At 45.7% G+C, this 72,089-nt stretch overlaps 2 protein-coding genes and 1 pseudogene across 2 annotated transcripts in view; all 3 read right to left on the reverse strand.

The window, feature by feature from the left end:
- Positions 1-12,098, reverse strand: part of LOC142570305 (uncharacterized) — a 15,887-nt gene extending 3,789 nt beyond the window's left edge. Inside the window, exon 1 of the mRNA XM_075678698.1 lies at positions 12,020-12,098. Within this exon, the coding sequence (XP_075534813.1) occupies positions 12,020-12,098 (79 nt within the window). The remainder of the gene's footprint in view (positions 1-12,019) is intronic.
- Positions 12,099-13,592: 1,494 nt separating this feature from the next.
- On the reverse strand, positions 13,593-14,006 carry LOC142570307 ((3R)-3-hydroxyacyl-CoA dehydrogenase pseudogene; annotated as a pseudogene).
- A 6,821-nt stretch (positions 14,007-20,827) lies between these two features.
- LOC142571680 (estradiol 17-beta-dehydrogenase 8-like) lies at positions 20,828-39,862 on the reverse strand. The gene is made up of 4 exons (XM_075680211.1): positions 39,012-39,862; positions 23,763-23,948; positions 22,235-22,428; positions 20,828-21,269 (listed from the first exon to the last, which is right to left on the reverse strand). The coding sequence occupies exons 2-4, from the start codon at positions 23,911-23,913 to the stop codon at positions 20,868-20,870; spliced, it is 747 nt and encodes a 248-aa protein (XP_075536326.1). The 5' UTR covers positions 23,914-23,948; positions 39,012-39,862; the 3' UTR covers positions 20,828-20,867.
- Between the last annotated feature and the right edge of the window lie 32,227 nt (positions 39,863-72,089).

The following is a 72,089-nucleotide window of genomic DNA, read 5'->3' on the forward strand; positions in this document are numbered from 1 at the left end:
TTAATGTATTTGATCCCTCAAAAAATTCTATAAAGAGGAGGCAGAGCTGAAAAGTGAGCCCCCCCACCCCCTAACGAAATTTTTGGCTACGCCACTGGTACATATACATGTATATCTGTGTTATCGCCGTGATATCGCCGTGGGTTAGAGTACTTGTAGAGGTCTAATCCATGCAGCATCCATTCATTCCTGAAAAGCTTGTTTGCAACCAGGCTGTAAAGATGTTGAAGTAAAGATGTTGCAAGTATCGAATATCAAATCGATTATTGAATAGTCAACTAAAGACACATTTACGAATTTGCAACAATAATATTCATTCCTGCGCAGTCAGGTACCAAGCCTGTACTGACTAGTCAAAACAAAAACGGCGTACTGTCAAGCACAAAGAACCTGCCTTAAACACAACATTACTCGTTCTCATTGAAAGCCGCACGAATTTAAGTACACGGGTGTTTTCGCATTTCGCCTCCATCGAAATGCTGCCGCGGCGGCCGGGATTCGATCCCGCCACCTGGTACCCAGCAGCTCAACACCATAGCCACTGAGCAACCACAGTGGGTCACAGTGCGTGAGATCTGCATATATATATATATATATATATATATATATATATATATATATATATATATATATGAACACGAAATGGGCCGTGGTATGCATTGCTACTCTAGTTAAGCTTTTCGTGCTTCACTACGATTGTGTGCCATCATTTGAAAGCACTTGAACTTTCGCTGCTACATCTGTTCTTGATTGCGCCATTGGTTCCTGCACGCCGTCTTCATGAACAGATCGAGCAACTTCATCGACATGTTCGTTGGCTATTACTACACAGGGGCTAGGGAGCCACTGAAATGTGAAGTCATGTCTTGCTCGTCGAGGCGAAGAAGGAGCTCTCGGATTTCTAGAGCTAGTTGTTCGTAGGGTGCCGGCCTAAGACGGAAAGCAAGGAATGTATAGCTGCCTTGGAGACACTGAAAACACTCCATTTTTGAGGGTGTTCCTCTCTAATTATGCGAAGTGCGCTACGAAGAGCAGCAAGCTCGGCGGCTGTCGATGTCGTCTGGTGTGATGTCTTGAACCTCAAGGTGGTAACTTTCGCAGAAGGTACCCGCTGTGGTTGCTCAGTTGCTTTTGTGTTGGGCTGCTGAGCACGAAGTCGCTGGATTGAATCCCGGCCACGGCGGCCGCATTCCGATGGGTGCGAAATGCGAAAACACCCGTGTGCTTAGATATAGGTGCACGTTAAAGAACTCCAGGTGGTCGAAATTTCCGGAGAGAGAGAGAGAAAGAGCGAAGTTAAATGATGAGAGGTCGGCCTGAGGTATATTCCGCCAGCCAGCTACTCAGCGAAAAAAACGGCGTCCCTCATAATCAGAAAGTGGTTTTGGCACATAAAACCCCATAATAAATTATTTTTTTCGCAGATGTCACTGATCCTGCAGAACCGTCCATGGTGATTGAACCATATATGTATAGATGGGTATGATCGTTGTATTTTTTCATAAGTCAAGAGCAGCGAAAATTGCTCGAGAGCTGGTGATGAGAGTCGTACCTCGGTTCGAATTCCTGTCAGTTGAAATTTCGCAAAGCCAAGCACCTACGGGGAACAAAAACTCTCGCTGCCGCTATGTAATTTGATGGAAGGTGTGCACAGTATCGTTTGACAAAAAAAAAGAGGCACATGGTCATCCTTCTAGCAGTGAAGCGAGGTAGGGGAAAGGGGCGGGAGCAAGGTGCCTGACGTGCGCTCTGAGCACTTCCATAACAATGCGAATCATGGCTCGGTAATCATGCGCAATTCCAGTGGTTTCTGATGTTGATGTACATCATGGCAACCCTAGAGAAACACTAAGCGCTCGGACATGAGCACTTTCGATTGTACGCATGTTAGTTCTGCAAGTATTGGTCAGCACTTCGAAGCTGTACTTCAGACACCCGTGAAAGAGCGTGTTATACAGTTGCACCATCGTGTGTACTGAAGTACTCCAGGTTCTCCCTCCAAGAAACTTGAAAAATGAGAAATGGCTCTCAGGTGCCTTTTTAGGCAGGCTACATGCGGACTCCAACTAAGGTCACGGTCGATGATTACACCTAAGAACCTGGGCGTCCTAACATAGATATTTTGTCCATCAATGGACATGGGTACGACGTCATTGGTTTCCGGCTAAACGGGACCAATACACTTTTTTTCTGGAAAAATCTTGAGGCCTTGTTGGCTAAGGTACGTCGTTACGCCTCTGCGACGCAAAGGTGTAACGCGGCTGGCGGGTAATCGGGTGCCAGACGCCACTTACTCCGAAAGCTGTTCACTTCGTGCTTATACAACTACTGGTCTTGGCTGTATCTCTTCCATGACGAATGCACCATACAAACCGAACGTCGTGCTTATTGCCGAGGTGAGTGTGTCTCGAATGTTCTTTCTGCAGCTTTAGTTCGAAAGCATTTTGCTTTTCCACTAGTGCCACTGTATAACTTGCTCACGCACTTTATACATGCTGAAAGTATCCCCATAAGACGCAGCTGATGCCTTGTTTACTTTAGCATCTCGCAGGAAAAGCAAGGTGGTATCTGGTTGACTGTCTACTTTGCTACTGTAAAGCCGCGGACATACCTTTAGAAAGTCTGTCTGAATTCGAGGGAAACATTAAGAGAACAAATAAAATGTCATTATGTTTGTTGCCTGTAAATAAACGAAAGAAAGAAAACTAGTAATCGCGCTTTGTAAGCAAATATTCAAGATAGCGCCGCTTTGTCCGCACAGAGTCACACGTGATTGCCTTACGCACAAGCTCTTTAAGTGTTCAGTAAATGAATTTATTTATTTATGCATTTATTTATTTCTTTTCGCACATTTATAGTGCGACTTCTCTTTTTTTTTCAACCGACACGATTTTATGGAGATATTTCGCCCAATATTAGCAGAATTTTCGAGAAATACGAACACAAAATGGGCCGTGGTATGCATTGCTACTCTAGTTAAGCTTTTCGTGCTGCAGTCTTTTTGACAATGAGGAAACACATCAATTGGAACAGCTCAATTCCTTCGGCTTAATATTTAGAGTATTGATTTCTTAAAATATGGCGCAAAACACAGTGTTCCTAATAAAACGTTATATTTCCAGTACTCTGGCTGACTTTAATATTGCGAACTTGGACCATGGCCATTTATTTGCCTTGAAAGGGGAACTTTCATAGCAGGGAAATACTTCCGTATTAGTACCGACTAGCGCTCAAAATATTAGGGACGATTTACGCCCAGTGAGTCTCGTTCATTGACGTTGCTTCATCTTCTTTGTTTCCTTTCTCTCTCTTGTACGTGTTAGTGCTTGTGCAGGCTTAGGTGTCAATAGTAATATTACAATTACTAGTATTGGTTTTAATGTATGCTTGCGCCGGCATTCAGACCTTATGACTGTTCTTGCGCAAATTTATTTATTTATTTATTTATTTATTTATTTATTTATTTATTTATTTATTTATTTATTTATTTTAAGAGTTCGAAATTTCTCTCCATAAAATGGAGTAGCCGGAGCGCAGGGCTTCCAACATGTATAGAGTTAGTATAAAGGCCTCCGAACTCGATCTACGTTGCTTCCGACGTCTTTATAGTTGTACTCGGTTAATACTACCTATAGCTACATTGGACGGAAAAATATACTATTTTGTCTCGAACTTCGAATTGAAGACGGCCATGGCAAGAACACGCAGTGTATTTATACTCCGGAGTCCTGGAGCTCCTCGTCGTGCTCTCGAAGCAATGCCGCCCTGCGGCCATCTCCAATCGCAGCGCACAACGATTCCAGCTCGATCCATGCCCCTCCGTCCCTTCTGCCGAGAACCGCAGTTGCCAGACAATATCTTAGTCCGACCGCAACAACGCATGCATGGCGGGTTTGGAACAGGACGCTTCGGAATTAAACGGCCTCGCTTGTCTGCGCCATTTGTCTTGACTCGAGCGAGCGTCGCTCTGAGCGAACTTCCAGACGACGACGCAACAGCTGCGGCAACAGATGGGAGGCAAGGCGGCACCGCGTCTGTCCTAAGCCACGGAAGTTGTTTGTCAAGACCGAGATCGGGCGAGATGTCCAACCACAGCAGAAACCTAGCCAAACGGACAGCGAGCGTGAAAAAAAAAGAGAAAAAATAAACCAACAGTCTAGAAACTGAGGCAACAATGCTGGAAGTGAGTTTCAAAAAAGAAAAGAAGCCGTAGCGCCACACCGATTAATCTCCCGGGGGAATAACGCTCGCAATATCGCGTCGAGGCAGGCAGACGCTTCCTTTTTCCTGCCGTAGTACACTGTGCGTCGCGGACGTGGCGTCTGCAGGAGACGCCGCTTCAAATATCCGTTCAGCACGCGCACCCCACGCCTGCGATAGGCCACGGGCTGCGCTTCAGAAAAGCAATTCCCTCGGCGAATTTCTGCCACTCTGGGCCGGCCCGTGGGCCTGCTTGCTCGTTCGACACCTCGCCACCTTCGCCATGGTATCCTCTCTTCAATGGTTACCACGCTGTCTTTGCGACGCACACCTAGACGCACGCATCTTATCAGTACGGTTGAACTACAGCAGTCGATGAATGGAAAACATCGTATTTCAGCTCTATCGCCGCCACGACTGCAAGATTTTATTGCGAAGCATTCTTCGTCCGATTTCTGGAACTTTGGGCGTACGTAGGTAGGTTCCTCTCTCGTCTCGTTTCGGGCTGCTTCAATGAAAAGATACGCGTGACCGATGGTAGAATCGGACAATACTTTCCAGAAAATCAACCCGATGCACTAACCATTAGGCCGTGGTCGCATTTGTTTCCTTATTAAAGGGAAGCAAAACACTAAACGCATCTTGAGTCGATGATCAGGCCAATCAAAACACAATTTAAACAGGGGAGACCATTCAAGAGAATCGCCAGGGCGCCGTACATTCGACATATGTGAATTATTTGCTCCTGCAGGTAGCTCTTGGTTGCTCGCGATAGACCGGCATTTCTACCTATTATTCTTGCTCTCTGAAGAGAGTGCAGGCCAACATAAAAACAAAATAACATGAAGTCATACGGCGAGGTTCTGAATAGTGCCAAGTCGAGGTAGCACTTGGATAGCACTTGGATTAATTTCTAAGTCTTTATTTAAATGTTTACTGTAGAACATTAAAAAATTTACTGCGTCTCCACATTTGATGAAGCAAGGATGAATAGCCTTTGGTTTTTCACATAAACTACAATTTGTGTCGCCGGAAACAGAGAATCCCTCTTTTGCCATATCATCACAGGAAGGTTTGAGGTATGAAGTTTAAAGAAGAGCGCCGCACGCATCTTCTTAACTCGTTGCAATGCGTCAGAGAATTGACGATTTCCATATGGCCTGCGGTATACTCGCTTGAGAAGACGAACAACAATAACAACCTTAAGCAACAAAGTGAACCATGTGTTAAATAATCAAGCTATAGAAAACCTGATTTGATAATCTGAGCACGGTGGCTAGTGCGTTATAACACGTGGTCGTCTCGATCTCGGAGAAGCACTTGTAATCGAAGCCGCATCCAACATGAAAATGACTCGACTACACTTAATTTTGATACATTCATAGCACGCTTCAAAGCATTCTACACGCATGCTCGAAAAAGAAAGTTTTAAAAAAGATTAAATAATTTCTCTGAATGCTGCGCTCGTGCCATTAGTGCGGCGTTATGGCGAGAGCAGTGGACGTTCGTTATGTTGGAGTCATTTTGCATGAATAACTATTGTTCACTAAGTTTCGCCTGTATGACGTAGAAGACACCTGTTCCAATTGCGAAACTGAAGTCTAGTAGCTCGGAAGTCGTGCCTGCTTAGAAGAAATCTTGAGAGTAGGACCACTTTCGAGATATCCGGCTCCAAAAACTGTTAACTGAAACGACAATTAAATTTCGCAATTGCAACATGTGCTCTAGGGTAAATACTTAGAACGCTAGTTAGGGAATCTCTTTAACTAACCACCTGTTCAGTGAATGACCTCAAAAGAAGTGGAACTCACCAAAAATGGCGATACAACGCTGTCACTGGTCATATTGAAAAAATAACGAAGCTCACGAGAAGGACGAGGGACCGGCTCGCGATAACTTACCCTGTCAGTGCCGGGAGGTGCCAGTGCCGCAAAGTTGAACAACTTTCTGTAAAAATTTTTTGGTCGGGATTTGCAACAAGAAAGGTGCACTTTTGCTTACCTGAAAAACACGGCTGCCAATGCGAATAAAGGTACTGTGTGCAGTTAGGGCCTGCAACAGAACTAGAACCATGATAAAAACGGAACCGCCTTTATGTTTAATCATGACAATGCTGCAGGACACAAAAAAAATGAGAATTTGTGAAGGAGCTATCCGACATTATAAAACTTAATCTGATTTATTTATTGTTATTCAGTAGCAAAAAAAAAGAAAGCGGTACATTTGTCAGTCCCGACTGACCCAAGCCGGGACTTACACAAAATTCAGGACTGTCCCGCATTATCGGGATGGCTAGCAACCCTAGTCATGACCCTTACGTCCCATTGTTTGATGATAATATAAATATCACTAAACTGTGTGGCAATGGGGTCCTCGTTTTTCTTTCCTTCATTCACATACGTATTTAAATTACCCGTTTAGAACATACGTGACCTTATTGTTTTTAACGCGATAGCGTTAAGGAGCTCGTGTCGCAGAAAAGCCGGTGTCGTCGGTGTCGGTGTCGGCGTCGGCGTCCGCGGCGTTGGCCGTGAGCGATAACTCACGGCAGGCACTTCATAAATAAAAAGCAACTTCCAAGATGGGCTGGGTGGGAATCGAACCAGGGTCTCCGGAGTGTGAGACGGAGACGTTACCACTGAGCCACGAGTTCGATGCTTCAAAGCGGTACAAAAGCGCCTCTAGTGAACGCGGTGTTGCCTTAGAAACGAGTTGTTTCTAAGGCTCAGGCGTGCGTCGCTTGCTCAGGCGCACATTTCGTTGTCGCGCCGAACGCTGCGTTGCTCGACGCTCACCGCGTCCGATGCGAGGCGCGTAGTCGCTGCGCCGTAGCCCATTGTCTTACACCCCTTGGCGGGTCGACGGGAACGCTGTCGCGTTCCACTCTTGAAGGCGAAGCTTAAGCGTCCTCCAATTTTTTGTCAATGTAAACGTCGCTTGTACGCAAGAAAATCCCAACTCACCTAATCAGGCAGCAAATACCACTATGCCGCTGGTATTACTATGGATGGTTCGTAAACTTATTACCACTGCAAATCGTATGAACAAGCTCCGTTGGGTAGTGATGCAACTACTAGCGCTGTTATTGACACCCGGTTTTTTTGTCTCGCATTCGGAAAAGAGCTTCTTAAGATTGCGCACATTGTGACATCCCGGAAGACTCTCTAGAACATATCCTCATTGAATGTCCGCAATTCGAACAACATTGGAAGACACTTCTAGATTGTCTGGACGCCCTGTCCTGTCCCTACAAACAAAAAGAAGTTGTAAAAGCCTTGCGTGGTTTTCTTGTGGAGTGGCATCTCATTAGCTCTTTGTGAATAGGGCAATTAAGTGACATAAATAATGTCTCGCAACACAGGCACGATGACTGAATCTGTCGTACCATTTGACATTTTGTGTGATTTGGTGTGCTCTTATCGCGCCGCATACTTCTTGTATGCTCTGCCTTTAACTGGTGCATTTAATCATGAACAGACTTTTAACCCCACCCCCCCACCCCGCTGGCGCTGAGCCGTGCTCCCGCATGGGTTGCAGAAAATAGCGCCAGCCTTTTCTCCTTCCCCACAAGAACCACTTCTCTCTCTCTCTCTCTCTGCATTATGCCTCCGTATGCTTATACCTTATATTGAGACCTTCGTATACTTATAGAGGGAGTCTATGGAAGTTTCACTCTTTGCGAATGTGAAAGTTTCTGACTACTTTCATTTTTCTATTTATATTGTTCTCTCGTACCGTTTTAATATGTATGTGTATTATTTATCGTTATCGTATAACGGGCTCATCAGTGGGTCAAGCCTCCCATATTTTCACAGTTAATAAGCAACAACTGCTTTTCCTGGAATGTTGGTTAACTTTGTGACAAGCAGTTACTAGCTTTTCGTGAGTAAGTGACGCGACCTTCGTTTCTAGGAGTGCATGATTAGGACGAAATGATAGTACAATGACGTCGATGGAACGACGAAAGTGGAATGAGGACGACGACATGGCGACGATGGCATAATGAAGACGGCGGCACTGTCTGACGAAAATCGGATGATGACGCTGCATCACGACGATGTCGTAAGATCGCACGACGATGACGGAGAGACGACGATGGCACGCGCCCAGTGGCATGACGACGTACCCAGTATAGCACACACCCATGGCAACTGTATACTGCACTATCTCCGGGATCGGCCCTCCACAGCGAATCGCGCTATCGGCGCGCAACTGAAGAAGCGAGCTCTGAAACGCTTTAAAAAAGGGAGGACGGAGGTAGGACTCGAGGCTCGGTATAGTGGGTGTAGTGTAACTTGACCTCGCTTTTTTTTTTTCTTTGCGCACGCTGCAGTGCCCTGTGTCTGGAGTCTGTCTAGACTGGAGGCCTTTCGGCGTGCCAAGTGTTGGAGAGCACGTGATCTGCTGAGTTTCGGAGGCATGACGCAGAAATGTGTTAACGCAGGCGGCAGCACGGATCGTTCGCTTGCGAATTAACATTGGCTGCATGACACCTGAGCCCCTTTTCGTCCCTTTGACACCACGCGTGTGCAGTCACCAGGCGAGTGTTTACTGCAGCTTATCCTGCCCACAAAACTTCCGACCTCCTGAAGCGTAGTGCTCTAATACTTCCTACCGCTAGCAGCGCTTTTGTTGTTTTTTTCCTTCCTGTACAATAAAGCCTCGATACTCGGACGGCTTCCTTTGCCCGAACTAAGAGCGCTGGCTATCGTTGTACTTGATTCCTGGACTTCATTACAAAAACCTCTTTTACTGACATTCGCTTGACATTATTTCTCTCAAGCGCATATTAAAATTTTAACCACCAAATTTCTTCCGATGTCTGTATAGTATGTATATCCTGAGAAATGTCAAAGCGGGAACGCTGATCGAAGTTCACCGCCCCGTGCTCTCGGTAAAAGGTCGCGCTGATGTCGCTGCCCAGCTTAAACAAACAGAGCCAAAGTTAAACGGCTTTACGCACGGCGGTTAACGCGCACAAAAAAAACTTCTGAACAAAGTTCTAACACAAATGAAGGGCTAATACCTTTTTAACGTCTCAAGCGACGTGCCTGTTCATATCGTATGTTCCTTTCTGCCCCATCAGCGTTACGTGCACTTATTTCTGAAATCGACCTGGCTGTTTGAGCGGTTGTAATGTATATGGTACAGGAAACATGCAGTGAGGTACGAATGGATACAATATTTACCGGCTTTTTCGCGCCACCATAAAAATGGATGGCAGGTAACAGTCACTGAGTCTCTCGTCCCTCATGCTATGCTGATGTGCGTAGTGGTTGACAGACTTGGCAATCGTTCACTATCAGAACGGAACGTTCTAGGCTATAGTGTTCCCGCTTAAGTTCCGGAGAAGGATGCCTGCTACGTCTGATTTGTGTACGCAGATTGCTTGCTTGCTTGATGAGATTTGAAATGGTGGCATCTTTAGTCGCCGGTTTTTGCAAAACATTTGGTTGAATGATGAATATACAGAACTAAAATAAGAAAAATAACATACATTTTCGCTGAATCACTGAAATGGGTACATTTTAGTTATTAACGGTACCATAAAGCTCCACTTTCTACCTTGTTCATTTCATGGTGCTCATTGCTGCCCTTTGCCAAGTTTTTCTGGGAGTGGGTGCATGTAGTAGCATTCCAAGCATTTTGTTCGAGTAACCTCCCCACGTTTCATTTAAATTTCTCACCACAGACTTGACTTACGTTTCATACAACTTCCGACCTAATGTCGACAATGAGTACATATGTCTTGATGTATGAAAGAAAGATGTGTTTTTCCCACTTATTTGCGGATATATATTTCTATCAGCGCGATTTACCTGTAACAGACCAAGCGACATATTGAGGGAGACCAGTGGATGATTGATCATCACCGACGGCTTCAATGCGCATTACTTGTTTTGTGGGAGCACAATGATAGAGGCCAGGGGCAGAAACATTCTGTCATTCGCTTCTGATTGTGATCTGTGCCTCATGAACTATTATGGCATCCCGACATGTTTACGGGGCCTTACATATTGTTTGCGGGGCCGACATATTACTTGACTTTAGTGTCATGATGCTTCACTTCTAAATATAAATAGTCTTGTTACATCGAGACTCATGGCAGTGAGCACATTCTCATCTCTATAATGATCAACAAATTCGGTAAGTCTTTCCCTTCTGGTGTCTTGAAGGCAACTGATTGGACTATGCTTATGTTACGTATGGAAGACGTTTGCCTGGGAGGCCTCGCCTGCTGCCTATAGCATACACTTGCAAATGCGTTTTTGTTGTCATTTCGGCTATGCTAGTCACAATGTAATATAAAGTGTCGCATATAACAACGCCTGCGGCTTGCAGCCTGGCGTGCTGCTAACATCACGTCCTACAAGAGCGACCACGCAATGGGTCATATTTTACGACTCAAAGGCAGCCCTTCAGAGCTTGCAGTTTGCCTTACACCAAAGCACAGGAAGTAAAAATTATCACCAGCAATTCCACGAGGAAGGACAACGACGTAATATTTCAGTGGCTGCCAGGACATGCCGGTATTACTGGTAACGAATCCAACGACGATGCGGCCCGATCCACCCATGAAAGAACCCGAGCGGTTCCGATCCTCTATCGAGAACCCCACCCGAATCAAGAACCGTCCGCACACTCATCCCCTCCCCCCCCCCCCTCCCCCCGAGATACAACTCTACGCGCATCCGCAACGTATACCTACAGTGCTTGGCATCTGTATCTTTGGCTTACGCATCCACCAAAACGGCAGAAACACGGAGATACTCAAGCAATTAGATACTCATGTACACCACACCACTCGCCTCATTGCACGCATTGCAAATCGACATGACGGCATAGAATAAAACAACCTGATATGCCTGGTAACCACCTACGCCCTGAGCAGAATCACGTATGTCGCCCCGTACTTTCGCCTCAGTGCGACCGACGAGCTCAAACTCAATACCATGATCAAGAGGGCCTACAAGCAAGTCCTACATCTTCCCATTTCCATCTCTAACGAGAAACTGGCCGCCTTCGGCATTCACAACACCATAGACGAGCTTAGTGAAGCCCAGCGTATTGCCCAATACGAACGACTCGCCAATTACACCACGGGTAGACACATTTTACACACCCTAGGCATAACCTAAACCGCCCAATTCTGACCAAAAATACCCATCTCTCCGAACATTCAGGCTCAGCTTGTTGTCCCGCCAATACACGCTGTGGTTGCTTAGTGGCTATGGTGTTGGGCTGCTAAGCCCGATGTCGCGGGATGGAATCCCGGCCACGGCGGCCGCATTTCGATAGGGGCGAAATCCGAAAACACCCGTAGTACTTAGATTTAGGTGCCCGTTACAGAATCCCAGATGGTCCACATATCCTGAGTCCCCCACTAAGGCGTGCCTCATAATCACATCGTGGTTCTGGCACGTATAACCTCATAATTTAGTTTTCTTTAGTGATCCCACCCATACTTCTCAGTATGAGCCCTCAATACGATAAGGAGCGATGTGCAGACAGAGCTAAACAAGCCGCAGACGTAGCCTACGTGGACACATCGGAATACCCCCACCAGAACGCCATGGCGGTCGTCGCAGTCACGGGCTCGCAGTACCGCCTCGCCGCGACCGCATCACTGCTCACTACTCAACCCGAAGAAGGAGAAGAAACGGCCATCGCTTTGGCTTACGCCTCTACCAATGCACACTGCATCATCAGCGATTCCAAAACGGCCACTCGCAACTACACAGGAGGACTGATAGCGCCCCAAGCACAGCATATACTCTCCTGCACTCCCCCCGTCAAGACAACGCCGCGTCCAGATCACCTGGGCCCCTGGTCACTCGGGTCTGGCTCGAAACAAAGCCGCCCACGATGTCACCCGAGCTCTCGCACACCGGACGCATCATCCCTCTCCTGCGCCTTCCGATTCTGGCAAGCCCTCTGTTCTGCATCGTGGTTAGGCGTGGGAGCGAATGGTCATGTTCAGAGAAATCCTCCTCCACTACCGCAGAAAGCGGTTACGCTACCCTCCTACCGCCTCGAATACCGCAGAACGCGGTACGCAGAAAGCGAACTTATGCATCGGAGTAAATGCGGTGCTATAGCACTGGGTTTAGGAAAATTCGCGTCTGAAGTAGTCGTCAAGTGGTGTACTGAGATTTATTTAGTGTTTTTGGGCTGGGGGGGGGGGGGGGGAATAGCGTAACCGCTCTCTGCGGTAATGGAGCAGTCTCCCAACCCTCGACATCCCTGGACTCCATCGAGGACACAATAAAGTTTTATCTCTCTCTGTCTACCAAGAACCGACGCTGCAAGGCAGCTTTATTTACCGGCTCGGAATATCACGCATACCTATTGGTCATCGTCTAATTACCTGAATTGTCGCCTACACATGCTTGGTCTTTCGTTAACGCTACAACTTCTATCACAAGTTTCCCGCTCCAATGCAATATTTTATGCCGCCTCTGGATCGGGATTGCATTCATGAAAGCATACTCGTTCGGCATAGGAATGTCTGACGCACATACATGCAACTCCTGCGGGATAGAAGAAAATGCTGAACACGCCCTGTGCTATTGTTCTCGTTATGACGTCCATCCCCACCTTCTCCAGACAGCATTACGCCGGCTGGACTCAAGACCGTTTCCGGTAGCCAAGATTCTTGGGCAATGGCCGTGCGCATCGCGGGAGCAGAAAGAAACGAAAGCGTTGCAACAGTACTTGAAGTCGAGAGGTCTCTGCGACTGACTGTGGTGTGCTCCTTCGAGTGCGCGCGCGACTAGTGTTCTCTCTTTCACCTTGCTTCTCTCTTTTCGCTCCTTTATCTCTTCTCCCTGTGCAATGGAGTAAGCCAGACGTGCATCGCTAATGACAACTCCTCACCTCTAATAAAAAGCACTCGCATTGAGCAGCAGAGCAAGTTTAAAGATTTTTCAGTGGACATAGAGTTAGAAAAGCCTTTATGATAAGTAGCGATGTTTAATTATATATGAAGTGACGCGCTAGCGTGAACAGAACTTGTACGGACGAGTGTGTTTTTATCTACCATCCGCATTTAGTGCGTTAAGGACTCTCGCAGCAATGTGTAAGGGCTACAGAGAGTATGTGTGTTATTCGGCTGGCGACACAGACTGACGTCAGTGAACTCTTCGTTGCATTGTTGTATTTATTTATTTCATTTCATTTTTATCCATTTATTTATTATAGCATGTTCATTTAATCCATTATTTATTGGTCCATGACATAGACAAATTGAGTAGCCGAGGTAGTCATAAGGCTCAAGCTCTCCACAGCAACTCCTGTATAAGAGAACAGAACAAACCTGCCTAATTTAATAGCCTTTTGGTGGAAGAAAGGTAAGTTGGGAGCCAAACGAACAATAGCGCTCGCCAAGGCCTTCACATGCTGAATCGACCGGTTACTTCGAGGACAGCGCCTGTCATGCACGATATCTGCGGGCTACAGAGAAAGACGATGGCCTGGGCCACTTCTTCAGACTGGCTGGTTCGCCTCATAGGCGTCAGGGCACAGAACGTCCGCTGGCTCTCTTCGGGCAGCGCATCGGCCATCAGAGTCTGCGTCAGCGATGGCAGCGCGGCGTTGCAGCGGAAGCCGTGCGGCGCCAGTTTCCGAGCCTTGGTCAAAGCCAGGACGCCGCCTTTGGAAGCGGTGCACGCCTCAGAGCCTGAGTATCCGGTCTTGCCCAGGATGCTGGCAATGTTCACGACGGCGCCCTTGGTGACACCGGAGGTGATCAGGGCACGCGCGTCTGCCCTTGTCACGAGGACGGTGCCCTTTGGAAAACAGCTTGCAAGATAAGTGATAGGAGCGGGTCAGTGAGATTTACCAGGAAGAGCCGGTTGACTAATGTGCACCAGCGAGGAGGATAAAGCGAACGAAAAGATATGAAGAATGTAAGTTCACAGCACGCGCAGGCGCCCGTATGCGTGGTGGTGGAATTAAAGAGCGGCAGCGCTTTTGTGGCATTCTGCATCGCGGACGCAGAATACAACTCTGAAATGTTCTCTTGTGTGATGAATCTGTGAATCTGTCGTTTATTTGCCTAAAAGCGGGGCCATGGGGCAAGACTGATGTCACGTTGAAGCATTGTCACACAACGGGCGCTTTAATGTTTATTGAATTTCTTGCACGAATGTGTTCGAGAGCTCCATTTAAAACATTTGTACCTGTTGGCTGGGTGTTAGTAGCGGATCTGTCTGCGATACCATAGGCAGGGATAATACCAGCGGCGCTACACCTGGTTGTAGAAGAGCTGATTATATCTCCCGGCCCACTTTATTGTTCTTTATAATAAAATTGCTCACACGACTAGGTTACAACTAATTTATTCTAGTGCCTAGTTTAACGTTATACTTTAATATTGTGTCATTAATTTTTAAATATTGTGTCAACTTCTTCTGTCTCTTCCTAAGCTTTTGAGAAGATCTGTACGCGTATTCTTTTGCTTTTGTTTTCGATTTTTACTGAGCTCTTCTAATCAGCTATTTTTTTTGCATGTTTTTCAAATATCCAAACCGTATGACTTCTTAGTGCCTGTTTTGTGATACAACTAGACCCGCTGGACTGACACATAGTCCCCACACCGGTTAAGGCACTTGTCCCATCGTAGCACTAAATTCGAGATGCCCCTGTGGTGGAATTGCGACGCACGTGGCCTCCCCGAACGCTCATTATCATGCGAGTCTTCATGGCCCTTTTACGAACTCACAACACCACCACCTCGTACTTCTCAAAGCGAGACACCGTTCCCCATACGTGGGCTGCATACTCTTGTTGATCTCGGTGGGAGTTCGTCCTCTCCTCCATAGAAAACGAATCACACTTCGTTGCTCCTACGCCGAGGACATGTGAAGCACAACCGCCATCTTCAATAACTGACAGCAGCGCCGTGACGCGGAGCTACCAGGAGATAAGACCAAGCCTGTCCAAGAAATGTACACTACTGAGAATGGATGTGTTGACTTCGCATCTACAGCCTTAATTTGGCTTTAAAATATTCCCCTCGCAGTAAAAGTTTAGGGCTTGGAGGGGGAATGCCTAATGCAACTTGAAATATAGAGAAAACAGAAGAGAGAAGCTCAAAATGGACAGAAAATACTGAGACGCAACTACGATACCATCAATATAATCTCCTAGAACTTTGCACTCGTCGAGAATCCGTTATTCATGGAGAGGCTAAAGGCTTCGGCGTGCAGGAAAGGAGAGGCATGGACGTGCAGGAAATGCGATGTCATGCGGCATTGTCATAGTCAGTTAAACGTGGCTACTAAAAATAGCAACACGCTTTGAAAGTCGACGCATTACCTTGATAATATATATATATATATATATATATATATATATATTCTTTATTATTTTTATTTGTAAAATACCTTACAAGGCCCTACATGGGGATTGAGTAAGGGGGGCATACAATCAAGTACATACAATAAAAAAAACATTAGCTACATAAAGCTGCATATGAGTACAATAAAAAGGAACTCTGTAAGTTTGTTACAAACGTATAACAGTGCAAGAAAAAGGTAGAAAAAATAACACAGAACAGTGAGTGTGATATTAATGGTTAATAAGGGTTAAGCGAGTTCAGTGAGTGCTTGAATTTTTCGCGGTCAGTTTCCGCAACTATGTTGTCGGGAAGGTTGTTCCAGAGCCGAATGGCACGCGGGATTGCCGACCAGTTAAAAGCCTCTTTTTTGCCATAGATGCGCGTGAAGCTATGATGATTGTATAATCTGTGCGACGCGTGCGATGGCGTTTCTCGGTGTAGGTAACGTTTGTTAGTGTGGTGGGCGTATTTATGAAATAATGACAAAAGGGCTATGTTGCGACGATTACTTAGCAGCTGAAGTGAAAGGTGAATCTTCATTTGAGTTACGCTAGAACGGTAGTCATAATTTCAGGAAATGAAACGTGCGGCTCTATTTTGGATTGATTCCAACGTGGTAATTAAGTAATTTTGGTGGGGAGACCAGACTGGAGCGGCGAACTCAAGTCGAGGGCGAACAAATGTTTGAAATGCCAGTTTGCGGATAAGTGGAGGTGCGTTCCGAAGGTTACGTCGCAGGTAACCTAGTGACCGAGAAGCACTGGCACAGATGGTGGTAATGTGAGAAGTCCAGGAGAGGTTTGTTGAAAGATTTACGCCTAGATATTTAAATGATGAGGTCCGAGATAATGGGACATTTTTAATACAGTAAGAATAGTCCGAGTTAGTGCGTTTGCGGGTGAAGGACATCACTTTACATTTTGATGAATTTAAAGTCATTAGCCAGGTGTCACACCAATTAATAGTTTGGTTAAGGTCATTTTGGAGGGTCAGGTGATCATCGGAGGTGTTAATAGAACGATAGATAATACAGTCGTCAGCGAAAATGCGCATGCATGAAGATAAGTTATTGGGTATGTCATTAATGTATATCAGAAAGAGTAAGGGACCAAGAACGCTTCCTTGTGGTACACCGGATGAAACATCTGACAGGGGCGAGGAGAAGCTGTTAGCGAAAGTAAACTGCTGTCTGTTAGAAAGAAAATTTCGAAGCCAGGATAGAGTTAGTGAATCAAGTTTTAATGATGATAACTTCAAAAACAGGCGACAATGAGCTACGCGTTCAAAAGCTTTAGAAAAATCCAGAAAGATGCTGTCAGTTTGAAGGTTTGAGTCCATGTTAAAATGTAAATCTGTCGTAAATTCAAGCAGTTGCGTTTCGCACGACAAACCTCTCCTGAAACCATGTTGATTATGAAAAAAGAAGTTGTTCGACTCTAGATGTTGGTAAACATGAGATGCAATAATATGTTCCATTATTTTACAGCATATGCACGTTAGCGATATCGGTCGATAGTTCTCAACTAAGTTCTTGTCAGCGTCTTTGAAGATGGGTATGACTTTGGCTGTGTTCCAATCTTGGGGTATCTGACCTGTCATTAAAGATTGGTGAAAAATGTGAAATAAAAACTTGCTAGATACTGACACTGTATTTTTAGTAACTTAGAATTAATATTGTCAATACCTGCTGAAGACGAAACTTTCCAGTTATTAATAAGGTTAAAAATACCATCAATAGTAATGTCAATAGGTTGCATGTACCGATAATCTAGGTCTGTAACAATGGGCAAATTAGTAGTACTTTCTTCTGTGAATACGGATGAGAAAAATTTATTGAAAACTTGAGCGCACTCACTGTTAGGAATAGGAATGTTGTTTTCTTTAGTGTGTAACGAGATGTCATTAGTGTTGCGTTCAGGAGATAAAATTTGCCAGAACTTTCTGGGATTAGATTTGAGTAGTGAAGGAAGGTCTTGGGGAAAATATTTATTTTTGGCTACATTGAGAGCGGAGCAGTAAGAACTTAAACAGTTTAGATACCTTTCCCAAGCTGATGGGGTGCCGGTTCGTTTTGCAGTTCTGTATGAACGTTTCCTTTTGTTTCTAAGTAGATGAAGGGACTTAGTGAACCACGGTTTGTTTTTGTCTTCAGTTATTCTGATTAAAGGAATGTTCTGCTCAACCAATGCGCATAACTTATCTCTGAACATGACCCAGTTATCATGAACAGACCTAGTGTGGAACGAGGGTAGAAAATGATGTTCAAGAAATGATTCTAGCTCAATGATGATTACTTCGTAATTTCCCTTGTTGTAGTCACGAATTGTCTTACTTAAGACACCTGTAAATGGTAATGGGATACTGATGGATACATTCAGTAATCTGTGGTCACTGAAACCATCCGAGCATGTTACTTGTTCTGTAGTTTCTGGAGCGTTAGTTAGTATAAGATCTAAGATGTTAGAGCCACTGGTAGGTTCTTTAATGATCTGGAACAGATTATAATCTAATGTTAGGCTAATGAATTCTGATGAAAAACTGCAGGATGACGACAAGTTTGGCCAATCAATGAGAGGAAGATTAAAGTATATATATATATATATATATATATATATATATATATATATATATATGTGCAACTTTTCAATTGAGTAAGTATATATCATATTCATATGTTAGTAATAATATTATATCGAATAATAACACGATATATATTGACTACCTGCTTTAAAAGGGTTCCAATTCGGGCAGAAATCGCACTTCATCCAATTTTGATAAACTTCGTTCGGGGTGCACAAATCGGAAATTATCTAGTTTTACTCGAAAACAAAGTATCCTCAATGTAAACCGAAAGATTTGCCCACATTATGTATTGCCAATGCGCTGAAACGCGCCTGAAATGTCAAGTGCCATGCATTCCGTTTCATGTGCCTCTTAGTTTATCTCGCATGTAATGTCTCTGCCTAAAAGCCGTCGAGAAGCGATAAATATACACAGCAACAATGATAACGTAATTCGAAGATATACCCGTATCCCGCCAAAGATGCACAAATGTTACACTACAAGAGTGACACCAAGTAACGCAGCCTGCCTAAATACTTTGTCAGAACAAGCTCATGGCGGCTTTTTACCTTCTGTAACGAATATCTCCCGCCCTCCGTCTCTTCCTCTCTCTTGTCTTCGTCTGTTTCTCTTTAGCGACTTTATGATGTTCTGTGCGTGAAAGGGGCGCCTAAATGCACTAGTTGGCATTATCGTAAATCTAAGCATAATTCCATGATGGGTGCAAAGAATCGGTACCTGGTAGCTGGTCTGCACACGTCCTTAGCACTGTTCCAGTTTGCAATCGGCGACGATGAATCTGGCTCTTTGGGAGGCTAGGGCATGGCCAGCTGCCTTGCCTATGCCACTGGCACATCCGGTCACCAGGGCTAGCCGACTTTGCAGGAACATGCTTATACTCTGCTGCTGACGCCGGTGAGCTTGAAACGCGATCTGCAAAATGTCCATCCGCCTCGCCGCAGACGTCTTTTCTTTTCCTTGTCAGTTTTCCGGTGTACGCCTACTCTACACACTCGAGAATAGATTTTCCGCACATGCCGTTGAAAGATATGACTGGCGCTATGTATAGCATATGTGTGCTAATGTGAAAGTTAAGCGTGGATCCACTCTATATAATATGCACTTCATTGAAGTGTCATGAAGAAAATGTGACACTTGATATGGACTCACGGAATTACCTTACCCTCGCCTTTGCGTACGCCTTTATTAAATAATGTCAAATCAACAAGGACAGACTTGCGTGCGTCCGATGCAAGCTCGTCTGCTTCAGTGTCCATTGTAATTTGATCTCGAACCCTGAAGGCTCCAGCATTTTAGTGCTTTTTCTGCGAACATTTACATCGGCACCGCGTTAGGGTCACACATAGCAAAACACTGCAAGCATCCGAGGGCTACTTAGAATAATTTAAAATGAACCACACTGCGGGTCAGCACTGGAATAAAATATGTAGCCAAAAGTGTTACGTGAATCTCTGCCACTGTTGAGGGCGTCACATCTAAGAGAACGTAACTGTGCTGCACTTTGAAAGATGTGAGTACAAAGACTGGTGGCGATTTTTACTCAGTTGTAGATCCATCAGTATACACATGTACTCTTGCAATAGGATGGTAATGAAGATGACACAAAGCCAACAATTTACCGAAAATACTTATCTGAAATGGTGGCCAAAGTCAAGGCTGTCGCTGTGACTTGAATCTCCAGCACGTATGGACTGGCATTGCGAAAGACACCGTCCAGCCTACAAAATTAGCTGTTTTGTCTTGCATTTTTGCTCTAGGTCTCCAGAAGATGCTCGGAAGAAAATACAAGAGATGTACCTTGTTACTTTTAAGAGTATCTACAGGTGCTTCGTGTCCCTCAGCCATTACCAGACTGCCTGAGGCCATAGTTGGTAATCTTAAGCAGACCGTCAAACTTCAAGCTTTTTCTTTATATGCAAGTGCCAGCCACGCGTTAAGTGGGAAACTGTTAAATGGCTGAAATATTTCACTTCATATATTTCCATCCTTTCTAACATTTAACAATTTAACACTGTGGAGAAGCCGACGATATACTGTACTTGTTTCCAGCGCTTCCAACCTAGGATTAAGAACTTGCGATATTGATAACAATAAGGAGAATGTATATACGCTCCCAATTAAGTTGCAAAAATGGCATGAGCCGCCAAGTGTTACTAGGAGAGATGGGGGTGGCAGAGCTTCGGGGACCCTGCAAGGCCACTCAGGCTGCATGTAAGAGTTCCTTGGGCCAACGTGCTTAACACACCTGATGTATGTAATCGAACGTATCTATACGCATCTATTTGCACTGTCTACCATAATTCGTTTCATTCAACATGTAAGGGCAACATGTAAGGTAAGACGAAGTGCTTCAAAATCAAAATCGGCGCTGTGGATTGTCCCCTCTTCCTCCTTGGCCGACGGTTTCTGCTCTGCATAGTTAATTATGCGATGCTAGAAGCACAAGCATATATCACCATTTCATCAAATTACACAATCATGATTGTGTGACGTTGGTAAGCCGGACAGACAGGAAATTATGAAGCCGGCTAGAACAAAACAGCGTATACCCACCGTCATTTCAGCTCACACATTCTCCTTGACAAAAGCTTTTAACGTTGCCCAGGTGCGCTCTGCAGAAGGGCCAGCAAATAGAACCGGAGCGCTCATGTCAGTTCAAGGTCAAGCTATGATATTTTACAATACAATCTTTATTGTTCCAGTGGAAAAACAGGTAAATGACGAACAGGGATCGGAAAAGCTTTCACATGCTGAATCCACCGGTTACTTCAAGGGCGGCTCCTGTCACGAAGGAACTGTGCGGAGAGCAGAGGAATAGGATTGCCTCTGCCACTTCCTCCGGTTCACCCGCTCGCTGCATAGGTGTGAGCGCGATACACGTCTTCTGATCCTTCTCCGGCAGCGAATCGGCCATCGGCGTCTTTATCAACGACGGCAGTACTACGTTGCAGCGGATGCCGTGCGGTGCCATCTCTCGAGCAACCGCCTTGGTCAAAGCCACGACGCCCCCCTTGGAAGCACTGTACGCCGCCATATCACGACATCCAATCTTGCCCGCGATGCTCGCGATGTTCACGATTACTCCCTCGGTGACGCCGCTGGCGATCATGGCCCGTGCAGCGGCTCTTGTCACGAGGAACGTGCCCTGTGGGAAACAGCATTGGTGTGCAATCGGCGTTCTATATTTATGCAAGCTTTATTCATCCGATTTGTGCGGTGGATGCACGCAAGTCGTACACACAGCTACACACAAGTGTGCACACGCTAGCATAAACGCACATACATACATGCACATCACGAAACTGGTGGTGTAGTTTCGCAATTTCTGCAACGGTGGATTTGATTTTGTTATTAGCCAGCTTCGAATCTTCTATTGAAGTATGTGCTCTAAAATGAGTACTTAAATAACGTAACAGGTGAAACAGCGTTTGATATGTGAGCCAAATATTTCCATTTTTCGTGCATACAACGATCAGTTATTTTAGCAGGCGACGCTGAGAGGCCGGACGGCGCTGTCTTCCGCTGGAAGCATTTTTAGAACTTGCTCGAACTAAAAACAAAAGAAAAAGAACAGCTTGTGTGCTTTTGCGGTGCAAGCGTTGCGCAGCGCTGCAACTGGCCTCACTGTCCGCTAGGGCGGAATGCACGTTACGTATGTATGACAACTCAATTCAGTACCAGGCTATAAATTATATTTTTTAAACGAGACCATGACGAATCAAACTGACACTGAGAGTTTCATTTATGATAGCGTACCGTAACACCTGTACTATAATGCGGCTGCCTGTAACGACATCGGCCTTCGGCTTTCGGCTCGCAGCAGCGGTATTTCTTCGAAAGCGTAACTCATAAGTTACCGCGTGCCTTGGGCGGAATAGGTATGCTCAACACTTTTAGACATAAGCGCTTAGCAAGGTATGCAAAACTTCGGTAATTAACTCGTGAGTAAAAGAGATTGTAACCTTTTCAATGAGGAAGACGAATTGTCCAAAACTCGCAAGGGCATTACACTTTAGGTGACTGCACTAATTGCAGCTCCCTGTGAGCATCTGCCTTTCCGTCATGGTTTCTACAAAAATTAATGTATTTCGCTGTCGTTGGGATGCTGACCTTCAGGTTGACCTGAATAATCTTGATGAAGCTCTCCTCTGTCGTGTCCACAAAGGCAGCGCTCTTGAATATGCCAGCACAATTCACTACGATGCTGACAGGAAAAGACGCGGTGTCCTTGATGTAGGCGAACAATCTGTCCACCGAATTTGTGTCACTGACGTCCAGCAAGGCTCCTCTGTGGGTTCCGGTGCCTGTAAAAAAAGTAATAATTTAAAATGATACATGGCTGTATTGTAAAACATATGGTTATAACTGTTCATTAAATGTGATTCTTGAATATGTGTCTTCAATGTATCCCCGAAACGCTGCGCTAGAGTCTATTCGTCTTCTAGTGAATGACCTACCCCTGAGTTACTATTGTTCCGCTCCATTAGTAGCAAACGTACTTTACATAACAGGACCGGGGCTGTCGTGAAGAGTGCAGAAGTGGGAATAGTTAAGGAAAAAAAAAAGCACCCTAACTTTTCTTTTGTGTCCTCCTCAGAGACCCGTCACAACAGCATATCTCTTTCAAAAGCGCATCATGAGAGGATAGAGCAAGTACCATCTTTGTCACCGTAGCATCCGAGGTTGAAATGGCACACATTTGCGCCGTTATGATCTCGGAGGCCTGGTTTTTTTACAAAAAGCTTTTTCGTCTAAGATAAATTTCTGCTCATAGAACCGCCAAGTAAGGGAGAATGCAGTGAACCACCGTTTCCTACTCTTAACCCGTCGATGTAATCATCTTCCGGCCCCGACAGCAGTTATTATCTTGGGACACGATCTTTAAGTTTAAGACGACCATATATCCGCTATACATTTCGCGTTGCAATTGTTTTGAATATGGTGATAGTCCCCTGTGAATATGATGTATACCAACTACGCTGGAGTGGCCGAGAATAAAGTCAATCTCTACCACTCCAATTCTTCCTTGTAATATCTGCTATAATATCGGCTACGGGCATTTGGTATATCTAAATCGTGCGGTCGTCGCATGCTTTGACTTAGGCTCAATAATCGTGTTACGTAACTCTTTGCGTGGTGCCGCTGGACCGTGCTCCTCTCTCTTTATATATTCATTTACCCCTTGACCCCCGTGCAGGGTAGCCGACCAGAGCTACGTCTGCTAACATATCTGCTTTTCTATACATTATGTATGCCTCTCTAACACCTTCATTTGAAGTTTTTTAGTTATCTTCCATGTTCTAGCCCCGTGGTTTAGCAGCGGCAAAATGCGTTTGTAATCTACTTTATCTTCAGCCATGTTTAAACCTTTTAGCCATTCTAGCCGAAAATCACGCTTATCAAGCTTTCGATGTCCGCAAACTTGAACAAACGGCCGGCCAAGCTACTTTAAAGATCACTCCTCTTGGCGCATCCTTTCAACGTACCCTAAGCGGGAAGCTACCAGGAACACCGTAATGCTGTTTTCAAACAAAGCTTGCAAGTTATGATTTTAAAATGTATTGCTGTTTATGCGTTATTTATTTCTATTGTTGTAAAGGTTTGTGCCTAATAATTGATAAGGTAGACGGGAACACACCAGGTAGCTCCGCCGCCACAACCTTAGCAGCGTCTAGATTCAAATCGGCGACGATGACACTGGCTCCTTGGGCGGCCAGGGCGCGGCATGTGGCCTTGCCTATGCCACCTGCTCCTCCGGTCACCAGAGCTAGCCGATCGTGCAATGACATGCTCACTCTTCCACTTGGTGAAGTTGACGCGAGATCTGCAAAAGGGTTGATCGTCTCCTATTTATGTATTCTTTATATGGCTTATCAGGTAAAAGTTCATAACATATGGAGCAGAAGGCCTTATGCCTTTGAACACCGCAATCGGTGCAAAGCTACTTGTATATGTACAAGCTTGCTACGGCCAGGGACTTTTTCACGGCTTGTGTTATTCTGCTGACGCTTTGGGGCGATGCTTAACAGGATTTCCTTCGGGAGCAGGGGGGAGGGGGGAGGGGAGAAGAGAGAAATAGATGCAAAAAACAACGGTGAGAGTAGCATATATATGTAAATATATATGTATATAATATCACAAGAAGCCAACAAACAAAGACACCAAGGACAACACAGGGTATGTGACTTGTACTTACTAATGGAAATTAGAAAAATATAAATTAATGGAATTGAAAATGGATTATTGATGCTTTCAGGTATCACGTATGGGTTTATTGACCAGTTTCCTTCACTCTAAAAAGTTAACTCGTGACGCCTGCGGCAGAAAGGATGTTCCACATCCGTTGCCAAAGTTTGTGAGTGGTGGCACTGGCTTACACTCCTAGGTTTAGTTCTAGTAGTAACACATAAATACTCCAGAAAGTGGATGGGGAGATGGCGCCGCGGTAGTTTAATTGGTAGAGCATCGCACGGGTGGTGCGAATAGGTGGGATCGTTCCCCACTTGCGGCAAGTTGCTTTTTCATCCACTTTCAATTCGTATAATTTATAATGTCTGTAATTCCTCTGTGTTGTCCGTGGTGCCTTTGTTTATCGGCTTCTTATGATATGATATGATTAATAAGAATGGGGCCCCTTGGTTAACCTCCTTTCTATATATATATATATATATATATATATATATATATATATATATATATATGTGTGTGTATATAATGCGAAGGTTGTGGGTTCGGTTCCCACCTGCGGCAAGTTGTTTCTTCATCCACGTTAATTTCCATCAATTTATCGTTTATTTATTTCATTTATTAAGCACAAGTAATTTCCCCTATGTTGTCCCTGGTGTCAGTGTTTGTTGGCTTCTTATGAAATGACTAATAAAAATTGGGACCCTCGGTTCACCCCCTCTCCTCTCGTTTATATATACATATATATATATATATATATATATATATATATATATATATATATATATATATATATATATATATATATATATATATATATATATATATATGATACCTTCCGACGAAGGCCGGTCCCGTAGCTGAAACGTCAGTAAGGTAGCGATTTTTTTTCCTAAGTGCTTCTATTCTTTGAATTATGTATTCTAAAGCGAGCAAAAGACACGACACGAGAGCAGCAGGAAGCGCTGCCAGCGTTTTTCAACCAGAGCAGCACAGGCGATCTCAAGCTCGCTCCTCCCCGGTAGCTGGCGATGTACGATGCACGGGATTGGCTGGAGTGGACATGCTGAGCAGGAACCATGCGGCGTTGGCCCTGAGGGCACGATCGAAGGTGTTTGCACACAAAGGTGTACATGCCACGCCAATGAAACCTGAAGCGAAGCCAGGTGCACGTCCTGAAGACACCCGCATGTACACTCTATGAATCAGTGTGCAGGCAGAACGCATTTCACCACGAAGATGTCGAGGTATGACCAGCGACCACTTGCGAACGTCAGAGGCGTAATTCCGGCGATAGAGAAGCCCATCCCGAATTCCGAAGTGAGAAGCTTGATGGCGCAAAGCTCTAGAAGGTGGATTAAGAGTCAACGGGTTTGAAAAGAAGCGTATAAGAGCGTTAATCCAGGCATCCTTGCGTTGCTACGAAGCCTTGTCACAGCACGCGGGGAACGAAAGTACTTCGTCAATGGGAGACAGGCAGGCAGCGCTTTCGGTTGACACGGGCGAACGGGAGAGCGCGTCGGCATCGGTGTGGCGGCGGCCAGACCTGTAGACAACGCGCACGTTGAAATCTTGCAACCTCAAAAGCCCGGCCTGAGGGATTCTTCAACGTGGACAGCCAACAAAGCGCATGGTGGTCTGTAATTGCGTCGAAGGGGCGGCCGTAGAAATAGAGTCGAAATTTACGAAGTGCCCAGATTAGGGCAAAACATTCCTTCTCCGTAACGGAATAATTCATCTCAGCTTTGGTGAGGGTGCGGCTTGCGAAGCAACGATGTATTTGTCGAGTATATATTTACGCTGCGCGACCACAGCGCCGAGTCCAACACCACTGGCGTCGGTGTGTACCTCAGTCGGAGCTGCAGGGTCAAAGGGACGCAGTATCGGCGGCGAGATTAGTATACGACGCTACTCTTGGAAGGCATCGTCACAAGCGGGCGACCAGGCGTAATTGTGGGAAGAGCAGTGCTGGAAGCAAAATTACAAACGAAGTGGCGAAAGTGGGAACAGGGGTCAAGGATCCTGCGAAGTTCTTTTACGGAGGAATATTTGGGAAAATCAGCCACTGCACGGATCTTGGTGGCGTTAGGAAGAATACCCTCTTTTGATGCTACATGACCAAGGATGGTGAGCTGACTTGCGCCAAAGTGGTATTTCTTCAGGTTGAGTTGAAGGCCGGAGTCAGTTAGGCACTGTAACACTTCCTCTAGCCTAAAGCGATGGGCGGAAAAATCGGGTGAGAAAGTAACCACATCACCTAAGTAGCAGAGGCAAGTTTTCCACATGATATCACGCAAAAGGTTGTCCGTCATACGCTCAAATGTTGTGGTCTACGATGGTCAACAATAGGCCGGCCGGAGGTCAATGGAGGTCAACAACAGGCCGATGGTCTGAGTATTCAGACATATGGCCGGGGTTCCCATATGCAGCGGACGATGGGCACGGCCCAGCAAATAGAGCAAAGTCGAACCTTCGGCAGCAGGATCGTGCGCAGCGCCGGCAAAATCATGCGACGTGGCCAGGTAGACCACACGCAAAACAAGTTGGCCGGTTGTCGGGAGTGCGCCGTTGGCCACTGCTCTGTGGGTATGTCGGCAGAACGAAGCGAGGAGCTGGGTACAGTGGCACGGCTGATGGAAATGGCGCAACGGTCTGAGATGGTGGCTCTGTGAGAGCCTCGGCATAACTGAGGGATGTGTTCACTTTGTGTGTTGTGTGTTCAACGGAAGTCTGCTGCAGTGGAGTCTCGCGGACAGAAGGCAAAGTTGCTCCTGGCTGACCTGCCGAAGGTTGGCGGGCAAAGGCGAGGGTGGTTGTCCGGTAAAGGACAGCAACCAAAGCTGACAAGCACCCTCAGCATGGATGAACTTCTTCACCTGACAAAGCAGTGGGTCGATGTCAGGAGCGGTGGCCACGCTCAAGAGGGTTTTGTCGGACATAGGTGGGCGCCACTTGAGAAGCCACTGTCGGCGGAGCTCGTCAAAACTATGGCAAAACTCACTGACCTGAGAAACAGTGCCAGGGTTTTTCGACAGCGGCATATGAAATGCGTCGTCGGAAACGTCCTTTACGATGTGACGAACCTTGTCCGCCTCCGCCATCGTTGACAAGCCAGTAGAGGTCAATGAGGTCCTCTATGTAGCTGGTGAACGTTTCACCAGTTTGCTGGGATCCGCTTCGTGGGCCTTGTTTAGCGCGAAACTTGCGCATGCCAGGGCGGCCGAAAACTTCTGTGATACTGGTTTTGAAGCTGGTCCACGCCAAGAGAGTGGCTTCGTGGTTCTCAAATCACAGCTTGGCGGCAACCTGTTAAAAAAAGATCGCGTTGTTGAGCTTCCGGCGATCGGCCCATTTGTTGGTGGTGCTCGCTCTGTCATGCGATTCCAGCCAATCTTCAACGTCTGCCTCATCGGTGCCGCTGAAGATGTCAGGATCGCGCAGACCCTGGGCGCCGGGACATATGATGGCTGCCGAAACCGGTGACGATGTCTGATTGGCATCGTCAGCCATAACGAAGCTCCACCAATATCTAAAGCGAGAAAAGGACACGACGCGAATGCAGCAGGAAGCGTTGGCAGCGTTTTTTAACCAGAGCAGCCCAGGCAATCTTCGCTGCTCCCCGGAAACTAGTGATGTGGCTGCAGGTCCCAGCATTCCTCTTCACTATAAATGTAGGTTGAGGACGCTGGCTTATTTCCTACGTTTCGTTCGTGGTCGGGCCTTCGTCAGAGAATACATGAAACAATAAGGCGTTGTGCTTAAATACGTACAAGCGCATAGGGGGCGCATATGCGTTTATCCATCTGGCGCCCGTATGTGTCGTTTGTGTCTCACTTCCTCCACGTCTGCTTAGCGCTGTAACCTATGTTTTTAAGTCATGAACCAACTAGCTCAGCAACAAGTTTTGTTAAAAGATTCATTGTTGCTGTAAAGAGCTTGCACTCGTGACGAATCAACAGTGCATGTAAAAAATATGCACGACAAGATGGTTGTAACAGGTTCGTAAGGCAATACTATATACAACAGCAGGCTTTACAGAAAAAATGACGCATGTTTAAAAAAAGAAAAAAATATACACGACAAGATGGTTGTAACAAGTTCGTAAGGCAACACTATATACAAAAAGAAAAACTGAGTTTACAGAAAAGATGACACGTGGTAAAAAAACGATGAAAGAAGACAGATTTTTGATGTACGATGACTGCACGCGTCATGAATCATCAGTACACGCACATGTCAAATGTGGTAAAAATGCACCACGGCACGCGATGATGGTAACAGCCGGTTTGTACAGCAACAAATGTAACAAAGGCAGAGTTTACAAAAGATCTTAGCAAGAAAGGTGTGTACACAAGTTCTGAAAAAAATGTGACAACAATAATTCATGAACATCACTTATCCTAGGTTACATACAATGAAATGACACATCAGCTACCAGGAAATTGTTTAGGGCGAATGGCGCGCATATGTCGGGTGTGCGAGCAGCTGTTCTGGCGAGATCGCATAAACGATGCCATAAAAAAACAAGCTGTTTAGTCTGAAGGCAACGTGCATGCGATTCTCTATTTCGCGGACAAAAAGGTTGATGTATTCGGCTTCCCGTTAATCCCAGAAGCTACTGCAGCAAATTTATGGATTAGAAATGATTCGCGAACCTCCTTTTCGTGGTGCGATTTGAAGCCAGGTTCCAATATGGGGGGGAAGGGGTTAGCTTGTCAAAAGAGTGGCCCGGGATAGTGACATGTTTGAATAGCGGAAGATTAGGAAGACTCACGGCATGCGATCTATGATTGTTAAAACGCAATCTAAAGGCTGTTTCCGTTTGTCCAATGTACTGTAGCATGCACGTTGAGCCTTCTAGCATATAATAACATTGGTCGTGTCGCAGTGGAAGTCACCTTTTCTCTTAAAGCTAAAATCTGACGCGGTGCTCATAACGTTTAGCGAAGTCGCCATGTGACCACAAGCCTTGCACCGTGATTTGTTGCAAGGATGACAGCCTATGTGAATAGGTCTTGTGGTTTTAGGAAACGTTAGTATATCGCCTAAATTTTTTGACCGTCGGTAAACTGCGCCTGGCGGCTCCGGAAACACAACTCATAGGCGATTACTCTGCATGAGTAGAGAGAGAGAGAGAGACAGAGTAAAGGGGAAAGGCAGGGAGGTTAACCAGAGGGGAAGATCCGGTTTGCTGCCCTACGCTGGGGAGAGAGGGAAGGGGGAGGTAAAGTGATAACAAAGTAGAGATAAAGAAAGAAAAGAGCGTAGACATACAATCACAGTCAGTCACTGTCGCCGCATACTGCCACCGCACAGCGCAGTAGCACTTGCAGTACTAGAAACATCTGTTCAAGCTACAGCCGCTTGTCCAATTCTGTCGCCCTCAAAAACCGCAACAATGCCCTCGTCGCCCTCTGCTGCGATGGCCCTTTTGATGGCGGCATTTTAACATAAGTTCCTCTGTGAGAGGTCTTCGGTCAAAGTGCGCTGTCGCGAATGATCTTCTCTGTAAATTATAGCGAGGACAGTCACAAAGAAGGTGTTGAAGAGTCTCCTCGTTACCACAGTCATCACACGAGGCGTCGTCGGCCCATCCGATTCGGAAAGCAAAAGACTTGTTGAATGTATGTTCTGATGTTTTCTAAGCATGACATTAACGCTTGTAATCGGTGCAGAGTGTGTTAAAACTAAATTAGTATGCCTTCATTGCTCAACCCGCTTATCCAGTCTGAGAAGCGCATGCGGTTTACTGCATCGGCTCGCTTAATCCCATCATTCGCAATTAGGAGCGGATACTTCTGCACTATCAGGGCATCGCGGAGTCTGTCGCAGCTGGTAATAAAATCGGAGCTTTCGAAACACACTCTCTTGTAACGAAGTGCTTGACTATAGGGCATGCGGATTTTACAATGTTTAACATGGTTACTTTGAAAATGAAGGTACCGATGGGCGTCAGTGGGTTTCTTATAAAGTGTAGTAGTTAGTTTGTTACCGCAGAGGGACATTGTGACATCCAGAAAACAGACAGATAAGCGTGAGTATGAATGCGAAAACGGCATGGATGGATGAACCCTATTAATATCCCCAATAAAAGCCAGAAGTTCCGCCTCCCCGTGGTGCCAAATGAGAAATATGTCATCAGTATAGCGCTTAGTACGGCTTTAGTTCACGAGTTGAAAGAAATGCATTGTCTAGTTGTCCTATAAATATATTATCATAATTGTGGTCTATTGTGGTCCCCATTGAAGTGCCACTCACTCGCACAAAGTGTACAAAAGTGTACAAAGTGTATATTGCATCATATTCAAAATTGTTAAGATGCAAGATGAGTTTTAGCAAGGTAGCTAAAGTAAAGCTATCCACATATTTGTCAAAAAGTAAGTCACTGTAAGCGTTTATGACTGATCGGATGCCGTCCTCATGGGGAATGTTGTCATAAAGGGAGGCAACATCCAGTGTAACCAGCAACGAGCCGTAGGGGATGTCTAGGTTAATGATATCGGCTAAGTGGGAGGTGTTCTTTAAATAAGAAGAAAAAGTAGAAGGAATTCCCTTATTCAGACTATCGATATAACTTGAAAGTGGCTCGGTGACAGTTCCAACGCTTGACACAATAAGGCGACCGGGGTTATTTGTCTTGTGTATTTTCGATAGTACATAAAGCCTTCCTGGTACCGGACTGTTAGGGACTAAGGGGTTCATTGCTTTGTCGGCAAGTTTACTATCCTGTCAAATCCCTGATAGTGCTAGAGAAAATTCTTTGAAAATTGTTAATTTGATTTTCATCAAGCTGCTTGTAGAATGTGCCATCAGTTAATTGCATCTGAGTCTCCTTCACGTAGTCAGTCATGTTCATTATTATTATACCTACTCCTTTAACGGTGGGTTTATAACAATATCTGAGCGTTTCTGCAAACCTTCAGTTGCTTTTCGTTCATGAGGGAAATATTTTGCTTGAACAAAGTGCATCTACCATAGGCCTGCAGGATGTCGCATTGCACAGCAGAAATGTACAAGTCGAGAAATTTATCCCATTGAGCAGGCGGTGTCCAGTGTTGGCGGGAAGATACGCTATTGGACGCGGATCGCTCATGAAAAAACTCTCTTAGCCTCAAATTTCACGTGAAGTCATCTAAATCTTTAACTAGCTGAAATTTGTTGCAAAAGCCGGTGGCTGGGCAGAAATTCAAACCTCGAGAAAGCGCAGCCATTTTTCGGGTCAGATAAGACCACATTCGAAATGTTAAATGCGCTTGAATTGTTGGATAGAAAAGTACTCTTGCTGCAAGAGGGTTCAGCACCGACGCAAACGTCGCGCGGTAAGAGCTGTTCAAGGCTAACATTATCACGTAGTACCTTCCTGGATTTCTTCTCCTCGATTTCTGATCGCATTTCCTGTTCGTACTCAACGAGCATGGCACTTTCCAAATGGCTTATGCACAAGCTTTGCGCGAATGTCGTTCACTATTCAATAACACTTTATGATTAATAATTATCGATAACAATGCGCATAAGCTCGAATCCTGCCCGTTTCAATGTATCATTCCATTTTGCAAGATTACGGCTTGACATTTGAAGGGTAGCGCGTTTAAAGGCAACGAAAAGTCCCTTAGATACAGTCATGACAGTCAAGTATAAATTCAGTGTGTACGCATGAAGTTCATATCTGACACGCTTATGAATAATTTTTCTAATTATGAGGAAGGCACTCTTTTTGGCAGTACTCTCGGTTGAAGTATTTAATCAATTACCAGAATCGGCGATTTTGGCTTGGCTGCCGTTTCTTAGACAATACTGCTGAGACCGAGGAACACTGCCAGACCTTCTTTGTGTGTAGCGTAGCGGGCTTTGAGGTAGGGATGAGGCTGGCAGAGTGCACTTGCGGAGGCCGTTGTAGGATGGTGGGTTCAGGCGTAGGCACTTTAGGAGCATAAGCTTGGAATCCGGAGGACGATTGCCCTGCAGGACAGCTACATACGTGATCGAGCCAGGAGGTAGGCGCCCTTTCCGCTGCTTTCCGGACATACAGATGTTTAATGTGGCTCGCCATCAGCGCGATGCCCTCAAAACTCGGGTGAAGTCCGTCTGCAGCGAGGACGCGTGCCAATGGGAACCATTCCAAGCCATGGTCAAGGAAGAACACTTGTCTGGAGTGACAACAGAAGCTGCGTAGACGGCTGTTGAAATCTCACGCTTATAAGGTGGCGAATAAACGCTTCATCACTATACTGCCGTGATGGCGGTGGCACAGCGGGAAACGAGCAGACTAGCGTATATCTTGAGATCTAGAAGGTTCTTGTACTTTCGTAACGTTACACGTCCGTTATTGTGAACAAAATCATTCGATCCTACGTGAAGAATGAGATTCGTCACTGATGATGGCACAAAGTCTAGAAGTTCTCGTACGTCGCTTATCACTATGCCTCATTGCGTGATGAACGTCGGAGTACCCTCTCGGAGAGCGTCGAAGTGTTGAAACAGATACTGTTTGCGAGTCTCCTACTACTACCGCGAAACGGTCATCTCCAGGAACTTCCACTTGATCGTATTTGACGTCGTCCAATGAGGCACCGTATGTCATCATCATCATCAGCAGCAGCAGCAGCAGCAGCAGCAGCAGCAGCAGCAGCAGCCTATTCATGTCCACTGTAGGACGAAGGTCTCTCCCTGCGATCTCCAATTACCCCTGTCCTACGTCAACTGATCCCAAATAGCACCCGCAAATTTCCCAATTTCGTCACTCCATTTAGTCTTCTGCCGTCCTCTAGTGTGCTTCCCTTCTCTTGGTACCCATTCTGTTACAATGGTCCAACGGTTATTTAGTTTGCGCATTACATGACCTGCCCAGCGCCATTTTTCTCTCTTAATGTCTATTAGGATATCGTGTATGCCCGTTTGCTCTTTGATCCAAACTGCTCTCTTTCTCTCTCTTAAAGTTATGCCTAGCATTTTTCGTTCCATCGCTCTTTGCGCGGTCCTTAACTTGTTTTAAGCTTCTTTGTCAGCCGCCAAGTCTCTGCACCGCATGTCAGCACCGGTAAAATGCACTGATTGTATACTTTCATATTCAGTGATAACACTAAACTCCCATTCAGGAGCTCACGGTGTCTGCCGTACGCGATCCAACCCGTTTTTATTCTTGTGAATTTCCTTCTCATGATCAGGGTTCCCTGTGATTAATTCACCTAGGTAAACGTACTCCTTCATAGACTCCAGAGGCCGACTGGCGATGCTGAACTCTTGTTCCTTTGTCCGGCTATTTATACTTATCTTTGTCTTCTGTATATTAATCTTCAGTCCCACTCTTACACTCTCCCTGTTAAGGTGCTGAATCATTTGTTGTAACTCGTCTGCATTGTTGCTGAATAGAGCAATGTCATCGGCAAAACGAAGGTTGTTGATGTATTCACCGTCGATCTTTACTTCTAAGCCTTCCCAGTTTAATAGCTTGAATACTTCTTCTAAGCACGCAGTGGATAGCATTGGAGAGATTGTGTCTCCTTGTCTGACCCCTTTATTTATAGGCATCTTTCTACTTTTCTTGTGTAGAATTAAGGTGGCTGTGGAATCTCTGTAGATATTTTCTAGTGTATTTACGCAAGCGCTCTGTACTTCTTGATTACGCAATGCCTCTATGACTGCTGGTATCTCTTCTGAATCAAATGCTTTTTCGCAATCTATGAAAGCCATATAGAGAGGTTTATTGTACTCTGCGGATTTCTCGATAACCTGGTTAGTGACATGGATGTGATCCATTGTAGAGTAACCTTTCCTGAAGCCAGCCTGCTCCATTGGTTGACTAAATTCCAGTGTTGTCCTTATTCTATTGAAGATTATGTTGGTAAATATTTTATATAACACTGGGAGTAAGCTAATGGGCCTATAATTTTTTAGTTCTCAAACGTTACACTTTTTTGTGGATTAGTATAATGATTACATTCTTCCAGTTTTCTGGGACCCTTGCAGTCGATAGACACTTCGTATGGAGAGCAGCCAGTTTTCCTAGCATTATGTCTTCTTCATCTTTGATTAAATCGACTGTCATTCCTTCCTCTCCTGCCGCTTTTCCCTGTTTCATGCCTTGCAAGGCCTTTCTGACCTCATCTCTAGTTATAGGAGGAGTTTCTGTGTACTGTTCATTATTGTTTTGAATAGAGCGCTCCTGAGTCATCTGGGTACTGTAAAGGTCAGTATAGAATTCTTCTACTGCATTTACTATATCTTAGAGATTGCTGATGATATTACCCTGCTTATCTTTTAGTGCATACATCTTGGTTTGTCCTATGCCAAGTTTCCTTCTCAATGATTTCAGGCTGCTTCCATTTTTTACGGCTTCTTCAGTCTTTCTCACGTTATTGTTTCGAATATCACTTATTTTCGCCTTGTTGATCAGTTTTGACAGTTCAGCGAATTCTATCTTATCCCTTAAGTTGGACACTTTCGTTCTTTGTCGTTTCTTTATTAGGTCCTTTGTTACTTGGGAGAGCTTGCCTACTGGTTGCCTTGGTGCCTTGCCTCCCACTTCAATAGCTGCCTCTGAAGCCAGCCTCGTTACGGTTTCATTCATTACCTCTATGTCACCATCATCATTTCTCTGTTCTAAGACCGCATATTTGTTTGCAAGTACCAGCCTAAATTTGTCTTCTTTTACCCTTACTGCCTCTAAGTTGACCTGTTCTTTCTCGGCCAATTTTACTCTACTTGTTTTTTTACTTTACGGTGACGACGACGAACGCGGGAGCAGTGTCGTAGTCGCTCAAAATTGAATTTGCAGGTATTTTTCCCAATAACACAAAATTTGCTGCTCCCAATATATTTGAATGCCCTTTTCCAAGATATCCCAATGAATGTAATAGCTACTGATGCTTATTCGTGTGAACAGAAGGTAGGCGTGGCAATCTACTTACTTTCCCTCGACTGGTCTTTTTCACTTCGCCTCCCAGATTACACACTGATTTTTCAGGCCGAACTTAAGGCAATAGTTCTTGCTTTGCGAAAGTTATCTCTTTATGTTAGAAAAGTTGTTGTCACAGATTCTCGTTCTGGATGCAGCGCGCTTAACGTGTCTACAAGTTCGACAGCTTTGGACACGTTTTAATCATTAGCTCCGCTCCACTTAACTTTAGTGAATTTAGTATGGGTACCAGGCCACCGAGACATTCATCTTAATGAAATAGCCAAATCTCTAGCACCAGCTTCTTTAAAAGGTCCGGCCATATCTGCGCTGCCGGCAACTGCGCATATCACTACAGCCAGATATAGGCAGTTTTCTTTTACCGAAGACAAAAAAAGCCTGTTTACCGGCTAGCTCCTTACGATGGAGGAATGCGCAATAGCCCTAGTCCTCAAGATAGAAGGTCAGAAAACAATTACCATTAATTCAAAGACAGCGATTATTAATTATGCAAGCGGCGTAATATGCAAAAAGGCACTTAGACTCCTACAATACCCAAAAATGTTAGAAAGGTTCTGAAATTGGCCCCCGCACATTCAGATCTCCCCGGCAACGAATCTGCCGCCGTCCTCGCCCGAGGACTCACATAGCGGGTTAGAAGACTAAGCGGAGACGAAGATGAAGTGGGCAAAACCCAGCAGAATGGCTACTCAACTACAACGAGATCACCGAGAGTACAAACTCGGTAGACATAAATATCCACAAGGACATAAAGAATTGGGTAAAAAACAGGAATGGGTCAGCCTCGATGCACAGAATTTATCAAGAGTTCTACGATTCCCACTGTAACCATTGCGGTGTCGTTGCAGACCACTCCCACATAATTTCGCAATGCCCCAAGAAAAAGAATGCATTAAATATCAAGAACGAAAATGACTGGGAGACCACCATGGCTAGCTCAGACCTGAAAACCCAATTGAAGATCATCAACGCTCCGCTGGAGGCCGCCTCCGTTCACGGGACCGAGGTCACTTCCAGTGCATGAGCTAAGGGATGTAGCCAACCCCCGCTAACCTTTCCTAATCTTGGAAAAGTTGTCACCGCCTGGTTTCATCAAGTCGATTTTTTGGTTCAGGACCTTCAACGTTCATGAAGAGGTCGCGATACCCTGCATTATCTCCAAGCTCTCTGCTAAGGAGTTCACATGGATGTGCCACCACACAAAGATGGCCAATATCAGTACTTGGGCTGACGTGAAGGCAGCGTTCCGCCGCCGTTATAACATGGACTGTGATGTAACCTCTAAGCAGCGAATGTTTGGAGCTACACAGCGAGCTGGATAGTCATGTGCAGACTTCGCATACCGCATGTTGGACCTCCTGGAACAATGTAATTATCCAGTATTGCAACAGGAGAAGTGTCAGGCCATCATGGCTACGCTTTCAGCCAAGGCCAAGAAACACTTCTTTGAGAACTGGGGTATAAAGTTTGTAAACAAGAATAAGGTGCCTCAGAAAGGCTGGCCTTTCTGAGGCACCTGTTTACAAATTGTTTACAAACTGTTTACAAACTTTATACCACAGTGTGCTATTCCATCTGTCAGCCGCTTTCTTGATTTTTGACTTCTTTGAGAAGAATTTTAAGAACCTGGAATACACGGCAAACTCTTTTCTATGCTTCAACCAGATGATAAGTTCCGAGGTAAACGTTAAAGTTCTGGTTGCGGTTGAACCGCACACACCGCAGACCACGGAACACCTAGTTTTGATAAAGCATTCGCCTCTGAAGTCTATGCGGAATCGTCAGCGCAAGGCGAGCATGGAGTCGAGTGGTTCATCAGAGAATGAGATGCCACAGAGAAACCTGCGTGAAAAGGAACATGCGAACGTGAAGCCTCCTTCGAGGCATCCGACTTATTATTCAGCGCGGGTTTTTTACAAGATGCCAAGAGAATACCTCCAGAATTCGTAAACTGTGCTTGAACCGCTCTAGACGCGGACATTTTATCACACAGTGTCGCCTAGCAGTAAGTGCAGAATTTTTTCAGTAGTGAGAGGGACTTAAGTCCACCAGTCCACATGAGCAGGAAAACGATCAACTGGTGATGCCAATGCCCGCGAGCAGTCATCAGTGATTGAGCAGGTGCCTTGTGCTACAGAAGGCGGGTATTGTTTCTGTTCCTGTCATCATTAACGGACAAACGTTTAAGGGCATCTTGGTCTCAGGTGCTGTGAAAAGTTTGATTACTGCAGCACTGGTTGAGAGACTCAAGCTGACCATTTGACCTTCGTCCCTGCATTATGTAGGAGCAAGCGGTCATCACTTGGAAAGCTTAGGTCAATTCAAAACTGTTGAACCAGTCAACGGCCAAACATTACAGCATGAATTTGTCTTGGCTACGTGGTTACCTCATGACGGAGTGTACCTAGGCAACGACTTACTACGGGCCTCAAGAGCCATGATTGTCTGGGATTCGCAAAGCTTTGCCGTGTCTGTTCCTCATACGTTAGAAGAGGTCATTAGAGAGAATGCATTACCTGCTTTATCACGGAAGTTAGCTCCAGTGGACAGGAATCACATGTCCAGATACAAATTTTTTGTGATGGTCATCACAGGGACAAAGCTCTTGTGCGACCGCTATTCAATTATTGTGGAAGCCATGGTTGCACATGCATCAGAAAAAGTAGTCAAGGTTTTGCCGACGAATTGTTTATACCAAGCCGTCGTGTTTCCATCTCAGATGACAATTGGAGTCGTAGAAGAAGCAAGTGGAATAGAGTACATTTAACTCTCTAGGGAACATTCTCAACAGATGCTCCAAATTTTATGCCTGCTTTCTCCTGAGGACCTTGATTAACAACCAGCTTATGCAGTTGTTGACCCACAGCATCGAACAATCCAAATTAGCGACGTCTACTTTATCATTAGAACAACGTTATTCTCAAGTGAGCTACAAGTCGTGAAGGAGTTGTTGGCGAAACATGCTGTTTGCGCAGTCCTCAGGAATGACACCTGCAATCAATGAATTGTGAAAAATAATGACAAGATATTTAGCAAGTATATCAGCATATCGGCGAAGAAAAATGTTTGATATGTTGTACGGACCAGGTCATGATTTTGCCTTATGGTCTAGTAACATTGATACAACACCAGATAATGATATAATATTGGTTTCAGCATAACTGTAATGATTCTGGCTTACAGGTTGAGACAGGTTAGGAAAGACACTAAGAATGTAGCTATTAAACTCTTGTGCCATAATTTGTTTATCAATGACAGCTACGCCATCGTGCACAATGTGATCGACCGGTTTCTTGCTTTTTGAAAGAAATTGGCAAAATTTTTGTGGAGAGCTACGAGTGAAGCAAGGCAGCACGTGGTTACATGCATCAGTGCTGCTTCGTGATTGTATCCCAACTTTGGCCATGTACAGGCGATAAGAAGCAGTTACAAAGCCAACGGTGTTGTAAGTGTAGTATGATGTATATGCTATAGTAATTGCGCGATAAACTATGTAGCTGCGAGCAGAAAAAATTAAAGAGAAAGAATTTGAGTTCCTTGGTTGCCAAAGCGCGAATAGAGCGTGAATATGTGGATACAACCGAGCCCGTATTAACAAAAATGTTTTTGCGCTAAATACATTAGGAAGAACTGATGCGACAGCCGCTCGTGATGATGAACATATTATTAGTGAAAGCTGCCTATCAATCGAAAAGCGCACTTACAAAAAGAGACTGTAAATTTGGCTCTGAATTCGCGGAATTACCAGAAAAGATCATCACTGACTGTCATACCAATTCCACTTACTCTTTAGAGGCGTAGGCCACCACTGAAGCACGAAACCCTGGCCCCGTTCGTCGTAGCCGTACACGCAACACTGGCAGTCAGCGCACAAATGGTCGACGGAGCAGGTGCTCGCATTGAGGTAAATATTTGACAGAGAGAGATACTTGCGCAACTTGATTTTTATCAACAGACGCAGAGAGAATCAAAGCAATTATTTCAGCCCGCATTTAAAGCAGCTACAATAGCACGTCGCACAAATGACATGGCAAACGGCATTCTTCTATAGCTTATGTTAAACGCGGTATGAAAGTGTAGCAGAGCACCGATGGCACAAACACGTGGCTACATGCTACATGTGGCGAACTCAAAAAGAACGTCGGGTTATGTGACCTGTACGTCCCATCCGGGAAAAGCAGGCATAAAAGACTCCACGCGTCCGCCACACACATGTTCACATCCATATATGTCACAAACCCCTTGCCGATATACACGCTAAACAAAAGACTCGGAATGCTGCGACGTAAACTGAGACAAGCGGGTCCTGGCGTAAGATTTAAGGCTTGCACGAGAATTGTAAGAGCTGCAATGGAGTACGCGAGTGGCAGTGTTAGACCCGTACCGATCATTACGAATTGATCAGGCGGAGTGAGCAAAGCCTCTTGCTGTGCGATTTATTTTTTTCAAAATATCAGAACCAAGTCGGTTACCAGCAAGTTGCTCGTCAGGGCTGGCCTCTCCAAACTTGCTACACGTAAAAAAACAGAGAAGATTTTTTTTTCAATTATACAATGACATGTTAATATACGTCCCTGGGGCTTCGTGGCAGAGTCTCGCCTCGTATCGCTCACCCATGCGTTGTGAAACCTTAAATGCATTGGGTCGACTTTGTCAAACACTCATTCCTTGTCAGAACAATATTAAACTGGAATAAACTCAACGCAGAGATATTTGATGCTTGGAATTTTCTAACAATTATTGAAAAGAAGTTGAAGCTCCTACTTGTTTAATTTCGGAGTTCTGTTGCCCTGGATGTATGCTGTTTATATGCCGTTTATATTGTTGTATGTTGCAATTGCATTGTTTTACTTGCTGCTAGTTTGCTATTAATTCCATATACCGTGTGTTGTTTGTATATTCAATATATGCCCCATGCTGTTCGCTATTCGTACGCTATCTGTGGCTTTGATTCTTCTAGCCGCTTGTATTTCGTGCTTTAATGTTGTTTAATAATAATGTTGCTTTGCAGCGAGAGTTTTTGTTGCTTGTTTAATAACTGTACATCGAGGCGCAGGTAGGCTACATATGAGCCGGCTATTTCAATGCAGAGTTGAGAAATACGTACACACATGCCACTAACACAAACATACTGGCTCTACGAAAAAAATTGTAGACAAGCGAAAAACAAGCTATGTCAAGAAAAGTGATCCCCCTGCACCAGTGTTAAGCAAGAGTTAATGTGCACTGTACAATAAAAACGCTACTAGACGTGCAACAACGAATGTCATTTTTTCACGTGAGGCTAAGTAGCACTTGCAGCCGTAGCGAACGGTGCAGGTTACGCAACCGGCAAAATTTCCTGGCGGCCTCCCGTCTCGCAATATATATATATATATATATAGACCGGGCAGCAGCCCTGTCAGCAAAGTTTCTGCCAATGGTGCCACAATAACCCAAAGCCACTGACATATGGTGTCGTGGTGCTTTTCCAGAGAATGATGATTTACTTCCCTAATGTCAAATACTATCAGCTCGTATGTCCTGTGATGTAACGCCAGCTAGAGGTTGTGAAGAGCTGCTTTAGAGTCATAAAACACGACCCATTTCTGCGCCGGTTCATCAGTGATGTAGTTCATAGCAGCACGGAGGGCTGCAAGTTCTGCCGCCGTAGATGTCGTTATGTGTGACACCTTGAATTTATTTCTGATAACCTTGGCTGAAACCATTAAAGCTGCTGCTGAGCTGGTATAGGTGAAGTCAAACCGTTCATATAAACTACACATGCAGTCTCGGTATGTCTGGTAATGACAGCGTCAGTTACTCCACGACCGTGGAAGAATGACTGGCCTTGTTTGTAACAAAATAATTCCTACATGGTCTAGTTGGCACATTGTTCTTGAAAACTCAGTTTGTGCAGCGCAAATAGACAGGGCATAAAGGAGCACAAATGACCTAGACGGGACGCCGTGCCCGGCCTAAGCAGTGCCCATCTACGTCTTTTGGCTTCCTTTATGTCCTGTCTATTTGCGCAGCACGAACTCACTTGTTTGTAATTTAAGAAATAGCTAGGTTCACTCGAGGTTCACCTTACAACGGCGAGCAACCCGCCGCGGTGGTTTAGCGGCTGTGGTGTTGCGTTGCTAAGCACGAGGAAGCGGGATAAAATCCCGGCTACGGCGGCCACATTTCGATGGGATCGAAATACGAGAACGCCAGTATCCCGTGTAATGGGGGCACGTGAAAGGACCCCTCGTGGTCAAAATTAATCCGGAGTACCCCACTACAGCGTGCCTCATAATCAAGTCGTGGTTTTGGCACATAAGATTCCAGAAATTTTAACGGTGAGCGCCACCGTAGGTTGTCTAAGTATGATCTAGGCGGCGCCAAAAGTGTCGGCCTTTTATCCACGACTCATCGTATATTCCAGCGTAATCGCTGCTGCTGGAGTAGGCTCTGTAAAGTACACCAGTATTCGCTTAGTACGTGCAATCTGATTACACAACGATTCTTTCAATATAAAATCGGCGACAGCATTCGCGAAAGTTCCGATACAAGAAAGCGCGTCTCCAAGCGATAACTATGCGCGTCGACTTTTATACATGACTGGTCGAAGGTTCCAGTGTAATCACTGATGCCGCTTAGCAGCTTACAGAAAGTATTACACAGTTCGCATCGCGCATATATTAAGATTATAAAAGAATCGCAAGCAATGACAATCGAAACAAGCGTGAACGACACTAAACCAAGCAAACCAAAGAAGCGCGAGCGAGAGCTGACGCGAGCAGACGATAGTACGAAACGAGCGGTCCGGTTGAGACCAGATACGAGGGCGCATCGAGCGGTCGGGCGGGTCCACATGAAACCAGTTTCCCGCACGCACATCACTGAATGGGACCACCCTCATTGGTCTCCGCCGTTCGCAGCTCACGTCTTTCATCTGCCGCTCCGCATTCGCTCTTTCATCTTTCACTGTTGTGCTCGTTCGCTCGGTTACGCCGCCGCCACCGCCGACGCTCACCGCAAGAACGAGCTATTAAGATCTTCACTCTAAAACGGTCACTGGGAAAACATAAGCGATGTACGCGTGTCACTGCAGATGAGTGCTGATCCCTCTTGAAACGGTCGCTTGACGTCTCTCTGCCGGCAAGGATGTTAGGTGATGGTCGGGGATTTTTGAAAGGTGGCGAATATAGGCTCTGACATATCCGACAGCTACGCGCCTCTAGAGCAGAGGGTCTCACGAGATGGCAATTTTTGCTTGTCTTGAGGTTCAGGCATGGCAAAACACTAAAACACATCTGACAGCTCATTTTGAATAAGTTAAAATTGACAGGGTGTTCCACGTAACTTGAGCCAAACATTAAAAATATGTAACTGTCACGTAGCTGGACAGAACTAAGGTAATGTTATTTGCCGTCGCTCGGAGATACTCAGATTATTTTCTTCATTCCGCCTAATTAAATAATTAGTTATAATTAACAAACTTCTCAAATATTATGATTAGATGAAAAGTGTCAATGAGAAAATTGTAGAGAAATATGAAAAACTGAAGATACAGCTTTCTGTTCCTTAGTACGGGCTACATAAAAGTGTTTCTACGAGCGTAAAAGAAGCCCGCAAATATACGCAAAATTGTCGCACGGCTGGCTGCTCGAGGCACTTTGTGTGTATTCACGGGCTGCATGGGGAGTTTTTTATGCTGCTCTACGATTTCCTAACTAACACTTTTCATTTAATGATAATCTTTGAGAAGTTCAATAATTAATTATGACTAATTACATAATTAGGCGGAATGAAAACAATAATCTGAGTATCTCCAAGCGATTGCAAAAAACATTAGTTCTGTCCAGCCACGTGACATTTGCATATCTTTAAGCTCTGGCTAAAATTAGCTGGGACACCCTGTATATACTGCAGGCTTAGACTGCACTAAAATACAGTATGCTGCCAAAAGGATTGCGTAACGTTCTTCTGTAGTTGACAACATCAAATGTGAGAGGCGGCAACGACTCCACACTCCGAGAGATTGGACAGTGAAGGCTGATGTCGATCCCGAGACTCAGCTGTACATTCATCAGTATGTATGTGTACTTGTCCATTATGATGGACATGAACATAGCATAGAGTTAACAGTTACGTAAAAAGAGCGCTTACATCACCATCTGAAGTCTCACTATATCAAGACCTATCTGCAGCAGTGGGAAAATGCCAAGAAGGTCGCCATGATTCAAAACTTCAGCGCGCTTGGTCCGGAATTTAAATGATGGACTGTTGAGTGATTTAAAAAATGAGAGTCATGTCTTTCGAGTATGTCTACTGAAACTCTCTAACATAGCCTCGAAGGAAAATACAACAGAAGAGTGTATATGTTTCTCTAACTAGAAGAGCAGCTACATGTGGTTCATGTGCTTCAGTCATTGCCAGACAACCAGAGGTTATAGTTCGTACTCTTCGGCAGACTCTCAAGCTTCGAGCATTTTCTTTAATGCCAAGTGACTACCCCGCGTTCGGTCGCGCACTGCTAAATGGCTGAAAGGTTTCACATCACTTATAGTCATCCTTTTTTATCGTTTGACATTTTAACATCGTGGAGAAGTCGGCGACACACTGTACTTCTTGCCAACATGTCAAACCCACAATACGTAAAGCAACTAAGCAAACACACGCTTGATCGCGGCTGCACCGACGCAAGAATTACGATGAATTTCGCTTCTTTGTGTATGTATCAGTATGTGCAGCCTACGGTAAAGGATTTTTGTTATTGATAATAATCAAGATTTGTTGCTTGTTTCAAGAGGCAGACTGACAGAGTGGCCTAATTTGCTAGAGAAAACGAGGGTGGTGACCTTGGGGACCCAGGAAGACCATGCAGCCTTCAGAGAAGATGTCCGTGGGCCCCATTTTCTTACGTTTGGTGCATGCAGCCGAACACACTTATGATAGTACTAATTATAATACCACGATAGGTCATCATATCTAACCTGAAAAAGCGTTTCAACGATGGCGTTTCAGCGTGAAGTTAGAAATCATTAGTAAGTGTATTTCCCTCTGGCTGGTTGCCTTGTGTTTGCAATGATGTACGGTGAATTATGCCCTTACAAGTAGCCCATCTGCCTGTCATCGGATTGTATATGTATGGCAGTGTGATATTGGCATGACGGTGGGAAACAAAATTGCCAAGCTGATTAAAATGAAGCTGCATTCGACGACATTCCCACTGCCATTTAGTTACGAGTGTTCTCTTTTATGTTGTTTTAACTCTACGCTATGTGAAATGTTGAGGAGGGTCAAGAAACGGAACCGAAGCCACTTACAATCAGTTCAAGAGTCAGCTAATATTTATTGTTCGAACAGGGCAGACAGGAATAGGACTGACGAAAAGGACCTAGAAAAGTGTTCACATTCTGAATTCACCGGTTCCATAGTCGCTCCTGTCAAGAAGGAATTATTCGGAGAGAAGAGGAACAGGATGACTTCAGCCACTCCCTCTGGCGCCAGCCACACTAGTCTTCGCAGGGGCGTCTGTTTGATGCAGGCTCTTTTTGGCTCTTCGGGCAGAACAACTATCATCGAAGTCTGCGTCAGCGACGGTAACACGGCGTTAGAGCGGATACCGTGCTGCGCCAATTCTTGAGCCACGGTCTTGGTCAGAGCCACGACGGCCCCCTTGGATGCTGTGTACGCCACCAAGCCAGAGTCCGCTCTTGCCCAGGACATTGGCGATGTTTACAATGACTCTCTCCGTGACACAAGAGGTGATCATGGCACGTGCAGCGGCTCTTGTCACCAGAAACGTGCCCTGGGGAAAACAAAGCTGTGATGCAGACGCAAATGACATCGTATTGCATGTTATACCGAAGCTGATCATCGCTAGGGTTCCGTGCATTTCTCCAAGAACTATCATCATCAGCAATGGCTCGCGCCACTGCTTGCGTGCTCGTTTTCTTCCACAACTGGCCCCGATGGTGCTCATCATGCCAGCATTTCCGTACTGCCCCTTCCTTTGCGAAGACGCTGACAGCACTGGCCCGCTGCCAGTCGATGCGATGATTTCGGTCTCAATTTCTTTGCCTCAATATATGGCGAAATGAAACACGAATGTATATAATAGATGTATAACACGAATGAACTCGGATGCATAAACATAAATGTGTGTGCGTACCTTTCGTCATGATGGCCACCGATCAAGACAAAAAATGTGTTCGTACCTTTATTCCAAATTTTGTGTCACCTCTTGGTCGTGTGCTACACAGCTTCGCTGGTCATCCACCTTCACAGAGTGGAATGGCCGTGATTTTCTTGACAGATAATAGCCACAAGTATATTGTCAGTGCATCGAACAAAACTGCAATCAATTCCTGGTCATGTCAGTATTGCGGGAAACATTGAAGCCGACAAGCTGGCTAGAAAGGCGCATGATTACGCTCTGGTCACGCTATCTCAACATACAAGAGCTGTTGCTAACATTAGAACAAAACAGGCATACAAGTCTATAACACAAGTTCAGCAACTTTGTGAACTGTCTTGCGCGTAAAGTGGACCACAATCTTCTGTTTCCGATCACTGAACGTGCTGGCCGTGACACAGGCTCTGATTCGTCGTCTCAGGTTGGAAGTGTCATATACAGGTAGCTTTTCGTATTGTATACGTCGTTGCCTTGTACGTCGTGCCTTGTTGCACGTGATCTCGTTCATGTGAGAATGGGGAACATGTTCTCGTAAGCTCTATTTAATTTGAACAGCAAACACGCGCTTTAGGGACAACAATTAATCGCCAAGATGATCATCCTTTCCGCATAAAAAAGTTGCTCAGGCTATTGGAAAATGGGGCATTGCAGCGATCAGCTCTGAAAGCTTTAATGACCTCTTTTATTGAAAGTGGCATTTTCGTTGTCCTCGTTTACTGAAGGTGATAGTATACGTATGTATCAAAACTTAGTATGTCTTTGTGTTCATTTCTTCGTTTCGTAGTATACGATTCACTTGATTTATTGATTTGTGTTTAATTGTTTGTGTGAGTTTGTGTGTAATTGATTGGTGTTTAATGTTAATTTGTGTTTAATTAAACATTATACTAATCCACAAAAAGGGAGACGTTAAAGATTTGAAAAATTATTGGCCCATTAGCTTAGTCCCAGTAATATACAAAATATTCACCAAAACAATCTCCAATAGAATAAGGGCAACACTGGACTTTAGACAACTAAAGGAACAGGTTGGCTTCAGGAAGGGATACATTACAATGGATCCTGCTGTTAACAGCGCAAAATGTAGACGAAAGACGAGAGAAGAAGACACCACAAGCGCTTGTAGTGTCTTTTTGTCTCGTCTCTCGTCTACATTTTGCGCTGTTAACAGCAGGATGGAAAACCAACAAGACCAAGCTGCTATTCTAGCGATTTACAATGGATCACATCCATGTCATTAATCAGGTAATCGAGAAATACGCAGAGTACAATAAGCCTCTCTATATGGCTTTCATAGACTACGAAAAGGCATTTGATTCAGTAGAGATACCAGCAGTCATAGAGGCATTACGTAATCAAGGAGTACAGACCACTTACGTAAATACCTTGGAAACTATCTACACAGATTCCACAGTTACCTTAATTCTGCACAAGTAGGAAGGTACCCACAAAGAAAGGGGCCAGAAAGGGGCACACAATCTCTCGAATGCTACGCACTGCGGGCTTGGAAGAAGTATTCAAGCTATTAAACTAGGAAGACTAGGAAGCTATTAAACTAGGAACAGAGAAAGTGTAAGAGTGGGGTTGAGGATTATTATGCAGAAGACACAGATAATGATGAATAGATTGGGAAGGGAACAAGAGTTCAGGATCGCCAGTCAGCCTCTAGAGTCTATGAAGGAGTACGTTTACCTAGGTCAACTAATCGCAGGGAACCCTGATGATGAGAAGGAAATTCATAGAACAGTAAAAATGGGTTGGATCGCGTATGGCAGACATTGTCAGTTCCTGACTGGAAGCTTACCATTATCATTAAAAGGGAAGGTGTGCAATCAGTGAATTTTACCGGTGCAGACATATGGGGCAGAGACTTGGAGATTGACAAAGAAGCTTGAGACCAAGTTAAGGTCCGCGCAAAGAGCGATGGAACGAATAACACTAGGCATAACGTTAAGAGACAGAAAGAGAGCGGTTTGAATCAGAGAGTAAACGGGTATAGCCGATATTCTAATTGACATTAAGAGAAAGAATGGAGCTGGGCAAGTCACGTAATGCGCAGGTTAGATAACCGTTGGACTATTAGGATTGCAGTATGGGTATCAAGAGAAGGGAAACGCAGTCGAGGACGTCAGAAGACTAGGTGGAGCGATGAAATTAGGAAATTCGCAGGTGCTACTTGGAATCGGTTGGCGCAGGACAGGGGTAATTGGAGATCGCAGGGAGAGGCCTTCGTCTTGCAGTGGACATAAAATAGGCTGCTGCTGCTGCTGCTGCTGCTGCTGCTGCTGCTGCTGATGATGATGATGATGATGATGATGATGATGGTGGTGGTGGTGGTGGTGGTGGTGGTGGTGGTGGTGGTGGTGGTGGTGGTGGTGGTGATGATGATGATGATGATGATGATGATGAAATTGCAGAATGTGCCTTTTGTGCTATATATTGACTCATGTTTAGGAAATGTACTCAATTGCCAATATGTTTTTCATACCGCTTCATGTTACCATCGTTAGATCATTCAACAATTTATTGTTTGTAGAGAACGTGGTGACACTAGAGTTGCATACATTTGCAATTTGGTCCGAATAAATTAATCGCTCAAATACGCGCGCTTTATTTAGGCGATGTCCTTGAAATCCGAATTCTGTGATGGCTTTCCTCGAAGCTTACCCCTGACGTTACAACATATTTCCATCCAATTTCTTGGAGTTCATTATGGAAGACGAGATCTCAAACAGGTGCGAGAACATAGAATCTATTGAGTAAGGCAGAACACAGAGCATTTTACAGCTTCTAAGGTCGAATGCAGTAAATGTAAGTTCTCTGTGAGATCGATCTTTTGAACGTCGCTTTTAGTAAAGTTGGTATGCCACCTTTCACGGCAGCTTGCACACTAACCTTAAGGTTGACCTGAATGATCTTGTCGAAGCCCTCGTCCGTTGTGTCAACAAGGAGGGAACGTTTGGTTATGCCAGCGCAATTCACTGCGATGCTGATGACAAGAGATTCAGTGTCCTTGATGTCAGCGAACAGTTCGTTCGCCAAATCTGTGTCGCTGACGTCCACCAAAGCCGCTCTGTGGGTTTCGGTGCCTGTAAAAGGAATAATTAAAAAGGTGGTATATAACGGCCGTAGTTTGCCAGCAAACGAGCTTAAAGGTGACTTGATGAATGTGAATGATCTTTTGCCTCAGGTACGTTTTCCTGGCGTGGTATACAAGATACCGTGCGCCGATTGCGTATCGGTGTATATCTGTGAAAGCGGAAATTCTTGCAGGCGTCTCAAGCAGCACAAAAATGATGTCGTCAAAGGCCGCGCAGTGACAAATGCCTTCGATAGCATGCCTAGAATACGGTCCATGACATAAGCTAGGACAACGCGTGTATCGTGGCCACAGAGACGAATTTGACAACGAGGCTCAATCTCGAATGACTAATAATTCAGACGACAAGTAACACTTTCAATACGTCATCTGGCTCTTTAAACCACGCGTACTCCCGAACTTTGCGCCATTCGCTCAACGCTACTTAAGAAGTTTCTGCTTAGTCGACCTTCCATACGCCTATGTACGAAGCAGTTCCTAACTCTGACTGTTGGGTAGCCGTTTTCACGATTCAATATGGAATCTTACGTATCGAATCCGGCTGTGGGAGTTCAACCCGTCCTAACTAGAACTCAGTCATCCATCACGAGTTTAGGTAACACAGTGTTTAGCCTATCGTCGAAGTTCCGCTTGATTTTTGCGCGGTACCTACTTTGGCTTTCCTCATTCCTCTCGACTTTTATAAGTTTTACCGACTTGTGCACTCCCAATCTCAGCTGGAGGATAAGTTCACTTCCCAGTAGCAGCGAACACAGGGGTACATCCTGAGCCCGTTGTTTAGGATCGGCTATGATGGGATGCCAAAGCGTCAAGGCAGCACTTCAATTACCCCAGAAACCCTGAATACATTCCCATATACTGCTGCAGATCACGAGTGGCTCTAGCAGCCGACCTGTTAGTTGATGGAGGATGGAATGACATAGTTGAATAAATCCCAGCACAATTCCGCGCTGGTTCACATATTCCTGCAGTCGAGGGCTCATAAATGCTGGTGCAATGTCGGATGTCAATGCTTTATTATTCTGAAACATTCTTAGGCCATGAAAGCAATAACACCTTTAACGTTCTCTCTTCCCTGCTTTGCAGCCATCATCCTGGTGCACTTGTTGACACACGCCGGGAATACTTATGTTTTCTTGACCCCTTCAGACTTTCTTCGGAGCCCAGCGAAGTCCATGTGCACAACTTCAAATGGTGTCTTCGAGTAGTTGGGCAAGGCCATCTGCAAAGCCAGATGCTTGAATTATGCCTTATTTACTTGATATTCATGGCATGATTACATTTCTATGTCTTCTTTCAGTTTTGGCCAAGTAAATTGTTTTGTAAGCTTCCTGGATGTTCTCCAATATTCATCATGGCCGCCTAACTCTTATGATATGGACCAACGTTGTAGGCACTGCAATTCTTCCGTTCTGTGTGGATTGCCATAGTTATGATTTTTCCCATACTGTGGAGAATTTCATTGCTCTCTGGTGAGACACCTCAGGTATGACCACCAACTGGAATAGAGCGTCAGCACCTTTCACTAACGACCGGACGGTGATTGACGTCAAATTCAAACTGCTTGAGTTCACTTACCTAGCGTGAGGTCTTACCCTTGAGTTCTGACATCTTTAAGATATACATAAGTTCGTGATGTCTGAAGACTTTGAAGTGTGAGTTTTTTCAGGTGTAAATAAAAAATATACAATGGCTTTTAAAACAACCAATGTTTCTTCTCTGTTGTCGCATAATGCACTTCAGCTCTCGTGAAAGTGTAATTATGGAAGCCTAAAACAGGAGGTTGATTTCTTGTTTGGCTGCAGTATCTTTTGCACAAAACTAATCCGGTTGTATAATTAGAAGCATCTGTACGAAGTTCGAAAGGAAGGGCAATATCTAGAAAGCAAGAATAGGCTGAGATTACTTGAACCAAGTGTCTGCAGGACGAGCACAGTCTCCTCCGTACCGCAGAAGGGCGCGTTTCTTTGTGTCATTCTTGTAAACCTTGTAAACATGGTGTTTCGGGGCATAATCTTTTATAGATGCTCTAAATTGACCAGCCCAGTCGAGAAACACTCGGAGTGAATGTATGTGATACGATTTTCCTAGGTTTGTGCTACGTATTGCAGATTCTTCCTTTGTGTTTTTGGTAGTCGCGTCCTGCTCAGAAAAGCCACTCTACTCTTAAAGAATTCCCTCTTAAAGTTCACTTTCGTAGCCGCATCTGAGAGGGCTGTAAGGTCATGTGCCAGGTGTTATCAGTGTAAATGCATATTCTTGAGTGTGCATTGATTTTGCCAACGTAAACGCTACAAAAGTTGTCAACGTATGGTTTCATAGCAATGTTCATAACTTTCTAGAAACATCTTGGCGAATTTTTTCAGCCGAACGTCATGCAATTGTATTCGTATATATCAAAACTGGTAATAAATCAGTACATTTCTTTGTCTCTTCTTGATATAGCATTTGCCAAAACCCTTTCTAAATATCGATCCTGGAAAAACACCTGAAGCCACCGGTTTAATCAATAATGCTATCAATATTGGGCATAGGAAAAAGAATTAGATGCGTTTGGGGGTGAATTATCGTACAGTCCATGCAAAGCTGCAGGCTATCATCTTCAATTCAATTCAATTCACTCTTTATTTTCTCTTGGATAGGGAAGCAGACAGGACTAAAAGCTCGCAAGCTTGACAGAGGTCCTGCCCCCTTTATCAACTTGGCAGTACAGTACACAGGCAGAGATTTTCATTTTTCCAAATAAACACTGAAAAAGATAACTTTTGGAACTATCGTTTTCAGTTATTCAAACGTGAACATGTACACCCGCATGATGCTGGCACCCAGCATCTTATGGAGTTCTTTGAGCCATGCCTTCTTTACCCTCGTTAAATTGCATGGTTTCTTTCGTACTGAACCTATGTCGTTTAATTTAAATGGAACTTGAAAATTGGTTCTGGCTGGAGGGTAGTCTCCTTTACAAGTCAGTTCTCTTATGGAGTTCTTTGAGCCATGCCTTCTTTACCCTCGTTAAATTGCATGGTTTCTTTCGTACTGAACCTATGTCGTTTAATTTAAATGAAACTTGAAAATTGGTTCTGGCTGGAGGGTAGTCTCCTTTAGAAGCCAGTTCTGAATATATTTGGTGAATGCCGTCTCCATTATTCGGTGCTTGAAGTTGCTTCGAGCTAGGTTTTGCTTTCGCGTTACGCACGTTAGGACACACCGACGCAGTGTCATCATAGTACATATTCAGTTTCATGAACATTGTTTCTAGACTGGAGAGCAGAAAATGACATTGGACGTTTTCTTTTTTTCGTCAAAGTTAGTACTTGTGCATTCTGCGACTGATATTTCAACTTTACGCGTGCCCATTCACAATGTTCACGTCCTTTAATTGCCTCGTGCATTTTTTGGTTTGCCAGAAAACATGTTCTAGCTTTGTTTCGCTTTGCTTAATGATGGACACCGAAGCCTCGTTCTCCACAAGAGCTCGTATACATTGTCCGTTCATTTCCATCTGAATATATAATAGACGTGAGGACATCGTCAGCATGGTCTCCTTTGGTCAACAAAGGCACACCTTTTATATCAGTTGTTGTTTTGCTGTTGTTGTGGCTATTCTTTTTGATCTCCATTGCCAAACGTTTCGCCAAATGAGCTAGTTACGGGTCCTAGATATTAAGTAGCCTTTTCTGAATTAGGTCTGGAAGCATTATGGAGAAATTTCCGGCGCAATCACACTTCTTTTGAACTCATCGTTTACTGATCTACCCAAGGGGCAAAACCGACTCGTATTGTTATTTGGGAAGGTGCCTAACGATGCGTGGCCGCCGGTCCCGTACAACCACGTAGAGCGCAGGACGCTACGGTTCTAGACGTACTGCGCCCACCACAGGAGGTTAGAAAATAACCCACATAAGCACAGCAGATAAGTGGCTAGGTGCATCTCGAGTTGATCTCGAGTTGATCGCGCGGACACCGATTGATGAGAAAAACTGGCTTTCACACCCCAGGAAATGCCGATAACTACCGCCATCCAAAAGGAGTGAAAAGGGCAGCATAATGTTGACCGCCCAATAGCTGTCAAGTCTCAAGCTTGATTTGGCGGCGCTTTAGGAATGTGTGAGGAGTGGTGGCGTGGACAGGGGGGGGGGGGCAGGGGTGCTACTTAATTTGGGGGGGGGGCGAGGGGGTACGTACCTGCTCAAGACAGAGATTAACTATAGTTCCAGGAATTTGAAAAACCAACGATTTCATGCCGTAAGGCACGCCAGTCGTTCGGCGCGGCTGATTGTAATACTTTCTCCGGACCTTCCCCTTGCCCGCAAGTTAAGTGTACCATGCTGATTGTGTTGTCGAACGCTGAAATAGCGTTCGCAAAACCTGGGCATGATGCAATTTGGGCAAGCTGACATCTGTTAGGGCGGTAACTGCCCAGCGTCAGGTGTTCTCCGCAACGCGAGTGTGTATGGCCAATCTCGCGCGTCGTGCGCTATAGGGCGTCTCGAGAAAGCACACGAGACAATCCTCGCCGTCCAAGCAGGGGATGCCTAGTAAAGAAAAGCCTTATGTGCAGCCGCGTGGTAAGGGGGGGAGCAAGGGGGGTACTTGCCCCCCCCCCAACTTTTGAAGAAGTGCGGGGGGGGTGGCAAGTACCCCCCTTGCTCCCCCCCCCCCTTACCGGTAAATACGCCTATGTGTTCTGGCTATACTATGGTATCGGTTGCGACTGGACCTTATGTGAAATGCCGCGTTCTTAAAAGGATTTAGTTGAAAAGCATGGAAAATAATCAGGATGCAGCCTCAGTACAGAACCGGCGGTTCCGACTTTTCCACGTCAGAAGAGGAATTAAGTAAATGGTTCGTTGACGAACAGGGATCCTCTTGCCGAAACATTTCCAGCAGCCATTAGGCTTTGCGTATGGCCTCGTTTTCATATATTTTTCTCACCACCCCTACATCTTACTTTGGATTAACGTGTATCGATACCGCGAGGACATGACGCGAGAAACTAAGTATTCAACTCCACGATGCAGTGCAGCTTTCTTGGTATCCTGCGCTTTTCGTCAGAGAAATGTAGTGGTGCTAATGTACCACTTGTCCGTACACGCTGTCAAGGATTCAGTGCCATTTGTTCGCCAAGTAAGCAGGGCATTTATCGTTACACTTCTGGCATATAAGAAAGTGCCACCGGCACGCAGTTTCAGTGCATATAGTGGGCACTTCAACAAACATGATGATTACGAAACAACTTTCGTTGAAAACGGCAAGCGTCAGAGTAGTTTATCTCCCCTCCCTTAGATGGCTGCTAGGAGTCCTTGGGTCCTAGCGGCACTTTCGGCTTGCCTGATGACTTACAGTTGGGCCTCACTGTCTGAGCTGAGCAGCGCAGTCTCCCACTGCTCTGCGTTCGTATATGTGTTGATTGGCCCGTGCAGTATGTTGGGGCAAGCCCAGATTATGTGCCTGAGGTCCACCTGCTGATCACAGTCTTTACAGCTATCTGAATAGAGTTCTGTGTAACAATGATTATAAGCGATTGGGCTTGGGAAGGTGTTTGTTTGTAGTAGGCGCCATGCTGTCGCCTGCTGTTTAGTAATACTGCCTTCCTAATCTGTAGTGTTTGGTGATTTCATTACATTTGACCATGCGGTCTCTCTCCGCATTCGGGCCCCGCGTTGTCACTGCCCCTGCTCGGCTTGCTAACTCTCGAACTAGGGTGTGTGCGGTTTCGTTGCCCGGGAGGGAGGAGTAGGCGGACGTCCATATGACATCAACGTCACACTCCCCGCGACAGTTAGGATTCTTAGCGCCTCTTTCTAGACCATTCCCTTAGCGAAGTTATGAAGCGCGGTTTTAGAATCACTGAGGCGAGTGCCAGCGCTATGGCCACTTCCTCCGCGATTTCCGAATTTCCTGTGTTAATGGTGCCACTGGCAAGTTGGCGGCCCACTTGATTTGAGGCCACACTGCCATATATATTCCGACGCGTCTACATAGACCACGTCCGCATCGCTTTGAAACATCTTCTGTAATGCTTTCGCTCTTGCGTTCCTCCGCTCACGGTGATGCTCAAGGTGCATGTTTCTGGGTAACGGTGGTACGATGATGCGCTCTCTGGTTTCTCTTTGGATGTTGTATTTATCCCCGCTTTGCCCAGCGTACGTGATACCGAGCTTGTGCAGAATGTGTAATTCCCGTGTTGTTTTGCGCGTCTTTCGTACTGTTTTATTGTATGAGTCTTGATGAGTTCGTCAAGCCTGTTGTAAATTCATAACGCTTCGAACTTCTCATTAAACGTGGTGATTGGTAGGCCAAGGCCTTGTTTATATGCCTTTTTGATGATGCAGTCTATCATTTGTTTTTCCGCTACTTGTAACTTGAGGTATGGGGTCACCTATACTATGCGGCTGACGACGAAGTCTTGGATGAGCCGTACTAGGTTGTGTTCTTTCAAGCCGTAGTTCTTGTTGGCGATTCTTCGAATCAACCTGATGGTTTGCTGGGTGCTGTTATCCAGCATTCTTACTGCTGCTCCGTTGTGTCCGTTCTCAGATATTCAGAGTCCCAGTGCTCTTAGGTGGTGTACCTAGGGAATTGGGCGACCCCTTGTCGTGATTGTGATGTTGGGTCGTTCTTGGTTGCACTGGCGTCGTTTGCTTGCAGGTCTGTAGAGCAGTAGTTTCGATTTTTGGGGTGAGCATTTTAGGCCCTTGTTCTCCACGTACCTCTCTACCGTATTGACTGCTTGCTGTAAAATCTCTTCGATGTGGTCGTCGCTTCCGCCCGTCACCCATAGGGTGATGCCGTCCGCATACAGACTGTGCTGAATTCCTTCGATGCATTCCAGCTCTGCGGGCAGGTCGAAAACCGTGGAGACCGAAGCTTGTGGTGTTCCCTTATTGCCTAGTTCTATTTGTTCTGATTTCGCGTCCCCTGCCATGATTATGGCTATACTATTAGTGAGGAAATCTTTCACGTAGTCGTATGCTCCTTGGCCTACGTGGAGGTCTTGCAAGTTGTGCAATATGGCCTCGCGGACGACGTTATCAAATAGCTTCTGTAGGTCGAGACCCAGGATGTCTTTTGTATCCAGAGTGTGTGTTTCAGCATCGAAGATTTGGTTCTTTAGTTGCATCATGACGTCCTGCGTCGAGAGTTTTGGTCCAAAGCCGATCATGATGTGTGGGTATAGCCCGTCGGTCGTCCATGTATCTGGCGAGACGCGTTAGAACTACTTTTTCCATTAGCTTTCGTGGTCGGCAGGACGTCATTGGGATGGGCCTGTGATTTTTTTTCTGTGTGGCTTTTTCCCAGATTTGGGAATTAGTATGACTTTGGCGGTTTTCCATTGCCGGGGCATGGTCCCCTTCTCCCAATATTCGTTTATGTATTTTGTAACATGGAGGATGACTCTGGTAGTCGTGTCTTTATTGCATCTCCTGCATATATCTGGCGTAGATCTCCTAGGAGCTCTGCCTCTGTACCTGCATAGCTGTGCAGTGTTCGTTGCAGGCTCCGTCTTTGTGCTGTTTTCGTGCCATCTGGGTAGAGGAGGCCTCGGAGTATGTTCGAAGTTTTGGACATTCCAAACTCTCTGTCCAGTGCACGTGGCTTCCCACTGCTGCTGAGATAGCCGATTCGCGTGGTCTTCTATTTCTCTGTCGAGAGCGACGATTCTCTTTTTTTAAGCGCCGGTTGTGCTTTTCACCTTTCTAGCGCTTTTGCAAGCAGTGTTTGGCCTGCCACATGTGTAAGCGTTTGCTGTCCATTTCCTCCATGCATACTTCTTTGGGAACGTCTTTGGTGGCTTTCTGCCCCCTGAGCTGTAGTGTCTCTGTCCATTTGTGTATGTCTTCGATGGTTTCTGTCGTATAGTCCTCGCGGAGCTTGCGAAAAGTGTCCCACTCGGTTAGCGTTATTTTCCTGCCTTTCTTTTTACGCAACCCGGATTGTAGTATTGTATTCGATATGTAGGTATCGCAGCCTATATTTACGTTCATGTTGGCCCATTTCGGTTTGGCTTTGTTCTTTATGAATGTCAGGTCCGGCTTAGTGTCTCTGTGGACGCCATTGCCCGTTCTGGTAAGGGTCTTGTGGGTTAGTTATTAGCGTGAGCTCCCCGTGCTGGGCATCGTTCTACAGGTTGCGGCCTTTAACGTTCTCGATGGTGTAAGCCCAGGCCGCGTGTGATGCGTTACGGTCGCCGACGATGATGAGTGCTTGTCTGCCCACCACGTTGCGAGTGAAACTTTACCTTTTGTCGTGGTGGGTTGTATACGTTAGGAACGAACAGGCTTCTCTCTTTTTTGGGGGGAGGGGATGATTTCAAGTAAGACGTGGTCTGTGTTTCGTACACCGGCGTCGTGTTCTACAGCCGCTTTGTATCGCTGTATCAGTGTGGTTACTGTGGCTTTTTCATCTAAAGTGCTGTATGGTTTGTATCCTGATAATATTGCCGTCCCAATAGTTTACTGGCGGGCGATTACGACCAGTGCCTGCTTGGTTTTTAGAAATTGCTGCATGTTGCTCCTCTTATGGCGAAACCCACGACAATTCCACTGCCAAATCATGTACTCGTTACGCAGCGCCATGTTGGTTACCCGAGTTCCCCATGCATTTGTTCTCAGCCGCAGGTGGTCTGCTGTACGGCTTGCTCTTTACCGACCTTGCTCCGACGGGTCGTGCGTCTTTCGACACGTTTTCCAGCTGCGCTGCTCTACGCTCGGGGATTTTGAACCGCTGCGACATTTCCACTCGCATCTGCGCTATCTGCTATCTACTTGAGATCCGCGCGCATTCGCACTAATTGCTGCTGTAAACCTACGAACATTTCCTGGAACATACGGTTTACTTCTCCAAGTGCAGGGTCGCGTTGCTCGTCTGCTTGCTCTTTTGCCCTTCTCTTATGCGGCGGCGTCTCCCCACTCGTCGGCGCGGGTACAGGCGTCGGCGGAGCTCGATTTGGTGTCGACGCCCTACTCGCTGTAAGCGTGTTACGGGTCATCTGTCTTTTGCAGATTCTTAAGCTTTGCATTTTTCACTTTAAGCGCTTTTATTTCCTCCCTTAGCGCCACGTTCTCTCGCGTTATTCGCTATAACATCTGTCTGATCTGTGTTATTTCCGGTTCTAAGGCGGCTTCCGCGCGTGTAGGCAGCAGCAGTGCCAGAGACCACGCCTGCCCAGCTCCCCTGTGCCCGGGTTCCTGCCTCTCCTCGGGTGGATCGCGACTTTGATTTTGCGTTGGATCTCAATCCGGTTCTCGAACAGGTTCTGGACCGGGTCCTCGACTTGGACCTGGGACCGGGCCGTTCCCGACAGTTCTCCCCACTATTGGATCTTGCCGTTGAGTGCGGGAGTTGGCCGACGTTGAGGAGGATATTGAGATGAAACTGAAGGTTTATTTACATTAGTTACAGTAATAACACAAAGTAGTTAACAGTCATAAAGTCATTGACGGCCTGCAGCAAATCGGACGCTGCGGCCCGTGGCAAGAAGAACGAAAAAAATTAATGAATGAAGGAATGCTTGTCTCTGATCCCTGTCTCTCGCTTTTAACCACTTCGGTGGCTCGAGGTCACGTCATTTTCGGCCAATCGTCGAGCCCGCTCAGGTGTCGTCATTTCGCCCAATGGTAGGCACCAGTGCAAATGCCGTCACAATCGGCGGATGGGGGGAGGGGGGGGGGGGGTCCAAGGGCTCCACTGTCCGAGGGGTTACTTGCCACTGGCGTTGCCTCATGGCCTGCAAGCGCTCAGCTGGAGGAGACGGGTTATTCTTCGAGCGACCTTTCAGAGCTGCTAAACAGCTTTTCTCGGGACCAAGCTTACCTGTAACCGTGCCAGGCCAACACCCACTAGGAGGTGGTGGCCAGGCTCCCTTTCACTTTAGGGAAGAGTCAAGCAGGGGGTGGAGACAATAGCTCGACGTGCGGCGCACGAGTTGGGGGTAGCCAATATCCGGGAATGCCCCGGGGAATGAGTTAGACGTGCTTCTACGCACCTTAATCGGAATGAGACGGCGATTAGATGTGGTCGGGGAACTCGAGTGATGCCAGGAAAAGTGTTCGTATCTAACACCCCATAGTCCCGGGGATGAGCCTTCGGTTCGTTGTCCTTCCGATTCCTAGGTGTTCTTGCCCTTTACTTTGCCAGCTGGTTTGTTGTAGTCGTTGATACCGCCGAGTGTTTCAGCCCCTGCTTCTTCTCTTCTTCGTCTCTCCCATCGTCTTCGCCGGACCAAATACGGTATTTTGTATTTTGCTCGCAGCGTCTTTCTCCCGTGGTATGACCTTGCCCGCATAGCTGACATTGTGCTCCACACTGGCATTTTTTTCGCCTGGGTTGGGGTAAACGTCTGCTCTGTGTCCCAGCCTCCTGCATTCATAATAAATGTCAATCCACACCTGACGATAAGTGCTCCGTATTTCACATATCTTTGCACGTGAAGTCCTTAGAAGAGTGTGGTTGCATTGTCTGTGTTTCCCATCCTCTTCGCGTGTAATATGCTAGGGTTTCTTGCTGTCACCAGGCTGTCTGTAATATATCCTCAGCTTCCTTCTTGGGATATCTCTCTTATGAGTCTCTTAGACGTGTTTTCCGGTGCGGCTCTGTAGGCGCTGGCTTCGTGTTCTTGCTGTCCCACTCGTGCCTTCGTGATGGATCCGCACTGCTTGGCTCGCTCTTCGGACGGCCTGCTGTTGACCACAATATTCTCCTTGTAGTTTATGCGTATTCTTATGCTGCTCCGCGGCCTACGACAGTGGCGTTTCTCAGGCAGCAGTTTGCTGCCATAGCAGCTGTGCTCCGAAACGTTGAGTCCTCCTCGTGGTGACACGATCACTTTGCAGCCTTCTGCCGGTACATGGGGTAGCCGGCTTGCCTTAATAATTTAGCATATGGTTCCTCCACCGTTCCACTTACTGTCCCCAGTCCCGCGTCGGCGCAGCCGAGTCTCTTGGCATGGTTCTCGTCCGGCCTGTTCTCCCTTCGGATCTTTTCGTGATTTTTCTTCTCCTGACTTCGCACCATCCCGCAACGTTGGTAAAGTCCTCCTGTAGCATATGTTCTCCTTCCATGCTTATTACCTCCATCGTGGCGCTGGACGTGCTGTCGAAGCGTTCCTGGGGGCCACCGGGCGTCCTCGTCGGCGCGTTAGGCCGCTTAACTTTCATTTCCGCCTCGGCAGCGGCGAAGGTAATGGCCGATCAACGTGGCCACTCTTAAATGTCGATGTAAGTGCCAAAAAAGCGGGCCCACATTGCAAAAGTTGGTATTCAGGTGTTCCGCTGAACTTCCTCTGTGAGTGTTGTGGTAAGTTTTGCCAAGTTCTGCGATTTTTCACCGAAAATCATCCGAAAACTGCGGAGCCGACAGGAGGTGCGTACGCTTCTTCTTCTTCGCTTCGACAAACGTGCCCAAAATGACGGGTAGTAGGCGCCTTTATTGGCTTCTTTCAGCTGCATGGCTATGTTTCAAAATGAGGTTTTTTTCACATTTGCACCTATTTCCATCCCCCTTTCCTTCTCCAAGTTCTGGCTGCCCCGAGCCTTACGGGTAGACACCCACTATAAGCTGCCTCAATACCCACTAGGCCAAAGCCCACTAGTCTTTCCTGTTTGCCACACTAGGTCGCCATAAATGGTGTCGCAATGCTGATGTGGATAAAGCCCCTTGATAACAGATGAGCCCAATCGGTGAACGTTCCGTCTAAAAGTGTGGGACGGAGCAGCATCAGTGGCATCGATACGTAGCAAAGAATGACTTGCAAGCCCGGGTGCACACTTGCTAGTAAACATTAGTGTTTGTCATGGAGGTAAGATTGATTGATTGATTGATTGATTGATTAATTGATTGATTGATTAATTGATTGATTGATTGATTGATTGATTGATTGATTGATTGATTGATTGATTGATTGATTGATTGAAAACTTTATTGTTCCACCGAGCTGGGGCGCCCGCCTCTTAACCTACACGCAGGTAGGGGGGGGGGGACGAAGCAGTCCTCGCGCGTTTAGAACGGTGAGTCTTCACGGCCTCAACGGCCAGGCGGATTGCTCGACGTTGGTCGTTTTCAGCCTCGCTCTGGAGCAGGGCCTCCCAGGTTTCTCTACTTTCAATGTTTTCCTTGGCCCCTGGGGAGTCAGCACACTCCCGTATTACATGGTCTGGCGTACCTTTCTCCTTACAAATTTTGCAGAGGCCGTCGTTATAGTCCCTCGTCCGAGTTAAGTAGATCCAATATGGTGATGTATAATTGTTTCCCTGGAGACGCCGCCAAATGCGAGCGTCCTCCCAGAATCTTTCCGCATGGAGGTAAGAAACAAAATAGGAGAGGCCTTGACGTCACGTTTTGAAGCCGGAAATGCAGCCATGCTGGTGTGCCATTTGCCGTTGTGCCTCCGACCAGCTTGCCGGAGTAGTATGGTAAGAGCTTTGAACTTGCATTGCTAGGAGCCGCCGGTAGTGTATCTGCCGACGTGCATCAAAACAGAGCCTACGAAACTTCTGTAATGTTTTAGTGAAGCAGACGTGCTCCTGCGTTTTTCCTTGGCACATTGAAGACGACGACAACGACCCACGCCATGATTACTTGAGTGTGTCACAGACCCAAAACACAGCTTTCAAACTTACACAACACACTCCAAAGTCAGGTTGTCTTGCGAACAGAATCTGCTGCGAGAAAAACACGGGCCGAAAAAGTTTACCTCACTCTTCAGAGGTCTAGAGCAGCAACGAGAGCTTCAGGAGCGTGGTTGCTATGGCAACGTTGACGTTTGGGGCACCATTCCCAGTGCTGCCTTGCAAAAAAAAAAAAAACAGCACGTAACTTTCGCCATGCTTTCCCCAATACGTCAGCGCTGGCCGGGGGCGTGTTTTTAGAATTGATAGTAGGTACAGCGGGGCGTGGCACTTTTGACGGAGCTCGACGTTTCTCCGCAGGCGCGAGTAAGAGCGGGCGCGAGAGAAAAAATCTGGGGGCTTTTGCTCCTTAAATATATGACTCAGCCTAGGCACTACGGAGGAAGTTTCTTAGAGCGCGTTGTATTCGTTGGTCCCCTAGACATGCCGGCATTGCGGAGTGCGGTCGAGTTGGCTTATACGCTCCGCCGCTGGTTGCCCGCGCGGTGAGGCAGTGGGCGCGGACGCCGCGTGGTGATCGCTGTGTCTGAAGGGACAATGTTCTGACTGGTGTTGTATAAGTCGCGGGTCACTTTCTTCGTCGCGACGATAGATCTGATTTTTTACAAGCACTGCTCCAGGAGGGCACATGTAACCGGCAAACGAAGGACCCAGGAGGTCACATGTAACCGGCAAATGGAGGCCTCAGGAGAGCACTTGAGGATATATTAAAGCAGGCGGCGCAGGATCTCCGGGGCACCCAAGCGGTAGCGGGGGGATCAAAGCTAGAAGCCGGGCGGCCCGTGGGTTGGGGCCGCAGAGACCGAAGCGTGCCAGGGGGTGTTCGCATAAAAAACTGGCTGTCCGCGACAGCGGACAGCCGATCTTATACTCCCCTGGCACGCGCAGGCCTCTGTGAGCCCCAACCCACTGACCAGTCCGGCTTCTAGCTTTGATGTCCCCGTTGCCGCTTTGGTGTCCTGGAGGCGCCGCCAATAATGCGAAATAATGGCACGTTGTTTTTATTAGTAAAAACATGATCGAATAAATATGAATGTATCGAGCCGCCAACTTGCGATGCACAGCACTTCGTTGCGATGTTCAGCACTACCGCGCCCCGCGACTTCTGCCGGCACGCCTAGGGACAAGCGCATACAACGCGCGCCAAGAAACTCTTCCGTAGTACCTAGGCAGAGTCGTATTTTCAAGGAGCAGAACTCCCCACATTTCCTCTCTCGCACCCGCTCTTACTCGCGCATGCGCGCAAACGTCCGTCGTCTCCGTAAGTGCCACGCCCGCTGTACCTACAAGCGGCTGGAAATACGCGGCCGGGGCCATCCCTATGCTTTCCTTCCTCCATGGTGTTTGTGTATATGGCTCCCGCGGGAGGCCAAATCGCGACTGGAGCCATATGCAGGGACACTATACAAAATTATTAGCGGCCCACCATCAATGCGGCAGTCATAAAATAGCAGAGCAACTTGACCGTGTCGTTTACAGGCGAAAGCAGCTGCTTGGAGAAACACCAACGATAGGTTCGCTCAGACCGATTCCCGTGGAGAGTGCGCGGTAACCGTGTAATCTTTCGGAGCTTGAAATTGCCATTCGGTGGGTGATAATTACAATTAAAATTGTTTGCACGTTGCTTCATAGGAGGTTGAAGCAACGTGTAAACAATTTTAATTGGCGGCCGGACAGGCCGCCATTGGAATATGACCCTGGCAACGTTTAACGCTAGAACGTTATCTAGTGAGGCGAGTCTAGCCGTGCTATTGGAGGAATTAGAGGGCAGTAAATGGGATATAATAGGGCTCAGTGAAGTTAGGAGGCCAAAAGAAGCATATACAGTGCTAAATAGCGGGCACGTCCTGTGCTACCGGGGCTTAGCGGAGAGAAGAGAACTAGGAGTCGAATTCCTGGTTAATAAGAATATAGCTGGTAACATACAGGAATTCTATAGCATTAACGAGAGGGTGGCAGGTCTTGTTGTGAAACTTAATAAGAGGTACAAAATGAAGATTGTACAGGTCTACGCCCCTACATCCAATCATGATGACCAGGAAGTCGAAAGCTTCTATGAAGACGTGGAATCGGCGATGGGTAGAGTGAAAACTAAATACACTATACTTATGGGCGACTTTAATGCCAAGGTAGGCAAGAAGCAGGCTGGAGACAAGGCAGTGGGGGAATATGGCATAGGCACTAGGAATAGCAGAGGAGAGTTATTAGTAGAGTTTGCGGAACAGAATAATATGAGGATAATGAATACCTTCTTCCGCAAGCGGGATAGCCGAAAGTGGACGTGGAGGAGCCCGAACGGCGAGACTAGAAATGAAATAGACTTCATACTCTGCGCTAACCCTGGCATCATACAAGATGTGGACGTGCTCGGCAAGGTGCACTGCAGTGACCACAGGATGGTAAGAACTCGAATTAGCCTAGACCTGAGGAGGGAACGGAAGAAACTGGTACATAAGAAGCCGATCAATGAGTTAGCGGTAAGAGGGAAAATAGAGGAATTCCAGATCAAGCTACAGAACAGGTATTCAGCTTTAACTCAGGAAGAGGACCTTAGTGTTGAAGCAATGAATGAAAATCTTGTGGGCATCATTAAGGAGTGTGCAATGGAAGTCGGTGGTAACTCCGTTAGGCAGGATACCAGCAAACTATCGCAGGAGACGAAAGATCTGATCAAGAAACGCCAATGTATGAAAGCATCTAACCCTACAGCTAGAATAGAACTGGCAGAACTTTCGAAGTTAATCAACACGCGTAAGACAGCTGACATAAGGAAGTATAATATGGATAGAATTGAACATGCTCTAAGGAACGGAGGAAGCCTAAAAACAGTGAAGAAGAAACTAGGAATTGGCAAGAATCAGATGTATGCGTTAAGAGACAAAGCCGGCAATATCATTACTAATATGGATGAGATAGTTCAAGTGGCTGAGGAGTTCTATAGAGATTTATACAGTACCAGTGGCACCCACGACGATAATGGAAGAGAAAATAGTCTAGAGGAATTCGAAATCCCGAAGGTAACGCCGGAAGAAGTAAGGAAAGCCTTAGGAGATATGCAAAGGGGGAAGGCAGCTGGGGAGGATCAGGTAACAGCAGATTTGTTGAAGGATGGTGGACAGATTGTTCTAGAGAAACTGGCCACCCTGTATACGCAGTGCCTCATGACCTCGAGCGTACCGGAATATTGGAAGAACGCTAACATAATCCTAATCCATAAGAAAGGGGACGCCAAAGACTTGAAAAATTATAGACTGATCAGCTTACTGTCCGTTGCCTACAAAGTATTTACTAAGGTAATTGCAAATAGAATCAGGAACACCTTAGACTTCTGTCAACCAAAAGACCAGGCAGGATTCCGTAAAGGCTACTCAACAATAGACCATATTCACACTATCAATCAAGTGATAGAGAAATGTACAGAATATAACCAACCCTTATATATAGCTTTCATTGATTACGAGAAAGCGTTTGATTCAGTCGAAACCTCAGCAGTCATGGAGACATTACGGAATCAGGGTGTAGATGAGCCATATGTAAAAATACTGGAAGATATCTATAGCGGCTCCACAGCCACCGTAGTCCTCCATAAAGCAAGCAACAAAATCCCAATAAAGAAAGGCGTCAGGCAGGGAGATACGATATCTCCTATGCTTTTCACAGCGTGCTTACAGGAGGTATTCAGAGACCTGGATTGGGAAGAATTAGGGATAAAAGTTAATGGAGAATACCTTAGTAACTTGCGATTCGCTGATGATATTGCCTTGCTTAGTAACTCAGGGGACCAATTGCAATGCATGCTCACTGACCTGGAGAGGCAAAGCAGAAGAGTGGGTCTAAAAATTAATCTGCAGAAAACTAAAGTAATGCTTAACAGTCTCAGTAGAGAACAGCAATTTACAATAGGCAGCGAGGCACTGGAAGTCGTAAGGGAATACATCTACTTAGGGCAGGTAGTGACGGCGGATCCAGATCATGAGACGGAAATAATCAAAAGAATAAGAATGGGCTGGGGTGCGTTTGGCAGGCATTCCCAAATCATGAACAGCAGGTTGCCATTATCCCTAAAGAGAAAAGTATATAATAGCTGTGTCTTACCAGTACTCACCTACGGGGCAGAAACCTGGAGGCTTACGAAAAGGGTTCTACTCAAATTGAGGACGACACAACGAGCTATGGAAAGAAGAATGATAGGTGTAACGTTAAGGGATAAGAAAAGAGCAGATTGGGTGAGGGAACAAACGCGAGTTAATGACATCATAGTTGAAATCAAGAAAAAGAAATGGGCATGGGCAGGACATGTAATGAGGAGGGAAGATAACCGATGGTCATTAAGGGTTACGGACTGGGTCCCAAGGGAAGGGAAGCGTAGCAGGGGGCGGCAGAAAGTTAGGTGGGCGGATGAGATTAAGAAGTTTGCAGGGACGGCATGGCCACCATTAGTACATGACCGGGGTTGTTGGAGAAGCATGGGAGAGGCCTTTGCCCTGCAGTGGGCGCAACCAGGCTGATGATGATGATGATGACACGTTGCTTTAATGAAGGTTCTATAATTTTCTCGTAGCCGTATTCTAAAACTTACGTGCAGTGAGCACAGGCTCTTATCGCGCTCTGAAATCAGATGACCATTGCGTACTGGATATGCCGAATAAGTTATCTGTAGCACCTCTTCCCAATCGCGTGCCTTATTTGTCTTGTGTTTCCTCGAGCAACGCATTATGAACTATATGGGAAAGTGACGAACTCCTCAGCTGTAGTGGGATGGTCACTCGTATGCCTTGCATCCGTACTGCATATATTCGATGCGTGTCTTGGTTCTTTTTGCATTGTGCAAATTTGACGCGCGCATATTTCCTACCACTACAAACTCCCAGTGACGGCTTCGGACCTCAGAAATAGACGTTTGACGAATCAATGCGATAAGCGAGAGGTTACTTACCTTCATAGAGGCGATATGAGTTAATTCCAAGGCCCATATGAAGTGATATGAGTCCTCGTTTAGTATGCTGTATACTGTAGCACGCGATCAACTATTGTAGACACCGAAGAACGACACTGAGGCTGTTCTTTGTGACCGTGCACGCAACACTGACAGTCGACGCATTAACGTGTGACGGCGCAGATGCCGGCCCTCGAAAATCACAGCCCTGATAGACAGGAATACTTTCACTGTGTAAATTCATCTTGCTTTAAATCTGAAATAGAAACAACTGGCGCATGTGTGCATTGTTTCAGCTGTCATCTGCAGCAGCTATCGCAGGTCTTGTTACACGGACGACCTCTCGAATGTATCTTCTCGATCTCGTCAAAGGCGATTTATCTTTAAACACGTTTGGGAGCAGCGCGTGGCTTAGGACAGCACCGACAGCATAAACATATAACATCCAAAGAATTCGAGAATATGCAAGCAACAAAACGCACGCTTCACCAAAGCAGCATGGGGGACGCCAATGATGAGGAATTTGTCTGTCGGTCGGTATGTCAGTCAGTCAGTCAATCAATCAATCAATCAATCAATCAATCAATCAATCAATCAATCAATCAATATGTCTTGTACTTGACTGGCACAGATATGCATGCATCAGTATGACTCCTTTTTTTACGGGAACCTGTAAAGACCAACAACTGTACTTTTATTCATTTCCATGAATGAACAAGATGGCAAAATTGTCAACGGTCTGTCCCAGACTGTCACAATAAATCAATTGCGCCAGATGGCCTTTCTTCCTGGCAGCAGTTGCCCTGTTCCTCACATTTCTAATAAAATTTCAATTAAATTATGGGATTTTACGTGCCAAAACCACGATTCCATTATAACACACGCCGTAGTGGAGGACTCCGGAATAATTTGGACCACCAGGGTTTTCTTTAATGTGCACCTAAATCTAAGTACACAGGTGTTTTCGCATTTCGCCCCCCATCTAAATGCGGAAGCCTTCACCGTAGAACTTTCTTAATAAGCGTGACCTTAAGCGACAGTTGGCATTGTGCGTGATGATGAATGTACTCCTTCTCGCTTAGCAATGCAAGCAATAGCAATCTTAGGCCGGCTCCAAAAAATTCAAAAATAACAAAAAGTATTGCACAAATAAAAATCAAATTGCGTCTTAGTATACTTTCCATAAAGTTTGTACAGGCACATTGCACAGTACAACGTGTACAATTTAGGCCAGTCTTGGAAAGACATCGGTGAAACAATTCATCGCCTGACGTTGCCGCTCACAATTCCCCCTATGTGTTTCGACAGAAGGTTTTAAAGCGATTTCTGTGAAAAGAACTTCTGACAGCTGTCATTGCACCTTCCATAATTTTGATGATCATGACGACGGTTACAGTCATCACCATCATCATGCTTTTTTGGCAGAAAAAGTTGCCAGTGAGAGAGAGACATCATAAGGAAAAGGTAGGGAGGTTAACCAGGCTGAGTCCGGTAGACTACCTGAGGAAAGGGGATTGAAAGTGGAAAGGAAAGGGAGAGAAGTTCACACTTTGCACAGTTACACGGAGAAGCGTTCATAAGAGTTGCCAGAAAAGAAATTGTGACTAAGGCAGCGCTGCGTCTAAAAAACGCTGGCGCAGAAAAGAACACGTACGACAAGGAGTGGGATGGATTTCCATCTCTGAACCGAAACTCAGACGTTTAACCCACACCAAAGCCTTAAGGCAAGAAGACCCTATTTCGAGAAATGTGTGTGCGTCACTTTCCGTGTGCTTCATCTAAGCGCTGGTCTTCCAAAATCTGAACTACGCCACACCAACCTGCCGCAGTTTCTGCCACACCCTAGCTGAACGGTGCTGCTAAACGTGCGACAATGCAGGTCGCGGCTTCCATGCCGGCCGCTTCGGCCGCATTCCTGTGGGGCGGAATCCAATTTATTTATTTATTTTATTTATTTATTTTCAATACCCTAAAGGCCCCGAGAGGCATTACATAGGGGGGGATACAATTCACACATGATATTGTAATAAAAATGACTGAAGGCAACAAGCACAGATTTCGGTAGAAGAAACACTTTGTAAAAGAAAGATGAAAAAAAAAGAAAAAAAAGAGGGGGAAAAAAACGAAAAGTAATTTGGGCGAGAGTACATGGTGCAATTCATATTTGCTGTACATGGCACTTTTCAACAAGGCACAAGTGGCAGTGGCACAAATGACGCTTGTCTGCCGTGCATTGGGTGCACGTTATAGAACTCCGGGCCATCAAATTTAACTTTGTATTCTGCGGGTCTAATTCAGCATTCGCAGCTGTCGCGAAAGTTTCATCCGCTGTCTTTATGGAACAGTCTTACACATAGACGTCGACTACGGAGTCTCCCCTCAGGAGTTTTCTGGGGGAGGGGGGGGGGGGAGGGTTCTGCTCCACCCCTCCACCGGCGATGCCAAAGGCTAGCCAACCCCGCCCCCGCCCCACACACACCTAAAGTGTCATTACCAGAGTTTTGTCACCCATATCATTTGCGGTTTCTTTTGGCTTGTTTCGCCTTTTCACCTAACATTTTATTGTGGCTAGTAGCTTACTAGATCAATGTTCGTGCGGACGTGCAGGGCATTTAGTTCATAATTTCGCTTCATTTCTGCAAATCTTGACAATAGGAGGACAAGCGCATTAAAAAGCACCAGTGGAGGCTGCCTCATCCATATTATCTCAGTTCAACATTGTTTTAAATTTCCACTGTAAACACCACGCACATACACAATATATTTCGATATATACACAGGAGAAAGTTTATTACATCTTTGAATGAGAAGGAGGTAGTCAATTAACAATTCTAAAGGTATGGATAGCACATGCCTAGAGAATGAATATGTTGCTGTATGTTCGCCTCGCTTCAAATTGCCTCGCGTGAATTTTCGACCCTGAAAATTATCTGCACACTTCAGTGGCCCCTTCGGCAAAGCAGCTATTATCAATGGCGTGTGAAATTCTCGTCAATTATATGTGTCTCAGTATTGCCTCTCTTTCCAGTAAGCACTGCTAAAGGTTCATGAAAAAGAAGTCTTCTAATAATTTACAACATTTATTAGGGATGGAAACATCGTCACTTGTATGCAGAGCTCATAAATATATGCAGGGTGTCTCAATTAACTATTATGCACTAAGATTTCAAAAAAGAGCAATTGCGTTAGTCGAAGAAAACCTAGTGTGTATTATCTTCAGTACAGAGGAGTAGCCACCAGAAATTTTTTCATTACTGAGATTTAATTGGGTAATTGTAATTAATTATCTAACTCGATACGTACTGTCCTAAATATCAAAGTGTCAACGAAGCACTTTTAGGCACAGCCAAGGGACATCTAAGTACTAATTGTTTTTCGAGTGATAAATAAACCCCGCGAAATGCGGAAAATACCACGTAGCTGCACTCCTACCTGCATCATAAAGAATAGGACTCGAACAGGCTTCCTCCGAGTTAACCAGAACGAAACAAAGGAAATAAAGAAAAACATCGGGATCGAGCTAGTGCCTTATCTGCAGAGCCCCGGCCGAAGTAACACGTCCCGAGTGTTGCTAGTTGGAAACAAGCTAGACAGCTGCTGTCTTAGCGTGGATAAAGCGCACGGATTCTTTTTTTTTTTTTTGCCACAGAACCTACCACCACAAAAGCGAATTGACAACGTAAGTGTAAAGGTTTAAAGGTAAGTTTTGTTTCGCCCAGTCGCCATGTCTTTCTCTAATGAGCAGAATGAAAACGTGATCCTTGCCTTGGGAGCTGCAAATGGCAACAAGAGGAAGGCCGCAGATATACATGTACATCAGTCATGAAAGTATTGCGGTAGACCAAACGCGTCGACTATCATCAGAAATTATGATAACCTGAGACAAACCGGCAGCTTCCAGAAACAGCAACGGCGGACTCCATTTTTGAGTCCTAGCCTACCCACGGATGTTATAGCGTTTATGGACTCAAACACTCATGCTAGCGTGCGGGACGTGGACGCCAGGTACATATTTCCAAGTCATCAGTTTGGAGAATTCTAAATCACTCGGCCTTTCACCCGTACCCCCTTATCCTGCACGAATGCTTGGAAGATACGGACCTGCAGAATTGCCTAGATTTCTTGAATCGGGTCCCCGCAAAATCCGATGAGTCATCAGACTTTTTTGAGCAGCATCATGTGCACAGATGAAGCCGATTTTCGCAGAAACGCCCATGTAAGTTTGCATAATGCACACTATTGTAGTGACTCCAATCCACACTGGGTAAAGCGCAATCGGCACCAGTACCAGTGGTCGTTCAATGTGTGGTGCAGAATTTACGCCGGTGCTATAATCAGTCCCATCTTCTTCGATCATACGCTGACTGGACAGCGTTACGAGGACGAAATTCTTGAGTGATGGATGAATTTCTCAGCGAAGTCCCGCTGTCACGTCTTCCACTTCTGTGGTATCAGCAAGGTGGGGCACCAGCAGACAGCAGCAGTTGAGCCCGAAACTGACTGGATGCAACTTTTCGTGCGCAACATATTGGAAGGCACGGGCCTGTGAATTGGTCGGCTAGGTCACCTGACCTCTCTCCACTCGATTTCTTTCCTTGGGGTTATGTGAAAGATCGTGCTTGCATGATCGAGACGGAGGTAAGGATAAGGGATGTCTGCCGTAGAATTCCAGCATCGGTCATCAAGAAAGCCACTGATGATGTCATAAAAAGGACTCAGTACTGCGTAGCTGCAGAAGGAGACCTATTCGAATGCGTCCTCTAGGCAGCAGCTGGTGCTCGACGGCGCTTTCGAATTCATAGATAATAAGGACACATTGAAACCTGATGTTTCTTTCCCTCTTTCTTTGTGCAAATGTCTCGATTGCCAATTCGGCTCATTTGGAAGAGGTATATTTATTTTCTTGAATGCATCGGTTTTGCCTTTTCTCTACACGTGGGTCGCTTATCGATCTGTGATGTTGAGTGCATGATGTACCTGATGCACAGAGCATAAATAGATGGTCGTTTGAAATAAACGACAGTTTAAAGTAGCGCCAGCTCTGTCGTATGTGTTCCTTTCGTCTTGGCATTTAGCGTGTTTTTATGAAAACTAAGATGAACCAATTCGCCCGAATCAAGGTATTGTTGCGATCTGTTTACTTCTGTTTTATGTTTAGATATTTTTTTTGCCACGCACCTGTTTTTGCAGCAGATATACACTCTCATAAAAAATAAAACCGTCATTTTAATTTGGCTTCGGTCTGAAGCAAGTTTCTGGCACGAAATATGGCTGCGCGCGCACTCTTTCGATGTGGTGCGAGAAAAGCCGAGATATTGAAACATTATACACTATTGCATTACTTTTCGCGCTTCGTGCATGGTCAGAGCGACGCTTCAAGTTTATTTTGTTATCAGTGTGATCAGTCAGGCTTCAGAGGCGGATAAGTGTGACTTAGAAATGAGAGGAAGGAATAGCTGCAAAGCTGCGAAACCTGCTGTTGGTGCTCCTTTCGTACCATCATCAAGGTGATGCGCTGCCTCTTCGGGTTTGCGACAGGCAAAGCAGCTGCTTTCGATCATCTTATTTGAGGGTGTTGCTTTATGATGCAGGTGCGAGCGCAGTCACGTGGTATCTTTTTATATTTCATGGGGTTTCTTTACCAGTTGGAAAAAATTGTACGCAATTAGTACGTCGCTGAAAGCACCGCCATTAGATGTCATTTGGCGGTGCCTGCAAATGCCTCCTTTACACTATGATCATCAGGACACTACTTATCGAGTTAGATAATTAATTGCAATTACCTAATTAAATCTCAGTAACGGAAATATAAGTGGCGGCTACTCCACTGTACTGGAAACAATATGCAATAGGTTTTCGTCGAGTAACACAATTGCTCCTTTTTTTTAAAGTCTTGCTGCGTGATAGTTGGGACACTCTCTATAATTCACTCAGTAACCGAAATTATGCCAAGCCGGGTTCACTCGAAATCACAATAAAGAGCAGTGATACGCAGTAGCGCTTTTACTCGGACTCGCAGAAAAAAAATAAG

The sequence above is a fragment of the Dermacentor variabilis genome, chromosome 2 (assembly GCF_050947875.1).
Source record: "Dermacentor variabilis isolate Ectoservices chromosome 2, ASM5094787v1, whole genome shotgun sequence".
Taxonomy (NCBI): Eukaryota; Metazoa; Arthropoda; class Arachnida; order Ixodida; family Ixodidae; genus Dermacentor; species Dermacentor variabilis.

What these genes read in the sequence shown, in the direction of transcription:
- LOC142571680 (XM_075680211.1), bottom strand. Translation starts at nt 23,913, where the DNA reads ATGTCATTGCACGATCGGCTAGCTCTGGTGACCGGAGGAGCAGGTGGC. An exon ending in TGTGGCGGCGGAGCTACCTG is followed by an intron (nt 22,429 to 23,762) that starts GTGTGTTCCCGT and finishes CTTTTTTTACAG; the next exon opens with GCACCGGAACCCACAGAGGA. An exon ending in TTATTCAGGTCAACCTGAAG is followed by an intron (nt 21,270 to 22,234) that starts GTCAGCATCCCA and finishes TGTTTCCCACAG; the next exon opens with GGCACGTTCCTCGTGACAAG.